The sequence below is a fragment of the Myodes glareolus genome, chromosome 9, assembly GCF_982192425.1.
Source record: "Myodes glareolus chromosome 9, mMyoGla1.1, whole genome shotgun sequence".
Lineage (NCBI taxonomy): Eukaryota > Metazoa > Chordata > Mammalia > Rodentia > Cricetidae > Myodes > Myodes glareolus.
The window spans coordinates 23,576,271-23,644,395 of NC_142034.1; the positions used below are offsets into that span (position 1 = coordinate 23,576,271).

At 45.0% G+C, this 68,125-nt stretch overlaps 2 protein-coding genes and 1 long non-coding RNA gene across 4 annotated transcripts in view; 2 read left to right on the forward strand and 1 right to left on the reverse strand.

Annotated features, from left to right (window-relative positions):
• Window positions 1-361, forward strand: part of Krt222 (keratin 222) — an 11,955-nt gene extending 11,594 nt beyond the window's left edge. For both annotated transcript variants that reach the window (XM_048450750.3, XM_048450751.3), the window contains exon 6: window positions 1-361. This exon is cut by the window's left edge and continues 1,936 nt beyond it. The gene's annotated coding sequence lies outside the window, so the exon portion shown is untranslated.
• A 3,336-nt stretch (window positions 362-3,697) lies between these two features.
• Window positions 3,698-23,187, forward strand: Smarce1 (SWI/SNF related BAF chromatin remodeling complex subunit E1). The gene is made up of 11 exons (XM_048450748.3): window positions 3,698-3,837; window positions 5,704-5,755; window positions 5,933-5,976; window positions 9,167-9,271; window positions 13,537-13,617; window positions 14,556-14,687; window positions 14,964-15,135; window positions 19,078-19,250; window positions 19,832-19,933; window positions 20,669-20,879; window positions 22,912-23,187. Exons 2-11 carry the CDS (start codon window positions 5,749-5,751, stop codon window positions 23,118-23,120), a joined length of 1,236 nt encoding a protein of 411 aa, XP_048306705.1. The 5' UTR covers window positions 3,698-3,837; window positions 5,704-5,748; the 3' UTR covers window positions 23,121-23,187.
• Window positions 23,188-52,856: 29,669 nt separating this feature from the next.
• Window positions 52,857-59,258, reverse strand: LOC125410962 (uncharacterized). Its single transcript, XR_015003825.2, has 3 exons — window positions 58,750-59,258; window positions 56,394-56,718; window positions 52,857-55,013 (listed from the first exon to the last, which is right to left on the reverse strand). It is a non-coding gene; the product is annotated as an uncharacterized LOC125410962 (long non-coding RNA).
• Between the last annotated feature and the right edge of the window lie 8,867 nt (window positions 59,259-68,125).

Consider the following 68,125-nt stretch of genomic DNA (forward strand, 5'->3'; position numbering starts at 1 on the left):
GCAGGGTGGCACTGGGTCTGGACCTCAGGGGAAAAAAAGGGAAAATTTCATTCATCATCAAATGCTACAACTTTATTAAAGCTTTGACGTGCAATCATATAAGCTGTTGTACTGGTTACCGTGCTATACAACGATTGTGGCAAAGCGATACATTTAGTGTAATCTACTGCCGTACTGTTAGTACTGGGCATTGTGAATTAACAGCTTGCTAGAGAAATTCCACTATGCAGCTATTGTGTGTATAACATGCAGTACTTGAATTTGTAAATGAGTTTTGTTTGCTTCAAAGCATTTTAAAATCGGAATATGAATTTACCAAAGTAAATGATACCGCTATAATAAAAAAAAATTGAAACATGAACTCTAAGGCGGCCTTGTATTTGAGCGCCCTTATTTCAAAGCTGTCTGTGCATGGCTGAGGCAAACAAAGCCGGCTCACTTGAGGAAGAAAGGAAATTGCAGTCACAGTAGGTGGTGGGTTTAACCAGCACTTCTGGGTGCCAACAGCACACACCTCTAATCCCAGCACTTGAAAGACAGAGGCAGGAAGAGCTTTTAGTTCCAGGCCCAGCCTGAACTACGCAGTGAGAGCCTACACATACAAACAAATCTCATAACCATAATTACAAAACCCTATAATTCTGGAAAAAGTATAATAGTAGACAGCATTATTTGCAAAGTTCTTGCAGGATTCTGGGCACTGCAGTCAGCGGATCATTTGCAAGCCTCGCAGCCACTGTACTAAATAATACTGTCCTCTCTGACAGAGGGATAGAAATGAACATTCCTCCATCTTCTGAAAATATTCCAAATGCACGAGTTCATAACAAAATACAAATATAAAGAGTAATTCCAGTTACTAACAGTTGGAGGATCTGATCCCCAGCTCTTCCAGTAATTGACCAGATGAGAGGAGGGTTTGCTCTCTGTCTCTTAGGACTCAAATTCACACCTGAAGACAAAGAGAAGACCATGCTTGCTTCTAAGTATGGCTTCCCTGTAGTGATATTTTGTCTATGTTTTAACAAATAAAGCTGAAGAGCTAATAAGCCACTAGAGACCAGGGAGTGGAGGCACACATCTTTAATTCCAGGAATCCGGGGAGAGAGAGGCAGTCAGGGCTCTGTTAGTTCAAGGCCACCCTGGGCTAAACAAGATTTAATCTATCTAAAAGAGAAAGAGTTTAAAGGTGACCCCCAGCATTTGAGATTACACACCTTTAATCCCAGCACTAGGGAGGTGGAGAGGGAGTGATGGAGTGACATGGCTGGGTGGTGAGGGGAATATAAGGTGGGAGGAGACAGGGGAGGGAGCTCAGGGCAGTCTGAGGTTTGGTGGAGACAGACGCAGTCTGAGGACAGGATCGCCCTTCTGTCTAAGCATTGGTACAGGTAAAAGAACTCTTCAGTGTCTGGCCTCTCTGCTTCTCTGAACTTCAGCACTAACCCCTATATCTGACTCTGGGCTTTTATTATTAAGACCAACTAGAATTCGAGCTACACTTCTCTGCCTCACAGCTGCTTGAACTAATATGCACACTGAAATATCCAGCAAGGCACTACTCAAATGTACAATTCTACTTACTGAAAACAGTCTCTAGAAGTAAAGAATTTGTGAGGAAAACCATAACTGACAAGGATCAAGCAATAGTTCAAAGCATAATAGCTATTTTAAACTCAATTATTTCAGAAAAAAATATTCCTTCTTGGTAAAGTATCCAACTTGTGCTGTTCTGACATGACAGTCTTTGAAGTACAAGTGATGTCTAAAAAAAAAGAAATGATTTTTATATTAAAGTTTAAAATAAATTATTTGAAAATGATTTTTTATCTATTGTATATATGTGATGTTATTACATTTCTCTGTCTACATGTGTACATGAGGATCACATGGAGCATGTGGAAGTCAGAGGATAACTTGTAGGGGTTGGTTCTCTCCTTCCATATCGGTGGATCCTGAGGCTCGAACTCAGGTCGTCAAGCTATGAAGCAGTCACCTTTACCAGTTAAGCCATCTTGACAGTCCTCTTTATACATTTTTGAAACCTTAAGATCTAGAGGAAGAACCAAAGGGGGATAACGAGATCATCATCCATTAATTTCACAGATAATAAGCATCTAAATAAATCATCCATTGTTCAAGATATCAAATATCCCCACCCCTAGACAATGAACTACAGGAATGCTGAGAGGAAGAGGAAGTCCTTCCCAGAGATGAACCCCTAACAGGTTATTCAATACCAAAATGTCAGCTCTGAGGTCACGTGATAGGAACACTAACAGAACTGAACATGTTGTGTTCATATAGTTATGTGATACACACACCACAGCACGGTGTGCCCCCACCTCCTTTGCTACCACTGTATCCTACAATCATTAAGGCAGGGAAGTAACAAGACTTCCCTGAGTTGCTGAGCAGACCAAAGAGGATACTGGACCCCTGATGTGACTTTGTGGATCCTACATTCACCCTCTGTATGCTTTTTATGCTAAAAACCAATTCCAGATGCATTCTCTCATGCCACCCATTCGCCTGACACAGTCACCTTTAGTCTTTGCTTTCAATGTGCTCTTTCATTTCATTAATTTCTACTCATAGGTATGAAAATATTGGGCAATTGAAGAACTGGACAGTATTATCACTTATCCCTGCTCTGCAGGGCCGACACGTAGCCCCAGAATTCAACCAGTTTCTCTAAACGCTAACACTGCCCTTAGATAATCACAGGTCAGCTAATCGTTTTTTGTTGTTGTTGTTGTTGTTGTTGTTTTCTCCATCATGACCCACATCGGCCAGGTACTTGGAATTAATAAAATGAGCCTTGGAATGGTCCAGAAAGATGCCCCCCCCATACACACTAACTGAACACCTAATTATGAAAGTAGCCCTTAGAAAACACTGGTAATTATGAAATTGTCCAGTCCAGATGTCTGAACATTTGCTTTCAAGACTTTCCAAGAGTACAGATGGCCCAGTCCCATATAGAGGGTATCAAGACACAGGACTCCAAAGAGCCTGGGAAAATTCCCGGAAGGCATCACAAAGAAACAGTTGAGCTGGCTATCTGCAGGCAGGTGAGGCTAATCGGAATTGGTTCTCCTGGAAAGACATGTAAATTGTCACAGGTATGCGACCTGGCGAGAGTGAGCTGACAGCTGCGAACCCTAGGCTCAGAAATCCGTCGCCATCACTCAATCTCTAGAAGCATCTAGAAAACTACAAAACTCCCGTGTTGCTTTTCGCTGAGGCTGTTGAGGTAGGGAGCCCCGCTGGGCGCCAGCGAGAACCTAAACGCGGCGACCCGAGTCCTCCCCGCCTCCATCCTCCATCCTGCAGCGGCGGCGTACTAAGGACCACAGCGAAGGGTATCGCCGGGGTGCCGGGTGTGCAGGAGCTGCGTCCCGCCCTCTCCCGGCGGAGGCTCCGGCGTGCCTTCGCCCGGCGCGGGTCTCACACGGTGACACCACCGCCTCGGTGGATCCCCGCCGCGCTGCCGGCGGCGCAGTTCCTGCCGCCCGGCCGCGAACCAGGGCCCGCAACGCGGCCCGGCCTTCTCCGCCCTCCTCGCCGTGACGAATCGGCGCCCGGCTGGGATAGGATCCGAATTGGAAGAGTTCTGAGGAAACTGGAGAGCCTGAAAAAAAATCCTCGGCTGCACTAAGCCTCGCCACGTCTTCACGGGAAGGGCTATTCGTCTGAGGAGAGCCGGCCGCGGCCCGCAGTGAAATCCCGGAACGTGTGGAAAGTGCGAGCGCGGAAGCTCCGGCGCGAGGGGCGGGGCGAGCGCGGGACAAAGGGAAGCGAAGCCGGAGCTGCGGGCGCCTTTTCGGCCCGCGGGTGAGTGTTTCCAAGTGAGCCCGACCCGGTCGGGGAGGGTGGCGGGCCGTGGTGTGTCGGCTTGGCGGGACCCCGAGTTCCCGCGGGGTGCTGGGGGTCGGGCTCAGCTCCGAGGCGGGAACTAGGGCTGGTGCGGCCTCTGTGAGGCCTAGCGGCGGCGGGGTCACAAGGAAGCCCCATCCGGGACAGCTCCTCCGAGGCGCCACTTTTCCATTTCCGCTGGACCTCGGACGCTGGCCGAGCACCGATGCACACCCCCCTGCGGGGGTGTTGTCAGAAAAGCTCAACCTCGGCCACAAACTCAGGGGGTGGGGACCTCGGGAAGCCCTCCGAGCAAGGCCTGCCGGAGGGGTCTCACCCATCTGGAAGGTGGTTCCCTTTTTGGTTCAGGCAGCGACCTAAAGACTCCCGGAGTGGCCTGGAGTAAGGAAGGAGTGAACTCTGAGACGTCGTGGGTTGGGTTTAAACCCACCCCTGGCAGTTCTGGGCCTACGGCTTTAGACACTATCTTAGTCGCCCTGAGACTGTTTCTTGGTTTGTAAAATGGGGACAGCCGTATGTGTCTGGTAGGGTCGTTGTGAATAGTGAGCGAGACTGTGTAATAAGCTTACCTTGTCAAGGTAATTAATTATTCAACAGATACTGAGTTCCATGCCAGGCACTAGGGTTAGATCCACTCTTAGGAGTTACTGGAGAGCAATCATTTGTTAGCCTTGAAGTGTTAGGGACCAGGGACCTTGTTACAGTTTCTGTCGGGGCTCCCCACAGCAAGGCCTACAGGGTTTTGATGGAAGAAAAGAGAGGCCTGGGCTGAGAAACTGAAGTTCCCACATCAGAACTCTCAACCCCGATGATGTGAGCCTTTTTCTTAAAATGGAGACTGGAAGAAGAAAAAAAGTGTTGCACATAGCAATGGGTGAAAGTACTCCAGTAATCGTAGTTTGTTTATTCACCTTTCTAAAAATGAATTTTCATCTCTATATATTACCATTTGTGGTGTGTGTTGAGTAAGGAGCAGGCTCACATCTGTCCATGTTGTGAACTGGTAATACCAGGACCAAATCCGTGAAGAATTGAGCTAGGTTTGAGCAATACAATAATAAATTAGACCATCCCTCCTCTCTTTGAAGACAAAACCGAGCCATATTGGCATATCGTGTAAGGGAAGATGCCATTGATCTTTGTAACCAGATAAGAATACAGAGAAGATGCAGTTGTTCTGCCCAGATAATTTATCAGAAAAGTACCTGAGTAATTTCTGAAATGGTCTATAAAAAGGACCAGTAAGAGTCATTCCAGTAGACTCTGAAGATGTGTTCCCTCACTTATGAAACTATTTACCAACAAAAGAGAATATAAAGATTGTTATCATACCAAATTATCTCTCACAGTGTTTCCAGGAATAAGACATTTGCTCTGTCTCAATAAAAGATGTCCGCTAAAAAAAGCAGAGCTGCTGGTCAGGGATTTGTCAGTGTCTGGTAGGCTTTGTTGGGGTCACCCTGATAATACATCACATTCTACTGTCATTATTTTTTTTTACCAGTCTGAGTAAACGTTTGCATGGCATCAGCAAAATGTTTTCCATACAAGACGTGGCTCAATATCATAAGCAAAAACTTAAAGATCCGTTTCTAATACAACTCTAAATTTCCCAGTAACTTTCATCATTTAATTCTGATCAACCAAATGATTACAAGAACTAGTTAAAAATATGCAAAAGGCTTGATTACTAGCAATTAATAGTGACGTAATTTTGCTCAGAAATACCAATCAAACTACCCTATTCTTTAGGAAAACATTCTCTTATGCTTGCTGAGTTTTGATTCTCTTTTTTTTTCTTTTTTTTCTTTTTTTTTATTTTAGTGTCTCAGATTCATTCTTAAGGAACTGAGAACTTAATCTTCCAAAATGTCAAGTAAGTTTCAATTTTTATATTTATCAATCTGTGTTAATACGAGACTAATGCCCTAGCAAATGGGAATTCCAAACTACTCTCATTTTTTTTTTCTTCAAAACAGGACCATTGGTAGTTTTGTTGCATAGTATTATATCTCAGTTGTTTACAAGAAGTTATTTATTTTCTTTCAAACAGAAAGACCATCTTATGCCCCACCTCCCACCCCAGCTCCTGCAACAGTAAGTTTTAATTTTCTTGTTAATGTAATAGCCAAGTCTGGCCTTGATACAAAAACCCAGATGTCTTCCAGTGACAGTCACTCAGTCATCACAGCCACAAGATAGAAAATTCAGCTAAAATTCAGCACTTCCTACTAAATAAAATAATTCTTTTCATCCTACTTTGAACCAAACCCAACATCTAAAATTACATACTGTGAGCTTCCAACCTCCTGTGCTCTGTTTTTTCCTAATGGGAAATGAGTGAAACACTTCTTCCTTGTTTTCCCTGCTAAAGAGCCTGTAAGTTGAGTAAATGCTCATTCTGGCATTATTTATCCTTTTGCTATTGTTGATTTTAAACCTAACCTTCAGCTGGTTATTGCAGTTTTTCTCTCACTCTAAGCTAAGGGCTAGGGACATAGCTGAGCGGCAGAGCGCTCGCCTAGCGTGTGCAAGGCCCAGGTGGAGCCCCAGCAACACAAATTTTTTAATGAAACTTTCTTGTCTGTATATATAAAATTTTCACATTAAATAAACTTTCTAGTTCTGAAGATAACAACACTTATCATAAGTCTTATTTTCAAGCTGCTCAAGTAAGAATTTCATTACCTGTGGGTCAGAACTTGCTGCTGAATTTTGTTCTTCTCCATAAATATGCTGATTGGCCTACTGATCTGTTTCAGAGTGTCTGATGGTGGAAACTGTTTTCACCCAGCAAGCTCTAGCCCTGCTTGATCAGCATGTAAAATAATCGTCCAGTCCACAATTCAGATTTCACGACAGCTGTGCAGGCCCTTGTTGACATGCTGAAATGGCTTTCTTACCATTTAAAAAACAAAAATCACTTAGCATAACCATATCCTGCAAAATCAGAATCAGGGTTGTTTTGTTTTGTTTTGTTTTGTTTTGAGACAGGGTCTCTATGTAGCCCAGTCTGGCTTCGAAATGGTGATCCTTCTGCCTCAGCCTCCTAAGTGCTGGGATTAGCAGCATGCCCAGCCCCAAATTAATTCTTTAATATCTGCTAGCTCTTCCTTCCATCCCTCTACCAACTAATTTCAGGCTAGTCTCCTTTTATTACTAATGAGTTCCTTTGTCATTTTGTTTTCTCCATTAGGTAACTAGTCTGATTTACTAACCTGTAGGTGAATGTTTTAGTTACCTTTATCAGCAGTTTGTTTCTCCTGAGATGCTCTTTTTAAAAAGCATATCATGCATTCTTCAGCTCACTTTATTTAATACAGTCTGTAAAGTTACTTTGGTAGACTGTAAACTCTTGTGCTTCATTATTTTCTTTCTTAAAGAATAATTCTTACCACCATCTCCATCACATACTCATGGTTGTGTAAAGATTGAGTTGAGCAATTAAGAGCCTCAAAGATATAACTAGGTCCCTCAACTTTAGAAATGGTATAATTACTATATGCTAGTTTCATTTTTTTTAATTCCCCTATTTGCTCATGTTATTGATTCGTATTGAACCTGTGGCTCTCATTCTTTATGCAGTGCTTAGAGATATCATTTTTATATAAATAGTGCCTCTAGTAGTTTATATGAATAAACTTGCTATTTATTTTTGAAATAAAGATATTTTAAAAACCAGGATCCCCTCCTGAGTTTTCATACAAAGAAGGGGATCTCTTTTTTTGTCCCTCGTCCCATAATTTCACACAAAATCCAGGAACTAGGAATTCTAACATCTAGTAGAATGAATATAGAATGAGTTAGCCGCTCTCTCTCTCTCTTTTTTTAACTCCATTGCTTTTCCCACCATCACCACCACCCACCCCTCCACGGCCACCACCCAGATGAACCACTCCATGTGTAACATGCACTTCTTTTGTGCCTTTACTATTTCATCTGTGTTTTGCTACTTAAATATGATTAATTTGCGTCTTTTCTAACTATGGGCTATAATTGATCACTTTGTTCTCCTCTAAAAAGTATCACATGTGCTGCCTGCTTGAATGACTTTGGATACTAAGGATATGTACAAGGGCATGTTTTAGGAAATGACATTGATTTTGTGACAACTAAAGTCTAGCGGGGATGTGTCAAGTGTACTCTTGTATAATCCAGGAGAGCTATGTTAATTTCATGTAAAAATGACATTGCTATCACTTATGATTGAGTTTGACTAAGTAAACTATACATTTTTGATCTCTCTTTACTACATTTTTTAATGCATTTTGTCTTGATTTTTATGAACATTGGATGTCATTGTATTAACCACAAGGCCACAATTACATAAGAACCCACTTGTGATTATATCAACACATAATTCACAAAAATCAAGAATTTTGTCGCTGCAGCGAGCAGTTGTATTTGGAAAGGCTGAGAGCCTACAGGAAATCAGATGAAAAAGAAGTTCAAGTCTGTCAACTAAAAAGACGTAGTTCCCATTAAAATTAAATGCATAAACTGTTCATGATCACCTATGGAAGATGGATCAAAGAAGAGATGGAAGAGAAAGCCTATGAGAGAATGACTGGGTTAAAGATCAGATAGTACCCCAGTATGAAATCTATGCATTTCTTACAAGTCCTTGTTTGAAATCATGCATGTGACATCCATTGAATCCAGCATATGTTCTTTCCTACTGACAATTCCTGGCCTCCTGATTTGAGTCTCTTCTCATTTGTCACATATAAAATTACTTAAAGCTGTCTTTGAAAGCAGATCCATTTCTTGTTTTTGTTTTTAGTAAATGAGTGCATCGGTGGCATCCACATAACTGTCCAATAAATCATGTTTCGTTTGCATGTAGTGTTTTCAGACTTAAAGTTTATCATACTTGAAGCTTTCCCATCTCAGACATCACAGATTGCCGAACTCTTATCTCATACTGTTGACCATGAAGTAGTTGTAGATGTTTGAAACTGCAGTGTGATGCCTTCCTCAGAAACAAAACACACATACTCTGTCTCACAAGCATCCCTAACCCCCACCAAGGGAAAGAAGGAAAGAGAAGAAACACACACTCTCACATGCACATGCATGCACATACATACTTGCAGGCTGGTTTCTCAATTTAAAAAAAAAAACTTAATTTCCTCAACAATAACAAAAAGAACAATTACAACACATCATTGCTTGTTTAAATTCAGGTTGCTTTTGCATGCCATATTGCAGATCATTTTTCATTTCTGTGTTTTCCTCGTTTGAGCTCATTTCTCATTCGTGTTTTTGTCTCATTTGTTTCCATCAGCAAATGCCCAGCACACCAGGGTTTGTGGGATACAATCCATACAGTCATCTCGCCTACAACAACTACAGGCTGGGAGGGAACCCGGGCACCAACAGCCGGGTCACGGTAGGAGAATCAACTATTACAGCCTCCGGCAAACAACTGGAATTGACCAGAAATGCCTCCAGAGTTAGGTCCTTTTGAATCAGAAGCACAGCCATTTAAAAAAAAAATTTAACCTGACTTTTCAACTGTTTTGTACAGTCTTACACTGGAAAAAAAAAAAAAAAAGTACAGTCTGGATATATACTTGAAAGAAAAGAAATCCATTCTGTTTTGGTGATCAATAGGGATTAAGCCTTAAACACTTAAGGCTCATACTGTCTATGTAAACAAATCTCGAATTCTTTTGGTTAACTTACTTTGTGTCATGAAGAGTGTCTTTTGTTGTCTAAGGTAATTGGCGTTACTCTCAAGGATGTAATTTCTTAAGGAATGCTTGGACTAGACCTGGCTTCGTCTGAATTAGAAAACTTTGGGCAGACCTGCCCATCTAAACTTCCACACTCAGCTATTTGTCTTTTGGATTTAGTAATTGACCTATCTGAGACTCGTTTCTTTCCAGTTTAACTCAGAAAAAGATTTTACTGTCACCTCAAGGAATTTCAGAATAAAACTTGAATTCTTGGTATCAGATAAGTACAACTGGAGGTCTATTTCCAGTCATGATTTCTAAAATTTGGGGTGTTTCATTTAAGTGATCCAACGAAGATAATCAAAACTGGATACTTCAAAGCTTTTATTTTTAAATTATTTTAAACTCCAAGGAAATTAAGGTAATAAATCCAAAAGTCAAGTACCTTCATTAGAATATGGTATTGGTGAGAATATATACAACACAGAATGGCTGTAATCTTTTTAGTATCTGGTTTTTCATTTGCTGTTTTCCTAAAAAAGAAATGTAACTCAAAAAACAAAACAAAACCCTCTCACCCTGTAGTAAAGCTACAGCTGAAAACTCGTCACTATCAAACCGTGTGTCTATCTTGGTAAGCACATTGCTTAGCTTGATAGGTTTTGTTTGTCTAAATTTTTCATTGTTTCTACATAATTTGTATTTCATAAGCATATCAAGTTCTATGTGCCATATGTATTTCACAGTATCTGAAAAGGATTCTGAAAAATATGTTTATGTGTGCATTCTGCAATGCACATAGTTTCTATGTGCAGCAGTGTATGTTTTTCTCTGGCCTAAATGTGTTGTTTCACAAATGTAATAAGTAGCAAAGTTATCAGATGAGAAAGAACATTATAATTCACATAAGTAAGCAGAATTAGTTTTAGATCATTTGTGTTAATGCAGAACTTTATTTATGGGTAGTAAGTAGAATGATGATTCTGAATCACTCCATACTTTAAGCTCTTGGTAGCTAAAAGTCAGTAGTCCCTGTGATCCTAGAATAACTTGTTTTTGGGTTTGTACAAACAGCCAGTTCTTAATTTGTAGATAGCTGTGAGGCTTCTCAGTTGATACAAAGTAAGGTCTTTCAGTAGAAACCTGATTAGAAAAGGGAGAATGCACTTCTTTCTGGACCTAGGCTGGTTGTGTGTTTTCAATCCTTTCCCTCCTAGGGAGCAGAAGACCTCAGAATGCAGAGTGAGCTCTAGCCTTCAGGATAGGGAGTGGGTTAGGAGTGAAGTTTGGTGTGTGTCTTCTCTGTAGTTGTTTCCTTGTTTTATTGGCCTTTTGTTCTATTACCACCAGACTGATGTGTGAGTAGACTGCTGGAAACCTAGGGCTTGCATTCTCTTGTATCTCTGACTTAGTGTTTTGGGACTCAGATGCTTATAAAAAGGGTTTGTAGAGAATGACCCCAGTGATGCACTACTTGCTGAGCAATGTTCCTGCTGAGTAAATTGTTTTCTATAAATAGCCATAGTGATTTGGTGAAATGATTCTGTGAAACGCCAGTCAAGGGCTGTCTTAATATGTGGGTTGTTTTCAGATAATAAAGCACTTAGGTACCAGATTAAGACCTTTGAAGGATTTAGGATAGCTTTGAGTGCAGCCCATGCCTGATTGGTTTATTCAGGTGATGGTTCACATTCTCTAATATACAGGATTGTAAACAGATTGAGATAGAGTGTTAAAAGCAGCCTACTTCTTGCTAGTAGAAATCCTGTCTCCAGAAGAAAATCCTTAAATAAGACCTTGCCAGAGAAACAGCTAAGAATTGAGAAACAACAAAAAATTCTCTTGTGCTATTCAAGGTAAATCGACCACAAAATCATGGACTTTCTCCACAGATTGACCAGGACCTAACTCTTAGAACAGTTTTTACAAGCCTAAGTATTTGCTTCCCACCTCCAATTCATTGCAAATGGGAAGAAAGAAATCGGAAAGGTGGATTTCCTGATAGCAACAAGGAAAGGTCTTCATCGACAGCAAAGTTGAGCTCTCCAAAACTGTGCTCCTGGGCCACTTAGCCAAAGAGCAGGGCCGATTGCAGTTTTTCTTATCTAGGATCACAGCACAGCAATCACGTAGTAGCTGTTTCTAGTTGACTCTTAACAAGAAAGGACGGAATAACACGCTCAGTGCAGAGTAGAAAAATGTTTGGGACATTTAGAAAGGAGTCTGAGATGTTCAGCAGATTGGTGATATGTGATGGTAAACTTCTCTAGAGTTCCTAAACCAACTGGAATTTCACTTATTATTCTTAGGGAGTAGGGGAAGTATTGTTTTGTGTTGTTTTGTTTTGTTTTGTTTTTTATTTGTAATTCTGTTTGGGTCCCTTTTTTGGAAAGGAGTGAATTAGCAAATCTATTAATGTTCTAAAATGTGATTCTTTGGAAGATTTGAGAAAATATTAATAAACTTTGGTTTTTTTAGCTGTTTTAATGTATACCCAAAGTTTGAAATATAAATGTGTTAGAATTTTTACTTGTTAACAGTCCCTTCAAATATGGACACAACTTTATTTTGTTTTATTTGTCACTCACTTTGTGTTCCAAAAGTTTGTCTGGGGATGGGTTAGAAATGTTTTCTAATCATGTCCTGTATTGGGAGGCAGACTTTCCATACAAAGGTTAGCCGTGTAGGACTCTGACTTCTTAGGGCTCCTACAGTGGTGCCCGCGTCCCTGATTGGCTACTCTAACCACTGTGACAGTTCTGCCCGCATGTCTCGCTTCATTCCACCGCCCACTGCTGGTTAAGACCACATCTGTCTGTGGGTCCAAGCAGCAAGGACTTGCTGGTACGTGTGTTGGTGCTGAGAGTGAAGCAAGCAGTCCTCTCCCCATTCCGACCGTGAGAGTCAGTGTCAGGGTTCCTTCCCCCGCAATGTCAGAGCCAAATCTGATAGACCATGTTCCTTCTTATTCTGGCCTCTTCATCAGTGTGGAGATATGAAAAGGAGATAGAAAAGTTCAGAACTAGATGCCCTTGGAGTGGCAGCTTTATATAGGGCATCGGCTGGAAGTCAGCTGATGTCTTCTTGTCTGTGCCTGTATCTCCTCGCATAGACAGGACCAATCACTTTAAATATTTTTTTTTTAATTTTCTTTTTTCTGTATCCTGTCCTTCCTTATCTTCATTTCTTTTCCACAAAAGCAATTTTGTAGTATGGGCCTCAAAAGTAACATGAGCAAGGTCTGCCAGTGTCAGCGCCTAACGCGCTTTCTTGTTTCCATGTGGCCATCTAATGAGGACAAGGACAGTGTGACTTGAGTCTGTGCATCTTGATCCACTGTATGAAAACCGCTGCCCAAGACTACAGAGACATGAAACAAAACTACAAGATAATGTAAAACCTTAAGAGAATTTCTAAAGGACATATTTTATTTTCTTTTTAAATGTATTTGCTAGGTTTCTAGTTACCTCCTATTTCTTATTGGTGATTTTTTTTTAACATGGGAGGTGGTCTTTATGTTGTTTGTGTGGGGTACATTCCTAACATGATAACGAGATCCCCTGTAGACAGTGTGTGAATGGTAAGTGTTCAGAATCTGCAGATATCCAACGTTGACTGTATGAGTAATAGTAACTGAACAAATAAAAGGTAACGTCCTAAGTGTGAGGCGTTTGGCTTATAATTCCATTTTCAGTGCATGAATTATGTATAATATTTTATTCTTGCAGCCAGGCTGTCCAACAGTGGAAATAAACTGCTAAGTAAAACATTAAATATTATGTGTTTAAAGTCATTTTCCTTTGATATAAACATTTCTGAATTTACAGTGATATCTATTTTCTTTGGCGAAAATAATAAGAGTCTTGTATCCATGGACGAGTAGAAGAAAGGCGCATTAGAATTTTTAAGGGGCTTTCTTTCAGGTGCTGGTGAGCTCCTAGCAATTGAAGAATGAATGTGTTTAACTCTTTTACAGGCATCATCTGGTATCACGATTCCAAAGCCTCCAAAGCCACCAGATAAGCCGCTGATGCCCTACATGAGGTACAGCAGAAAGGTGTGTACCGGGGACCAGAAGATGGCCTTCCATGCTACTGCAGACGGGCTCGGCGTTGTCCTTACACAAAATAGGGGGAAGGATTAAGTGGTTCGTTCTGATTTCTAAAACTCAGATCGAAGAGGAGCATGGTTAAATAAACTGCTAAAATCTTTTAAACAGATTAGTCTGTAGCAATGAGTAATACCTTTTGAATAATATTGAAAGACATGAGAAAAATGTTAAGTAGAAAGGAGAATGTGCCAGGTGGTGGTGGCGCACAACTCTAATCCCAGCACTTGGGAGTCAGAGGCAGGCAGATTTCTGTTAAGGTCAAAGCCAGCGTGGTCTACAGAGCGAGTCCCAGGACAGACTCCAAAGCTACAGAGAAACCCTGTCTTGAAGAAAAAAAAAGAAAGAATGCAAGACTGTATATATTAATAATCTTATTTTTATTAAGAATAATAATAAGTCTGAGATGTAGCTCAGTAGTAAAACATGTGCTATCAGAGCCCTTAGGATCAATTCCAAGGGCACAAACTGAATTAATTTGTAAGTATAGTAAAAGTATTATTTTGATCATAATTATTATTTATGTGTTTGATAGTATGATGCCATCGTATTATACAAATTAACTCTTCTAAATTTGCTTGAACTGTTAGAGACATATTTTAATTGTTTGCTTAATTTGCTGTAAGCATGTACTGTGATTAATGGTGTTCTTAAATTATCAGTTTGAAGTATTTGAGTAAAATGACATGGTGTATAAGATCTGCCAGGGTAAAGATGAAATGAGATAAGCCAGCTGTTTGCAGTTTTGAAGCAAGCTGATTGGTACATGCTAGTTTGATACTGTCTTCTCTGCCTTTGTTTGTATTTAAAGGGTTCCATAGTAGAGTATTTTTAAATGACTATATACTTAAGCATTAATATTGAATTTTTAACTGTTGACTTTTAAGGTCTGGGACCAAGTAAAGGCTTCCAACCCTGACCTAAAGTTGTGGGAAATTGGCAAGATTATTGGTGGCATGTGGCGAGATCTCACTGATGAAGAGAAACAAGAATATTTAAACGAATACGAAGCCGAAAAGGTAGGGGATAAATGAAATATTTTAAATATAAATAAAACATTTTATTATTTGTGAAAGAAACATAAGGCTTGACCAGAAAGCTGAGGCAGCACTGAAGTTCGTCTACCAAGCTCCCCCACCTAACGTCTGAACCTCGTGTTCTCTGTTCAGAAAGAGAGATGACTATCATGACACCATGCTTTGCCTCGTGCCCCAACATTCAGATGACTGAGGCAGGCACACATGATAGCCTGTAGGACGTACATGATAAAACACCAACACCCCTTTCAATTTCAGATAGAGTACAATGAATCTATGAAGGCCTATCATAATTCCCCTGCATACCTTGCATATATTAATGCAAAAAGTCGTGCCGAAGCTGCATTAGAGGAAGAAAGTCGACAGAGACAGTCTCGCATGGAGAAAGGAGAACCTTACATGAGCATTCAGCCTGCTGAGGATCCAGATGGTAAGGAGGGAAGTGGGGTTTGTGTGTGCATTCTCTCTGAATTAAAATAGAAGATAAATCTTAATTCAAGGCTTTTATTCTATTAAATGGAAAGTATAGTTTTAAGTTATTTCAATAATAGGATTTTAGAGTGTGGAAAATGAGTAAAGAAAAGCAGCTGTATGTGTTACTTTTCAGTCTTTGTACTCAGAATATAGGATTTGTTTGTTTTTTGAAGATAGAATCTCACTGTGTTGCACAGATTTATATTGAACTGATTTCTCCAGCCTCGGCCTCCAAACCCTGGATTATAGACTTCTGCGGACACACCCTAAGTGACTTTATGGGTTTTTTGTTTGAGTTGGTTGATTCTTTTGTTTTGGTTTGTTTTTTTGCTGCAGTTTTGGTTTTTTGTTGTTTGATTTGGTTTTGCTTTTTTGAGACAGGATATCTACATTGCCCTGGCTGTCCTGGAGTGGAATTCACTGTGTAGTCCAGGTTGGCCTTGAATTCACAGATATCTGCCTGCCTCTGCCTTGAACGTTGGGATCAAAGGTGTGTGCTACCACACCCAGATAACTTCTTTTCTAAAAATTTGAAGTTACATCCAGTCTTTTTTTTTTTTTTTAAATTATGTGTGTAGCAAGCCTGTAGGTTTGCACGTGTGAGTCCAGCACCAGAGGAGGCCAGAAGAAGGTGTCAAACCCTCTGGAACTGGAGTTATAGGCAGTTGTGAGCTCCCTGGTATGGGTGCTGGGAACTAAGCGCTCTTCTTCTCGAAGAGCTGCACATGCTCTGAATTACCATACCCAATCTTACTGATTACCTAAATTTACTTAATTAAAGGCTCTTGGAAGCAAAAATTAGTGAGTGTGTGGAAGCATGATAAAACTTTATTTAAAATTTAGTATGAATTTGAGAATACCACTCCTGAAATCACTCCTGTGTGTGTCATATATTACATGTAGACAGGTATTATGTGTTACACATGTACATTACTCACAGATGGCCAGGCTTCCTAGTTAGAATTCCACGTGCAGATGAGCAGATTACTCTCCTGGCATCCGCAGCCAGGCAGTCTGTAACTATAAGGTGTTCCCAAGATAGTCCCCTCCCTTTAGGAGTATGCTCATCCACTCACTTGGCGTGCTGTGTAAATGTTTATTTGTCTTTGTGTCTTACTCCATGCTGAACAAACAGGATTGGAAGCAACAACTACCAGCCACAAAAATTCCAGAATCATAATTTAAGATCCCATTTTAAACACACCAGAGGGGTTCTTAAGAACTTTAAAGAGATTTAAAGAGTGGAGAAGGTTACAATGACACCAAAAGACAGGAATAAATTCAGCCAAGTAGGATGAAGGAGCAGAAAGGAGTTTCAGGAGGATTCATTGAGGTGTTACTGGCAAAAATTCTCATAGAGTAGGACGTAATAAAACTTGAACTAGAAACAGAACTTGAGTGTTAAGCATTATTTGTACTGCTAAAAGTCCATATGCAGACTTGAATTACCCAGATGAGATGAGTGATAACAAGAAAAAGATGACTGAAACAATCAAAGAGCAAGTTTGCAATAACTGCGAGAGTGAATATATCTATACAGTAGAAATAAAGGATCGCATCTTAGAAGCCATGTGTAGAGAATAAAATATTTCCTAAGCAAAATATAACAGCAGGAACTAAGCTTGAGAGGTTCTTACATGAGCAGTAACATGGGATATAATTAAGAAGCTATATTAATATAATGTGATCCTCTAGGACAGTATTTCTCAACTTTCTAATGTGGTCACCTTTTAATACGGTTCATGTGGACCCCCCCAACCATAAAATTATTTCATTGCTACTTCGTAATTGTAATTTTGCTACTGTTATGAATCATGATGTCAATATTGAAATGGAAGAAACCTGATATGCGACCCCATGAAAGGGTCATTTGATTCCTCCAGTGGGTCAAGACCCACAGATTGAAAACCACTGCTCTAGAACTTGAGAGGTAGAAAGAAATACACCAAAAAACAAGAGGTGGGAGCCAACACATTAAGATACGAGGGCAACATCTGCAGACTCCTTAGAGAACTCTCAGAAGGTCCACAGGTCAGACCTTGATTCACACAAGATAGCAAAGGCTTTTTAAATGACTTCAGAGACCATCATATGCAGCATGCGGGCTTCCATGTGTAGCAGGGTTTCCTAAGTACGGCCCCTGTACACTTAAAGGATTGAATAGTTCAGAGACAGCCTTTATTTTTATCTATATTGGAAGGAAAACTAGCTTTGTTTAATGAGTTAGTGTAAAGAAAAGTAGATATTAGTACAGATGACTCCCAGATAAAGGTGATAAAGCAAGATAAAGGAGATACTTGTGTTCCAGAAATAAGCACACATGCTAGGTATGGTAGGGCACACTTGTTATCCCAGACTTGAGAAACTAAGGCAGGTAGGCTAATACTAGTTCAAAGCCAGCCTGGGGTACACAGTAGATTTTGTCTCAGAAAGATCACACACCCTGGGACTCAAGGGCCCAGTAGGTAAGTGCTTTTGCTGTGCAAGCACACGGACTTGAGTTCAAACAGCTGGCACATACCCATAACTCCAGCATTGGGGAGCTGGAACAGGCAGATTCTGGGACCATGGTAGGCTGTTAGTCTAGTCAAATTGGTGAGCTTCCAGTTCAGTGAGAGACCTTGTCTATAAGGCAGAAAGAGAAGAAGACACCTGTCATTCTCTGGCCTCCACATGCATGTGTGCACACTGCAGATCCACATACATGCATCACACATACCAAAAATAACACAGTTGTATACTGTATATACCTAAATTTGGGTAGCACCTTTATATATTCATAACAGCCATGTAAATGTTTAAAATTTATAAAAAATAAATTATAATCAAGTATTTCGGAGTGTGTGGTGGATATTCTTGTGTGTCAATGTTGAGAGTCTTCCTCAGTCTCCACCTGTTCATGATGTGGTTGGGTATATATCCTTGTACTTCCCTGTGCAGGCATATAGAGGTCGGAGGTGACATCCAGATTGCTTCCTCAGTTTCTTCTCTGCCTTATTCTTTGATAGAGTACCTCTCTGAACCTAGAGTGACTGCCGAGCCTCCTGAATCTGCCACACTTAGCTTTTACTTGATACTGGCTGGTTCCAAATTTAGATCTTCATGCTTGCCTCACAGATCCTCATGTGAGCAGTCTCCCAGCCTTGAAATCAAGTTGTTTTTTTCTGTGAGATTAGTTTGGGTCTTTACCATTTTTTTTAATGTAATAAACTATAAAAATACTGCCTGGAAAACTAAATATTGCTAATGAAGATGGTAATATGTTAATTTTACAAATGGATATTTTTATTAATTTTAACAACTATGATAAAGATACCTCCTATTTACAGTCCAGCATTTATCAAATGCTACTAGGAGAGTGGAACATTTGGCAGAATTTCAAGTGCTGCCATCACATGCAGGCTTCACATGGATCCCAGGGCTAGATGTGAACATATGTTGTTTGTATTTTAACCAAACCTCAGACGTGAATTATCCCTTAGTACAGTTGTTCTCAATCTTCCTAATGCTATGACCCTTTATTAATACAGTTCCTCATGTTGTGGTGACCTCCAAACATAATATTATTTTTGTTGCTACTTCATAACTAATTTTGCTACTTTTATGAATTACAATGTAAATATCTGATATATGACCTCTATGAAAGGGTCATTTGATACTCCACCCTAGGGTTGAGATCCACCCTGGGGTTGAGAACACCTGCCTACTAGCTTTATGGAAACATTTCGACTGGTTGTGTTTTCTGTCTCTGTGTGGTTCTTACTGTGGCCTGCCCTGACTCCCCTGATGCTGGGCAAGCCCACTTGCTAGGACACTTGAGGACGCTTACTTGGTGATTCTTGTTACCACTGTCCTGGTGACTAGCCAGCTGATTCCCAGAATATTTCCTTCCTTCTAGATTATGATGACGGCTTTTCAATGAAGCATACAGCTACCGCCCGTTTCCAGAGAAACCACCGCCTCATCAGTGAGATCCTCAGCGAGAGCGTGGTCCCTGATGTGCGGTCGGTTGTCACAACAGCTAGAATGCAGGTCCTCAAGCGACAGGTCCAGTCTTTAATGGTTCATCAGGTAAGGGCAGAAAACATTCATTCTAATAAGAGGAATCTCTGCCACACGTCCCAAACGATGTGGCTCTGAGACAGTGTATTATAAGTAGACCTGTGAAAAGGTAGGTGCAAACTGAAGAATTTTGGGGCACCCCGTCAACCTTTGCTGCATTACTATAAAATGATTTTCCCAAAGAATTTACTCATTAACATCTTGTTAATGGTAGTCTTTCCTTCCCTATGTTACATTTAAAAAAAAATAGCCAGATTTTATACCTAATTTTTTTTTAATGCAAAATTAGTGGGCTGGAGAGATGGCTCAGTGGTTATGAGCATATACAGCTCTTCCAGAGAACCTGAGTTCAGTTCCCAGAACCCATCTGAGGTGACTCACAACTGTCTATAACTCCAGCTCCTGGGCATCCAACACCCTCTTCTGACCTCCCTGGGCACCTACACCTGTGCACATACCCACATACACATTCACATAATGAAAAATGCAAAATTAAAGTAGAAGCTTTTTAAAATGACATACTTGGTGTGCTTTACATCTGCCTTAGAGAGAAGGTATAACTGTACATAATCTGGTCTGATACCTTGCAGCGAAAACTAGAAGCCGAACTTCTTCAGATAGAGGAGCGACACCAGGAAAAGAAGAGGAAATTCCTGGAAAGCACGGATTCCTTTAACAATGAACTTAAAAGGGTATCCATTCCATTCAATGACTGCCTTTGTCATGTGCCTGTTGCTTTGGTTTTTTCTTAATGTTTGAAACAGTACTAACATCACAATATAACTCATACTGTCTTTATAAAATTATTCCCATTTTTCGGAAAAAATTACAATAAATTTGCAGTGTCATGTAGTATGCATTGAAGGAGTAGACCCACAGGTGATAGATCCCGCTACTGCTTTTGTTTGAGATCTTTGTAGTTGTGAATTATTTTCACTTTATTGTAATTTATTCATGGGTATATTCATTAGATGTAGTTCAGTTGCACTTTGTATTAAAACAAGTAAATCTCAACTGGGCGTGGTGGCATGCACCTTTGATCCCAGGTAGAAGTAAGAGAGTCTCAGTGAGTTCAAGGCCAGCCTAGTCTACATAGTGACGTCTAGGACTACATAAAGAGACCCTGTCTCAGAAAACAAAAAAACTTAAAAAAATGAATGAATGAATAGAGTATTTGGTAGCTGACGTGTGAGTGAGGCATCCTAAGGCTAGCCCAGTCCTGGGCAGTGCCCCAGCAGCCCCTGCCCTGCCATGTCTGGTTTGCTGCTAGAGCAGCTTTTTTGTCCTGTACAGTTTGAGGACAAAACACTGATATGTTTTACTCGCCCATGTAAATACCATTATTAAAGCCAAGAAATAACTTTACCTGATCCCAAGGTCCGAAGAAGGCAGCATTGCTAAGAGTTGTCTGATTTGTGTTTGACTAGTTATGCGGTCTGAAGGTGGAAGTAGACATGGAGAAAATCGCAGCTGAAATTGCACAGGCAGAGGAGCAGGCCCGCAAAAGGCAGGAGGAGCGGGAGAAGGAAGCAGCGGAGCAAGCTGAGCGCAGTCAGGGCAGCATTGCCCCTGAGGAAGAGCAAGCCACAAACAAAGCCGAGGAGAAGAAGGATGAAGAGAGCATCCCTATGGAGACAGGTAACCAGCTCCTTGGCAGGAACATGTGAGGGCCTGATAGCTGCCTTCTGACCTTTCCCTCTGGATGCTCTGCAGCAGCCGCTCCCTTTAGTTAATCTGTGACTTTCCTGTCTCTCCATAGTAGAACCCAGGTGGGCATATGGAAAGGGATCCTGTCCATTTCCCCATTGCTGGCACTGTGACTTTACTGAGCTCATTTCTTCATTGAAAAGTACCTGCCTCTGAGTCCATTCTGGTACTAGATTTGACATAGGATTAATAGGCAATGATAATATTTTAACCTTTACCATTGTCCCCAAGATTCGTTTGGTCTTTGGTACCTAGGCTTTGAGCAAAGTAAAAGCTGTAAGCCAGATCTTGCTTCCATCTTTCTGTAAGTAAAGTTTCACTGGAAGATGGCCACACTCATCTGTGGCTGCTTTGAGGTGATAACGTGTGTGTGTGTGTGTGTGTGTGTGTGTGTGTGTGTGAGAGAGAGAGAGAGAGAGAGAGAGAGAGAGAGAGAGAGAGAGAGAAAGAGAGAGAGAGAAAGAGAGAGAGAGAAAGAGAGAGAGAGAATTTTCAGAACTTGTAACAAAGACGTCCTGGCCCACAAAGCCTAAAATGACAGTTATCTAGACCTATGGATAACTGACCTCACCATAGAGCAGATAGAGCAGTTTGCTTTTTGATTCTGATTTTCCTAAATAAAAGCATTTTTGGGGTTTGGTTGTTTGTTGTTTTGTTTTGTTTTTTAAAGTAAGGTTTAGATAAAATACTAATAAATTTGGTTATTCTTGGAATTTTGAGATCAGCTTAATTTCTGGCAGCATAAATTCATGGGTAAACAGGAGTAAGCCAGAGGTAGTCGGGGGATGCCAGTAGAGTTCACAGGAAATAGAAGGGGCACGGGCATACTTTATACTCAAACAGCAACTGCCTGCTCAGGGTTTAATGAACATCAGCACCTCCACCCGGCGGTTATACAGTGTATAACTCAGCAGATTATCTTTTCTGACAAGTCTGGGTTTAATCTTTATTTTCTGGGCCTCTTTCTATTCTTGTGAACCTCTTTTTTACCATGAATTTGAGCCTGGAACACATTGTTGTGGTTACAACGGGTGCTTGAGAATCAGATTCTGCTTGCAACAAGGTTGTGCTCAGTCCTGAGTCAGTTGACTTGAATGAGGTATTTCTTACTCGGGATGTTTACTTTTGTCTTCTAACTTAAGGAAAAGAAAAGGGAGAAGGAACTAAAGGGAAAAAAAATGAGTTGTCAAATACCTTCTGATCTTAACTTCCTAAAGGAAATGACCCAGCAGGACTGGCATTTTACAGCAGAGCGTGGCATCTTCATCCTGTGCCTTCATTTTGTGTGTTTCAGGCAGGATCTTGCTATACTATATTGCCCAGGCTGGCCTCAAGCCCTGGACACAAGCAGTCTTAACCTCAGCCCTCTGAGCAGCTGAAACACCAGGTGCCCATGTGTCTGGCTTCTAGGCTAGAGAGAGCTCGGTGGGTGGGACTGGAGCCCGTGTGTAAACAGCAGGAGTGAAGACTGAGGCAGGCAGATTCCTAGGGCTCATTTCCAGCCAGCCTAGCCTGCTTGGTGACTTCAGGACCAGTGAGAGATCCTGTCTCCAAAAGGTGGACAGTTCTTGAGGAACACAACACTCCTCTAACCTACACATGGTGTGTGCACATGCACACACAAGCACACACACAACAACCATAACTGTCTTATATTCTTTGGTCATAGCAAGTCTTCGAAATCCAATGTGTGTGTTTTGTACACTTCATACTTTAAAAAACTCAGTTCTCACAAGCGTTTGGTTTGTATTTAAATGTTATAAACCTATAGGTTAAAAATGTAGATTTTTGCATTCTAAGTTGTTTCAAATATGCTTAAAAATTCTTAGGTCATACTGGTCCATTTCAGGTGCTTCTCCATGTGTGGCTAGTGGCTGTCATATTGGACAGAATGTCTTCTGCCATCAGCATAGTTAGAGTCAATGTTTGTCTTGGAACTGACAGTGGCAAATGTGTCTTGCAGAGGAGACACACCTGGAAGAAACAACAGAAAGCCAGCAGAATGGTGAAGAAGGCACATCTACTCCTGAGGACAAGGAGAGTGGGCAGGAGGGGGCTGACAGCATGGAGGTCGAAGGGACCAGTGATAGTAATACTGGCTCAGAGAGCAACAGTGCAACAGTAGAGGAGCCACCCACAGACCCCATGCCAGAAGACGAGAAGAAGGAATAAATGTTGCCTTGTTTTATGTGTCCTAAAACTTTTTTAAATGGAAAAAAAAATGTTTTTTTGGTTTTAATGGTGTTATGTGGTCTGTGTATTAATTATTTCCTTTTCCATTGATACCACCAAAGTCTTTTCAACCATCAACATGACAGCCTAATGTCAGGCACGCACCTTTCTTAGTGTCTCGGAAATGGCTTTCCTTTGGATACTGTTGGTAGCTCAACTTCTGAAGCCTCAGAACTGAGATTAATTGAGAAGACACTCAGCTCTTTTCGAGAATTACCTTCGATGCTGCAGAATCTACTCTTACAAATGCCTTCCTTCATCTCACGTGGGTGCTCAGCAAAGCCATAGCTTTAGCCCTTCCCAGCCCTGTCCACAGCTTTCCGAGCCCCTGTCCTGTGTTCTTGTAGAGAGGACCCTCTTGAAAACGTCATGTGAGTACGTTTGTTAACTTGTTATCCTTTGTATTTCTAATGTCAGATCCAGGAGTTCTCTTCCAGGGTGGAATGTAGCCTGAGACTGACTCCACGTAGTTGGACTGGTGCAGCAGTGTCTCCATGGTAGAGTAGTTACGGTGTGAGTCGTCATTGGAGTGAGCACAGCACGTGTACTTTATAGTGTTTTCATTCTAGTTAATATGGGATGTGTTCTGGGAAATTCATCCTCACTGTACAGGGGAAAAGAAATTCTTTTTTAAAACCAGGTTGGTTTTCCAAAGACATGATAGACAACAGAGCTTAAGAATGGAATATTCTTATAATGGACTACAAACTTAAAACTTAGCCTATTCCAGAAGAAAAAAAGTAATAAAGTTTATCCACTTGAACATATTTTACAGTGATGAAAACCTCAAGGCTTGAGATTCCATAGATCAGAGCCTACCTTTTTGATAAATCCTTGGTAGTCTTAGAGACCAGAAACAAGATAGTTTGTGGTGTATGCTTCCTAAAACCTAGAATAGATTTTTACTGAATAGTGGTATATATTATGGTATATGTTTCTTAAAGGTCCAAACATAATAAAGATATGAAGATAAAGGTTTCAGTGTTTTTATTGCACTATAGAAGATAAAAGACAGGCATATAATTTGACCCCTATGATACATGAGCATCATAGACTGTCACACATAAGTCTCATGAGCTGTCAGTGTTAATCAGACTGGAGAAATCTCTGGTGTCTGAATAGTATATGAGAAGTGTGGCTAAGTAATGAATATAGCCTGTGCTAATGTGGGGACACTACCCCTGCACTCCTCAGTTACAGTAACTCGCTGCAGTTGACCACGCAGCGTCCCTAGTGTCCAAGTCTACGCCATTCAGCTTCCTGAGAGGAAGACAAATGTGTGAGGTCATCCTTTGGTCAATGTTTCCACGATTCTAAGTAGAACAGTTCCTTGTGAATCAAAGAATTTTGTTACCAACTGGTCTACTTTGGGTGTTGAGCTGGTAGAGCAAGAATTCAAAATGTCTCATTCCAGACAAGTTGGATAGCTACAGATAGAATCCTCTGGTAGGTGGAATGGAGCAGAAAACATGAGGTCTTGGGTTATTCCGGTGCCAAGAGCCTGGAGGCGTCTCCGCCTGCACTGAGGGCAGCACTGGGAAAGGAGCTCCCGACCAAGGCTGCCGAGAGGAGACTGCTGGCACTGGCCAGAAAGTGAACCTCCGTGGGGAAGGATTGAAGTGAGGTTTCTGTTAGGCTAGTGCATGTAGATACCAGTGTTTGAGAACACAGACTATGATAGGCCTTTGATGTCCTGCACCCCATAGGCCTTGGACAAGAAGCTTAAATCAAGTCTATAAAATACAGAAATACCTTAAGTCTCTCTATCCTCACATGACCTGTACTTGTTTTATGATTGCTATATTTAAGGGTCTTTTAGGTTCTAAGGAAAATGGGAAATTCACATTTTCTGCAGCTTGCCTAGACAAGCTACAGGCCTTCCTCTAGATAACTGAGCTGTCCGGAACAGCTAGGTGCGGCATAAAGGCATTCCTGTCAGCCAAAGGCTTGGTGTCAGACTGGTCCCACCACTGACACAGGAGCTAGAAATGCCTGTTAGAATTTCCACCATACTCTCGGGTGTTTAGGTACAAATGCTTCCTGTTGGATTATGGTGGCCTATATTATGGAGTATGGTGACACTTGGTACTGAATTAAGAGGCAGGACAAAAGAAAAATCATGAGGTCATGGAAGCAGAAAGGGGCTGCTCACCAAGGATTATGGTTGAAGCCTCTTGAAGACTAAGCGAGAGCTTGAACACAGCTGACATTTGCCGTGAAGGCCGCTAACAGAGATAACATTCCTTTCAGATGTGGGTGTTAGAGCAATGACGCCGCCTTAGAGTCTAGAACTGGGTGGCCTTGTAGGGCCCCACTCCTTTACCCAGGCATTTTCTAGGAATTTTAACATCAACTTTGTTACAGTAATGATTTCCTGCTCCTCCCTCGACAGTTTATAATCCTGTCAGTGACCCTTGGGAACCACCCTGTGATCTCATTTGGGTTTCTTCACAACCCTTTGAAGATAATAGCTTCAAAACCCAAAATTCTCTATATGACTATTGTAAAAACGATGAAGTGTGACGCCGAGAAGCCCACACACGTGCTCTCGGGATTTTCTTTCTTTCTGAACCCCTCTCTGACTGTGGCTTAGGAAATCTAAACTAAGATACCTCTAAGACAGAGCTGGTTCAGTGACTAAGATAAGAGCATTAGTTATTCTAGAAGATCCGGATTTGAGTCCCAGCACCTGCATGGCAGCTCACAACCATCTGGAACTCTAGCTCCAGAGGATCAAAAGCCACCTTCTGACCTCTGAGGGTGCCAGGCATGCAGGCGGTGCACATCCATACATGCAGGCAAAACCCTCAAACCTTTCTTAAAGAAAACTGTAATAAGCCCTACTCTGCTTCATACTGTCTAGTCCAGAAATTATTTACTATGCCCAAGCCAATGATGTCAAGTCTCTTGAAAGATAAGAGAACACCTAAGCTTTGAGGCAGCAATGTGGAACTGTCTACCTATTCATAGACTTGACAGGTCTGTAGCAGGGGTGCATGCATATCAGCTAGGGTACACTTCATGATGTTTGCTTGGCAAAAATAATCCAACAATGTCCCTTTTACTAAGTGATAGATAGCTATATATAATTATTTTGTTTTTTTGAGACCGGGTCTCTCTCTAGCCCTGGCTATACGTAGACCAGGCTGACTTTGAACTAACTCAGATCCATCTGCCTCTGATTCCCAAGTTCTGGGATTAAAGGCCTATGCTACCACTGAGCAGTTACATTCTTTAAAGCAGAGAATTAGGGAGAAGCAAAATGCTATCTCATTTTGGCACAATAATGTAAAGGCCAGATGGGAAATATATAGTAGATACAAGGACTATCCAAAAAGGAATCGGGTCATGGATGGCTACTGAGTGTAGCTAACCTGCATCCAGATCTTTGGCTTAGCTCCTCCCCATTTCCACACCAGCTCTGGAAAGGAGACAGTTGGCTCCGACAGGATGAAACACCCATAGCCTGCAGTTAAATTGGAGCGTTAGTGTTTCATGTGAACAAGCAATGGAGCAGAGATCATAATTTGTTAAATCCTCATTTTAGAAACAGTTCCCCTCCACCCCGAAGCGCTACCCCAGCAAGTCTCCACCTGGTTTCCTCTCCTGCTTTGGCTTTATCTTGTTGCTCTGAATTCACCCTGCAGCAACCTTGCAGGGACAACTACTGCCGACTTCCTAATGATCTGCACTTCAGATGGCTTTATGGGTTCCAAATGGAAGACAGACTGCTGGGGAACAAGCTTGAAGGCCCTTTAGAAGACACCATGCTGGATTATAACTCAGCTTGCTGGGAAAAAGTGTCTTCCATCGGTATGGTAAGGAAAACAGTTTAGTACAAAATGATATGAGTGTGGTATTAACCAGCAAAACTGTTTATAAATGTCTTAATTGTCATCTTGAATCACATGCAATTGCCCAAATAGGTTGATTGGTTTGCTTTTGTCTGCATGTGTGGTTGTTTACATGATCATGTGTGTGTGCAGGTGCACACACACATGTACATGTGGAGACCAGAGGTTGATGACAAATGTCTTCCTCTGTCATTCTCTACCTCTATTTTTAGACAGGTCTCTCACTGAATCCCAACTGACTTAACTAGTTGAATCTGGCCAGCAAGTTCCTGGGATCTCCATCCTGCCCCTAGCCAGCCTCCTCCTCCCCCTACCAAGCATTGAGATTATAGGTACACACCACTGTGCCCAGTCTGCACTTTGCCAACTAAGTCACCGCCCATGTTTTCTACAGAATGACAGGCCCACCTGCTTGCTAACAAGTCTGCATTTAACCCCACAAGTACAACTGCTTGCTTGCAGTTTTGAGAAAGAAATGACATTTGCAGTTTCCCAGACTGATGTGCATTCTCTTGTAGCTTTAGTGTTCAAGGAAACTCAGTAAAATTCCAATCCCAAGGTACTTAGTATTGAACATCCTGATCTTTTATCTTCATTATGTGTTAGTGTCCGTGTATGCATGGGAATGCAGTTACCACCAGAGGCCAGAAGAGGACATCAGATCCCCTGGTGCTGGGATTACAGGCTGTCGTGAGCCACCTGATGTAGGTACTAGGAACTGAACTTGATTCTTCTGCAAGTGCAGCAAGGCCTCTTACCCACTGAGCCATCTCTCCCTTCCTAACTTGCTGGTGTTCACACCCCAGTAGCCATATAGTCAAACCACCTGTTTGGGTTCACATGGTTTCACTATCAACAATGTTTTTCTTCATTTACTTAAAAAGTAAAAAATGTTAAGTAGGGAGGGGAAATTCCCAAATGCAGTTTTCTCTTTACATAAAAGTCAGATAGTATCTACAGATATTGGCCCCTTTTGATGCACCATTTGAAAACAAGAGAGTGACATTCAGGAGAGGCAACCTTAAAGGAGTCACCTCCACCTCCTGCCAAGCATTTGGTCCATAGGTCCCCCAAGGGCACCATATTCTGTTTAAATAAATACCTCTGGTCTAGGATAACCCACTGTCTCTTATGACAGCTCATTACATCCATGACCAAATTAAAAAAAAGAAAACAAAAAACAAAAATGTTCTTTAAGCTAAAACCTGCTTGCCTATACTTTCAAATCTTCTTACAAATACACCTTGGATTAAAACAAACAACGTGATGTCCTTCCAAGTAAGAGATTAACTATTTCAAGACAAGTGTTCCTTAAGAGCCTGAGCCTATGATCCTCTTCCCCTACCATGTAACTCTGCCTTTCCTACCTCTGAGGTCCAGACCTTTGAATGTGACTTTCTGGCTGGACGAATGGAGGCACATGCGTTTAATCACAGCACTCGGGAGGCAGAAGCAGGCGGATATCTGTGAGTTCAAGGCCAGCCTGGTCTACAAGAGTTAGTTCCAGGACAGGCTCCAAAAACTACAGAGAAACCCTGTCTTGGGGGAAAAAAAAGTTTATTTTGTGTGCCTGCACATGTATGTGGGTATGTGTTTGATGTATGTGCATCAGGCAGGTGCCCTGTTCTATCACTCTCTACCCTAGGAGAAATGGGGTCTCTCAGTTAACCCGGTCTTGATTGGCAGCCAGGAAGTTCCTGTGGTGCCCCTGTCTGTGCTCCTCTACCCCATTGCTAGGTTTACAAGCTCATGCATGAGACCACATCCAGCTTTTTGCCAGGGTTCTGGGGATTTGAACTCAGGTCCTCACACTTGTGCAGCACTCTTCCCCACTGAGCCACCCCCCCCCAGCCCTTTTGACTCAATGGCTAAATCCTGAAGTGACTATTAAAATGAATCACTTTACCAAGGCAATCTATGTTTTTAATCTTTGGCCTGAGTTGATAAATACACTCACATAAGACACATTTCCCAGAGAAAGAGAAAAATGGCCTCAGGCTGTAGCACAAGGTGCTAAGTGACAGGAGATGTGAGTCAGTAATTCAAAAGATTCAAGGCAAACAAATCCACCCAGAGACCAGCTTCTCTTGTTAAACTGAGAGAAGCACTGGTAAGAACAACTCCCATTTGAATCTCCTGCCCTCCAGTGCTGTCTGTACTGCCAAAGTCAAAGTGTGCACACACAGAACAGAAGCCAACAGCTCAGAAAGCCTGGGATAATTCAAGAGGGGCAAAGCAGAGAACCATCTTCGTGGTTCTTGTGGGGGGTTTGTTTGTGTTTACCTTTATTGTGGTTTCCCGTGAATCCTCACTCTTGGGGTTCCACATGCCTATAATCCCATCACTTGGGAGGGTGAGGCAGGAGGATCTGGAGTCTGAGGTCAACCTGTGACAGTAAGACTGTCACAAAAACATAAAAACTAAAAATGGCCTACTTTTCCTGTCTGTGTATGCTCTGGGTAGGCCTCTTTCCTTGACCTCTCTCCACCTTATCTCTTGAGATATTAGCTTTAATGGAGCTCAAAGGCCTCCATGAAACACCAGTGGCCGTTTCTGTGGCAAGTTCCCACACTGAAAGTCAGTCAACACTTCTCTAGGAAAGATTCCTGGGTCCCACCCACAACTACTGCATCCAAGGTGGTGAGGACGGAGCCAAGGAACCTAGCACATAGACTGTTACTAAAGCCCTTCACTTTAACAAAGGAGAAGTCAATACCCAAAGAAAAGATCTGAGTGGTTTGTCTCAAATCCACCTACTTCAGAGCCAAGGCCAGAACTGTTCTATCTGGCTTCTCCTGGGGCGAGAACATCTCCAAAGCCAGAACCACATGTTCACACCTGGCTATGATGATCTTTGTCAACAGTCTGACACCCTGCAGCACGTGGGACTTCTCAATGTTTCCTCCCCCAAAACACTGTCCGACTGCTTTTCAGTAGCTGGTGGTACACATTTCCTTCCCCAGTGTCCCAGACACCAAAACCAGTTGAAAGCAGCCCCCAGGAACTACAGTGTTCTGAGATTTCTAGAGCAGAACTAGCAAAATATAACCCATTCTTGGCTACATAAGGGGCCAGGCAGTGAGGAGGTCAGGGCAAGAACACAGACTTCAGTATGGTTTCTAGTTCCAGTTGAGGTCTGAGTGTTCCCATGTACACGCGAGAGAAGGATGACCGTGGGATCCGCTTCTTAGTGTGGCCGTGAGAAGAAAATGAGTTGATGTAGGGAACTTTGCCCATGGCCTGAAATAAAGCAGACATTTGGGGATCCTTAGCGGGGATTGCTGTTGTGGGTTATGATGATTGCGTTTTATCTTCGTCTTTATTGTCAACTTGATCCAATCTAAAGTCACCTGGGAAGAAGGAGCCACCATGAAAGAATTGCCTTGATCGGATTTGGCAGCAGGCATATCTGTGGGACACTGTTTTGACTGATGATAGATAAGGCAGGACCCTGTCTATGGTGGGCAGCACCATCCCTAGGCAGGTGGGTCCTGAGATGTATAAAAACATTGACTGAGCATGAACTTGGGAGCAAAGCCAGACTGGAGGGCTCTAAGCCGTGTTGCCCCCACCTCCTTTGTCTCCCATTCACGATGAACTGTAACCTGTAAGATGAAGGAAACCGTCTCCTCTTTCCTAAGTTGCTTTGTTCACACGTCTATCACAGTGACAGAGAGCAAACGAGGACGGTGATGGCAGTCATGATGGTGACAGCTCCTGAGAGCCTTCAGAAACAGCCACGCCATCCACCTATGGATGCAGCTAAATGCCACCACTGAAAGCTGGGACTCAATCTGCTACCACATAAGTCTGAGCAACACTGGGCTAACAGGACAGACAGTCAGCTCCCCACCTCTCCAGTTGCTGTTGGACCCCTGCAGGGGCTAGTCTCAACCCAAATGCATCCCAGGCTTCAGCCCAAGGAACCCTACCCATACCTTCGCATGGTGTGGGCTGTGAGTATCATTCCCGTCCTTGCAGATGGAGAAATCAAGGTCGTAAGAAACCAAGATCATAAGACTTATGTTGAATGCCGAATTCCCAACTGGGTCTGGCTGACAGATATCCTGCCTATGAGACACAAACTCAGAATGATAGCAAACTCTTTAAAGTTCTTCAAAATCCCGCCCCTGGTCAAGCATGATAACACAGGCCTGTTGTCAAGCACTTGGGTATAGGGGCAGGAGGATAAGAAGTTCTAGGACAACCTTGGTTAGGCAATGAGTCTGAGGTCATCCTGGGCTACATAGTAAGTTCCAGGCCAGGACATTCTGTCTCAAACAAACAAAACCCATCAACCAGGCTATTAAGATGCCTCAGGAGGCAAAGGTGCTTACCGTGTAAACCTGGTATCCTGAGTTCAATCCCTGGAATTCATGAAAAGATGGAAGGCGAGAAATGACTCCACAAAGTTGTCCTCTATCCAAGAAAGGTGTCTTTAATCCCAGTACCCAGGCAGCAAAGGAAGGTGGATCTTTGTGAGGTCGAGGCTAGGCTGGGCTACACAGTGAGACCCTGTCTCAAACACAAAACAAACAACACTCTACACACACGGTGATAAACAATAAAACCATGTACATAGTTTAGAAATCCTTATCATAATCTATCTAATTCTTAAAAAAAAAGTTTAAGAGTGTATTGTGAAAATTCTTCCCCAGGAGGAGACGTAACATCTATCACCTCTCCTAAGGTTCCAACAACAAATCAAGACACAAGACACGAGTCTCCCAAAATTCACTTGGGGAACCAATGAGTTTATTGGACTTCCATGTGGAGCAGTGGGCTACGTACAGCAGTGTGTATTCCTGGCCACATCTGGCCACACCTGGAAAACCTTTAACCAGCAGGGATGAGACTTCCCAGCAGGGGCAATTAAAGCAGGTTGCATACAACAGGTAGTAGGAACCAGCTGAGTACTCAGGTAAGGGTCTCACGACCCTCCTCATCCCTCCACAGGGGAGCATGTGGTGGTTTAAATAAAAATGGCTCCATAAACCCACAGAGAGTGGCACTATTAGGAGGTGTGGCCTTGTTGGAGGAAGTGTGTCGCTGGGGGTGGGCTTTGAGGTTTCAAGACCTCAAGCCAGGACCAGTGGTTCACTTGTTTTTCCTGCTGTCTGCAGATCCAGAACTCTCAGTTACCTCTCCAGCACCAGGTCTGTCTGCCCGCTGCCATGCTTCCCACAATGATGATAATGGACTAAACCTCTGAACTATAGGCGAGCCCCAGTTAAATGTTTTCTTTCATAAGTGTTGCCATGGTCATGGCGTCTGTTGGCAGCTATAGAAACCCTAAGATAGAGCGATAACAGTCAACAAGCCCAGCTGGGATGATGCTTTTGCAAGGGAGGCCCAGCTGAATCCCTAAGATGGAGGCTCTTTGGCTGGGAGGGCTCTCATGACAGAGAGTGAAAGACTTTTACAAATGACTTCTCTTTGTCGAATAGAAAGAGACTCTTGTCCCCAGCCACGTCCCAGAGCTTAGCAAAGAAAGAAACAAGAACACAGATGACATTTCCAGTAGTAAACAGCAGCTGTGGATGATTTTGAAGCCATTTTGTGGGCGTTTCTAGCCTGGTCCTCCTTACAGAGCAACTCTCGCAGCTCACCCTGCTGCTGTTGTTCCACAGAATGTAGGCTTTAACTGTGAAGGCTGAATGAAAGAGCCATGAAAGACCAACCATGAGGCCATCTATCACAGCACCCCACAATCCACTTGAGGACCTAAGCCATACAAAATATGCAGGAAATCTGGGGGTGGATGATACGTTTATCTAATTATTCTTTATTAATAACTCACGAATTGGATATGAGGTGAGAACCTGAATGATCAGAGAAACAGCGGAAAAGCCACCAGTGACCTCCTATCTTTGTAGTCCTCCATCCAAAAAGGCCAAGACCCTCTCTAAGCCCTGCCCTACTACTACCTGACTATCTGTCCCCAGTCCGCCAAAACCTCTATGGTTAATTTTGGTCAGCTAGTAGCTAGCTCCACCATCTGATTCAAAGAAAGCTTTATCGTCAGAATGCAATCAAAACATCACACAACAGATGGACACATGGGAAGCCCCAAGAAATCTGCACTTGGCAGAAGTCATACTCACTTGCTGTGAACTTAACCCAAGTTAGTACCTAAAGAAGGATCTGTGCCTCCTTGCCCGCTGGAATTATTTATAAAGTTTTTTTTTTCACTCTTTCTATCCACTGTGAAAATAATTTTGTCTTTCCCTACTCAGTTTCCCACTCAGCTTCCCAAATGAGGTAGTTAAGCCTGGGAAGAAGCGGTGGAGAGATACATTTGAAAAAAAATGTTGATGGGGTTTGGGAAACACCAGCCCCAAAACATGGTGTGGGTTCACTGAGATAAGAGGGCAGCGGGCTGGAGAGATGGCTGAGTGGCTAAGAGCACTGGCAGCTCTTCCAGAGATAATGAGTTCAATTCCCAACAGCCACACGGTGGTTCACAAACCATTTATAATGAGATCTGGTGCCCTCCTCCAGTGTGTGGGCATACATGGAGGCAGAATGTTGTATTCATAATAAATAAATCTAAAAAAAAAAAACCAGCAGCAAAGGTGCTTATTGTTAAGCCTAATGGTTTGAACCAAATTCCCAATACCCATACCCAGGATGAAGAGAACTGGCTTCCAAAAAGTTGTAAGGAGAAAGATCACTGACCCAAATTATCATGGCCAAATTAATTAAAGCAAGCAATTAATTAAAGCAAGATTTTTGTATTCATGTACTCAGCTTCCTCCCTCTAAGGTAGGTTCAAGAGCCTTGGATGTGAGGAAGACAAGGTTTTTATAGTTCAGGGGTTTCCATAGGCAGGGTTACAGCAGCAGAATGTAGGTATAACAAGTTAATCATAACAACCTCCTGAAACAAAGACATGGTTACAATGAGGTAGTCATAACAGCCTTTTGAAACAGAGGTAAAGTCGTAAGATAGTTTGGGGTTTTTTTGCTTTGGGTTCTTTTGTTTTATTTTGGTTTGGTTTGGTTTGGTTTGGTTTGGTTTGGCTTGGTTTTGGTTTTGGTTTTTAGAGATAGAGTTTCTCTGTGTAACGGTCCTAGCTGTCTTGGAACTCACTTTATAGACTAGGCTAGTCTTGAACTCACTGCGCTCCACCTGCCTCTGCCTCCCAAGTGCTGGGATTAAAGGTGTGCACCACCACTGCCCAGCCAAGATGGTTTTGAACCAAAGACATGATGGCCTTTCCTTTAACAGGCAGTATAGAACCATTTGTAGTTAAGGTTACAGGTGGGGGCATAGCCCAATCCTTGAGAAACAAAGCTTTAATCACAAACAAGAATGAGCCTTTTTTGCCTTTACTATAAGATGGCTTTTCATTCCTCCCTTGTCTTAGATGTCCCAATCAAATCTCTGATAGGGTTCTAGCATTCTTTATCTTTGTTAAGGACAAAGGGTGACAAATTCTCCTCTAAAACTACTTCCTGCTGAAATTAGGACACCATTATCAGGGCCCAGGAAGGCTAGAATAGTAGCCAAAGTCTGGGAGGGAATTAGGACAATGATTTATCAGAAGCATCCAGTTAGCTGACCCAGCTGAGACACGGGGAGCAATCACATCGACTGGACTGGTTTACATCAGCTCTCGGCCAAGTCCAGGGCTTTCTGGTTTTCTAGGACTACCTCGGGCAAGTGGGATTGGGATCACCTTTGGAACAATTTGTAGTCCTCAGTAGACTTATGGATAGTGTCTACCAGCTGAGCAGAACCCTGCCAAGACAGATACAGACTAAAGACAGAACTTAAAGAACATAAAGAAAGCCTTTATATTTGGAGCTTCCTCCTCAAGAACAGACAAAAGGAAGGGAAGCTTAGGCTGTTGACTGACAGGAGTACTTATCCGGAGGGTTCACCTTTCACGGGCCAAATGGACTTCTGTGGATCAGCAACGTAAGCTTCCCTGCATTGAAATCCACACTGTAGAAAAAGCAACCAACATGAGTCTATGAAGCAGCTAGATTCATGCCTATGAGTTATAGCAGAAGCTATGGCATGGCTTTGGGTTAAAAGGGACATTTTTTTTTTCTGTCCAGGGGGCTAGGTATGTAAATTGGAGAGAGGTATTTCCAGCACAATGAAAAGCATCTTTAAGTCTACATTTAGAAACAACCAGAGGAAACCCAGAACCTTGAACTTGTGACCGTAAGAGTAGTCAGAACTTTACCAGCTTATTAGAATCCACGAAGCGATGTTAAAACTTTGAATTTTTGAAACCTTATTATAACAGTAGCACAGGGGCTGGGTGATGGTGACGCACGCCTTTAATCCCAGCACTTTGGAGGCAGAGACAGTGGATCTTTGTGAGTTCGAAGCCAGTCTGGTTCACAGCGCTAGTTCTAGGACTGGCTCCTTAGCTACTGAGAAACCCTGTCTTGAGAAAACAAAAACAAAAACAAACAAACAAAAAAAACCAAATAGCATAGAGTAAATTGTATTTGTAGATGTTTATCATTGAGATTATTTTTTACTTTCATAATTTATATAAACCTTAAACCTTCCTATCCAATTATTTTTCAGTAGACATAAATAACTGATTGACTCCGGAGAGTAGTCTTTGCAAAGCAAGTTCCTTTAAATAGTAAAAGTTACATCTGAAACTTATTTGTCCTGTAATATGAAGCCCGTTGGTGAGGCAAACCTGTTTGTGAGTTTGTCTTTTTTTCCCAGGTGACCTAATATAGCTCTAGAAAAGTAAGGCCTGGCTTTTATATATGAAATGCATTGGCCAGGCAGCTACTGCTAAGTTGATAAAAGCCACAGTTAGCTGTCAACACCGTCCGAGACCTGAGAAGGATAGCTGATGGAAACCAAATGACTTATGTATCCATTCAAAGGGCAGAGGTGTGCCCTCCACTTCAACCATTACCCAGGCTCCCATGGTCCCAATGGCTTCCCTAGGGATGGTGGTCGGTCTTCGGCTGTCATACAAGACAGAATTTAATCTTTAGCTCCATACAGAGCAGCATCGGCCTTTGGCTGCCAGACCCAAGTTGGAGAGATTTTCCTGTGCATGAGGAGCCTGAGATAACTGACCCCGCTTTGACTTATGCAGAGTAGGGCACTCAACCCAACAGTGTCCACAGTTTGGGCGCAGCCCTGGCGTGGGGCTGCTTTGCCCACTGATGAATGTTATCACAACCCAAGTGGAGTCATTGGTGCTCCGTATGAGTTTGAAAAACAAAACCAAACAGAAACAACCTTTTAAAACATGGTGTCCCCAAAGTACTGTTGCATTAGGCTGCTTGTTCGTCCCGGCCACCCAGAACCGAAATAATCACACAGAAACTATATTATTTAAAACACTGCTTGACCCATTAGCTCTAGCTTCTTATTGGCTAACTCTTACATCTTAATTTAACCCATTTATATTAATCTGTGTATTGCCACATGGCTGTGACTTATCGGCTAAAGTTCTGCTCGGCTTTGGCAGGGCTACATGGCTTCTCCCTGACTCTGCCTCCTTTCTCCCAGCATGCCATTTAGTTTTCCTGGCCTACTTCTATTCCCTGTACAGGCCAACACAGTTTCTTTATTAACCAATGGTATTCACAGCATACAGAGGGGAATCCCACATCAAAGTACTGTTTTTTAAGTGGAAGGAATCTGAGAAAAGGCCTTCCTGAATTCCTCTTGAACCAAGCCATGAGACTGTTTTGAGAGATGTCCTCCCTGTGGCTCAGGGAACATCTTTGTCCCAAGAGGGACGTGGGGAAAGGTTAAACAGGCCTGACCACACCAGTTTTCCTACTCTTGCCCTCAGTTCCCTCTGTCTGTGGGACAGGGAAGACCTGCGCTCTCCATCCACCTGTTCCACGCAGGCTCAGATTTAACTGTTTCTTGGGGTCTCTGATAGGTCTCAGACAGTCCAGAGGTCTAGGAATAAACTCAAACTGGACGATAGAAGAATTCCTGGTGATTATACAAAAGCCAGCTTTCCTTGTGAACTCGCGAAACAGGTTTTCTGTCCCCAGAAAGAGTCATTTCCGTGCCTCTGGCAGAAGGAACACGACTCTGCTTGACAGAGTTCCAGCATTCTGGCATTGCCTAACACACACTGATATATACCTGTGACCGCCTCTCAAAGCCAGTGCAGGCCTTCAGCTCCCTCAGTTCCTACTCACAAGTACTTGGTAGACATCACAAAGCCTCTACAATTGCATGCTCTCTCCCCTCTCCTCCCAGGCTTCCCCCCCCCCCCCCGCCCCACACCTCTTGTTTCTCCTGTTATTCTTTATTCTACCTTCTAGCCCTGTCCCTGACCAATCTGTTTCTCTTTCCCTCTGCTCTGGACCCTTCCCGATGCCTCTGAATATTTTTCTCTCTCTCTCTCTCTCTCTCGCCTGTTCACCATAAAAATCTTTCTCTTGAGGGAGGGGTCATGTCATCTGTTTCTGCGCCCCTCACATCCTTCATCCCTGACAAGGTTCTATTGTCCTATAAAACTTTTTAAAGTTTGCATGTTTTTTTTTTCCTTGTTAATTTTTATTGTCTTTTGTAACAAAACTCCAGACAGGAACCCAAAAAGGTTAAAGGGGGTGGGGTCGGGGAGATTCCCTTGCTTACAAAATCAACTTTTTTTTCTTCCTTTCTGATCTATGTTGTTCTAGGTCAATGCAGCTGGAAGGCGCTGTCATTTGGGATAATTAGAGCAAGAACACACTTGGAAGCCTGGTAGCCTGTAACAAATCCATTTATTTACAAGCAATTTGCTTCATTAAGATCAAGAAAGGAAAGTAAATCTGCCCTTGCTGGCTCATATCTGGGCTCCCACCACTTGGAAGCTGAGGCTGGAAGGTTGCTGTGAGTCCGAAGCCAGCTTGTCTCAAAAAAGAAGAAGAAGAAGAAGAAGAGGAGGAGGAGGAGGAGGAGGAGAGGAAGGAGGAGGAGGAAGGGAAAGACAAAAAGAGAGAGAGACGAGAGAGGGTTGCAAGCATCAGGTTTGCTGCGACTTTTCCAGCAAGCATCGTCTCTGCCAGCAGTTCCTGGTGGGAAGGTTAGGAGAGAAGCGAAAATAGAACCCTATGGCGGCTGGTGCCTGTGATGCGTTCCTACAGCCCACCTGGAAGTATCAATCTGAGCAGGTTGGCACTGCCTCCTCCGTTTGGCCTCCAGCGCCCCCTACAGGAGCTCGACAAGAACTTGCATCAGGGAGCTAGGAACAAATCAGACTCCATTTAGCCTGATACTGAGGAAGAGCGTTTACTACACCCTTGGGAAAGCCCCTGGGTTAACTGAAACAAGGTGGTCACCTCGCTACGAAAAGATGAACCTAAAGCTGTATGCGGGGAGTCTGACAGGGACCCATATCATATCCCCCCCCCCCCCCGCGCTTCATCAATCTATGGCTGAAATGAGGCGAGCGAGAAAGGCAAGTTCTGAGTCAGAGTCTCGCGGGTACAGAATGCTGTGTCAGGCTCTGCAGGGGAGCCTGGACCAAGCGAGCCATTAATTGTTCGTCTTCCATTCGCTCAACAAATGGCTACTATGTATCTTTTTATCGGCCAAGGGCCTTACTTGGACCAATGATATGAGATTTATTATGACATGGTCCCCGTACTTTGTCTAGTTAAAGAGCTATTTATACATATGACTTCCATCCCATGGGCAAACGCGCCCACAGATGTACCCTAGAAATGTCCTTAAAAGACAGGAGCAGCTGGGCAGTGGTGGTGCAAGCTTTTAATCCCAGTACTCGGGAGGCAGAGGCAGGTAGATCTCTGAGTTCAAGGCCAGCCTGTACTGCCAGAGCTACTTAGAAACCCCGTCCAAAAAAAAAAAAAAAAAAAAAGACAATAGCCCTTGGCCACAACACAACACATTTAATAAGGGTCAGTCCAGAGTCAGAGTGAAGGCAAAGGGGAGTGATTTGAACCCAGCTCTAAAGATGAAGACCATCTCTGCCTGGCCCCAGGCACAATAACCCATAAAACAGAATAAATCTCTTGCTTTAAAGCATGATCAAATTCCAGACACAGGAAGATAGATAAGTAAAATATGATACTAAACATACTTTGTGGGTTGTTGTTTTTTTTTTTTTTGGTGTGTTGTTGTTGTTGTTTTTCGAAACAGGGTTTCTCTGTAGCTTTGAGGCCTGTCCTGGAACTCACTCTTGTAGACCAGGCAGGCCTTGAACTCACAGAGATCCCCCTGTCTCTTCTCACCACCACATTCCTGCACACAGGAGAGATAAAGAGAGAGCGAGAAAGAGAGAAAAACCATTGCATGTGTGCAATTATTGAACACCAGTTTTAAACAGGTGTGTGTGTGTGTGTGTGTGTGTGAGAGAGAGAGAGAGAGAGAGAGAGAGAGATTCTTTTTTAAAAAAATATTTATTTTTAAAAATTATTTATTTATTTATTTATTATGTATACAATATTCTGTCTGTGTGTATGCCTGCAGGCCAGAAGAGGGCACCAGACCTCATTACAGATGGTTGTGAACAAGCATGTGGTTGCTGGGAATTGAACTCAGGACCTTTGGAAGACAAGGCAATGCTCTTAACCACTGAGTCATCTCCCCCCCCCCAAGAGTGTATTTCTTTTGGGGTTTTTTGTTTTGTTTGTTTGTTTGTTTGTTTGTTTGTTTTTGAGACAGGGTTTCCAGACAGCCCTGGTTGTCCTGGAACTAGCTCTGTAGAGAAGGCTGACCTCAAACTTACAGAGATCCTCCTGCCTCTGCCTCCCGAGTGCAGGGATTTGCCACCACGCCCGTCTTAAAATATATTGCCATAAATTAGACCTCTTCCAAAAGAAAAGATGGCAGGTCCTTTGAAGAATCCAGGGTGGGGGTGGGGGGCACATGGCGGGGAATTCACACAAACTAATCCCACTTGGTTCATGGAGCTCCATTATTTTGCTTCTTTCCCGATCCAGTTGGTGCTAGTGAAGGCATCAGAACATGGAGGCCTGGAGCAGATTTGGATGTGGATCTGCAGAATGCCAGCTTCCAGACCAGGCTTCATGTGTCCAGGCTGGCTGAGCCTATAAGAAGAGGCTATGTCCGCCCAAGGGGAGATCATCACAGGACCATAAACCCAGGCTGCCCTCTCCATAAAGAGGTGGCAACCTCACAGTATGTTGAAGGGAGAGAGGTTGCTTGCTGGTTCCCAGATGCTTAGCCCCGAAATAATCACACCGAAACTGTATTAATTAAACCACTGCATGGCCCATTAGCTCTAGCTTCTTATTGGCTAACTCTTACATCTTAATTTAACCCATTTCTATTAATCTGTGTATTGCCACGTAGTTGTGGCTTACCGGGTGAAATTCTGGCGTCTGTCTCCGGCAGGGCTACACAGCTTCTCTCTGACTCTGTTGTCTCCTTTCTCCCAGCATGCCATTTAGTTTTCCCCACCTACCTAAGTTCTGCCCTATCAACAGGTCAAGGCAGTTTCTTTATTCATTAATGGTAATCACGGCATACAGAGGGAAATCCCACATCAACAGTACTCGGATGGGACCAGATAACTGAGGAGGAGGGGCCACAAGGACAGGGACCCAAGGTAGACCCAATGCCAACCAGAGCCAGTCCTACACCACAGCCCCACCAACCTCTTCATGGCACTTCACAGAAGTCTTGAGGGCATTTGTTTAAGGCCAAAACAACCAGATGCTTCCATAATCCTGACCCTATGAGGTTTTGGCTGTCAAGACCCTTGGGAGGTGTTTGCCATGACAGTCCCCTCCCACCACTTTTTTCCCCCTCTCCTTCTTCTCCAGCACAGAAAAACAGACAGGCTGTCATCTCGGATCTAGGGATGGGGCATTTGCCTCTGCTTGAATCCATTTCGGATCTGCTGACAGCTTCACAGAGCCTAGGAAAAGGGGCAAACCCTGAGCAGCGGGAGCCATGGGCCCCACCCTCGGGAAGAAGAATCCTGGAGACTGAAGAAATAAGTGAAGACCCGTGGATGGCTGTTCCATGTGTGGGCCTGTGAGCCAGGGTGGGGGTTAGGAGGAAGAACACTCTTAAGCGAGGAAGTTGGGAGAGACTTTTGTAGTGTTGGGCCCTGAAAGGAGAGAAGGAGTTGGGCCAAGCCTAAACTGGAAAGGAAAGGGAAAGGGACGAGTGGAGTGTGTGGTGGGGAGAGGGGGAGTTCCAATTCTAAGCCCAAACTGAATCCCTACCTCCGACCTCCGAGCAGTCAGCCTGCCTGGCAGGCCAAGGGGCCCGTCTTGGAGTTTGGGTGGGAGAGGGACCCTGAGTACCATGCCCCCATAGCTTCCCTTAGCCTGCATGGGTGCCAAATGGCACTGCACCCCATCTCCATCCAGTAGAGCATCTGACACCCTGACCTCCAGCTTCTCCTCTGGTCCCTAGTCTTCAAACTCCAACCAAGGCCAAGCCCAGCGGGAGCAAGTCTCACTGTCTCCTTCCCAGCCAGCCCCATTTACAATCCACGGCACAGATCTTTATTCTCAATGCAGCTCAGCCATAGCACAGTCCTTCCCAAATAGTGACACTGGATGGATGGGTGAAAACCCACTGTTGACTTGTCCCTTCCCTCCCTGGGAATCCTGAACAGTCTGATCCTGCCTCACTATTTTGTAAGACAAAGTGTTGTTGTTTCTCACTCTTTTGACTCTTTCTCAGCCCCATCCCACCATCCAGCGCCCGAATAAACACATGGAGGCTTATTCTTTCTTATGAATGCGGCCTTAGCTTGGTTTATTTCTAGTCAGCTTTTCTCAACTTATCCCATCCACGTTTTGCCTCTGGGCTTTCACCTTTCTCTATTTCTGAATATCTTTTCTTTCCTTCTTATTCTGTATCTTAGCTGGGTGGCTGGACCCTTCTTTTCTTGCTCCCCAATCTTTTCTTCCCAGATTTCTCCTCCTATTTATTCTCTCTGCCTGCCAGCCCCACCTATTCTTTCTCCTGCCTTGCAGTTATTGGCCATTCAACTCTTTATCAGACCAATCAGGTGTTTTAGACAGGCACAATGCCCCGGCTTCACAGAGCTAAACAAATACAACATAAAAGAAAGCAACACATTTTTTGCATCATTAAAACAAATGTTCCACAGCCTAAACAAATGTAACACATCTTAAAATAACATTCCACAAGAGCAAAGGGCACTGGACTGGGAGAGACTGCCCTTGGAGTTGGTCCAGAGCTCCCACAGGCAACTCTGAGGCTAGCCTGGTCCTGCCTAGCACTCCTTCCATGTTGGGGCCTCTTGCCATTTAGTCTTGTGTTGAGTTTGCGTCCCTGTCTGCACCAGAACTGAAGTCTCTGGAGAACAAAGACTGTCTCCATCTTGGTGGCCTCCATCCTCTGCTCCTCCAGCCTGACACACATTCCAAACTATCAGTGATGTCTGGTAAGGTGACAGCAGTAACCATGTGCAGTGGCACGTGCCCAAATCCCAGCATTTGAATGGTGAAGGCAGGATCTGAAGATGAAAGTCATCTTTTTTTTTAATATTTATTTATTTATCATGTATACAATATTCTGTGTATCTGTGTGTATGTCTGCATGCCAGAAGAGGGCACCAGACCTCATTACAGATGGTTGTAAGCCACCATGTGGTTGCCGGGAATTGAACTCAGGACCTTTGGAAGAACAGTCAATGCTCTTAACCACTGAGCCATCTCTCCAGCCCAAAGGTCATCTTTAGCTTTCTCTGTTACAAGAGAGTCTCTCTCAAAACAAAAAAACAAACAAACAAACCAGACAATAGAATGGCTGGAAACATGCCCACTGGACCTGAGGGACAATGCCCCTGTCTTCCTGGAAGACGCTACCACTGGGATGGGGGTTGGGGGTATCCCACCAGCCAGGGGAGTCCTGTAACCAGGAGGTGAGAGCAGATGGTGGTGTCTCAGGCTCAGGGAGCCCAGCTTCTCCATCCACCCAGAAGGGAACTGACTGAGGTCCCTGCCCTAAGTAGCCTTCCTGCCCCAGATACGGACAGACACTCAGAAATTCCAATGTCTCCACAGAATGACTACATTTCCTCCTTCCCAAACAGTCTGTCCTGGACTCTTTGCTACAGCCCCAGGAATGTACAAAAAAACACAAGCAAACAAACAAAATAAAAACACCAAGTAAAATCGGGCCAGATCAGAAGTCTGCCTCCCACCTGGGGGAGCTCTAAGGACCAAGAACCAAGAAAGGCTGTGAATGGGAGCAGGCTACAGAAAAGCCCATAGCCCTGCTCAAACCCAAAGGGGGGTTTTGGTTGTTGTCTGCTAGGCAAGAAGTACTGTAGAATTCTCCCCTCTCACTCTCACTTCCCCTTCTTTTTCTTAGGCCCAAGAAGGGGAAAATCCTAAGGATCAGGAGCTAATGTAAAATACTCTAAACAAGACCTGTACAGTCGCATTTCTCCCCTCCCCGATATTTTCCGATAGCCTTCCCGTAACTGGGCTCCAATGATTCTAGTTGGAGGTCATTAAAAATCACTGGGTCTCTGGGTGATGGTGGTGCATGCCTTTAATCCCAGCACCCAGAAGGCAGAGGCAAGTGGGTCTCTGAGTTCAAGGCCAGCCTAGACTACGAAGTAAGTTCAAGGACAGCCAAAGAAATCCTATCTCAGAAAAACAAAAACAAAAATAGAAACAAAAAAACAAACAAAATAAAATCACTGGATCAGAAGAAATTGTGTTGTTGGGAGAAAACTAAAGGTCTGCCTCTCTGATGCTCCACCATACAACCCTAAAGCAGCTTTCCCTTGGGAAGAGGGAGTGGCAGCCTGTTCCAGCAGCCCTGATAAAGACATTGATCCCAACATGCAACCCCCCTAGGCTTACCCTGCCCTGGTTCTCAGTGTGGCTGTACTAGCATTTCAGTCGCACAGAGAGCCCAGGAATGCCCTCATCCTGCTCACCCTGTTTCCCTTACAACAGGGTCCCAGTGGTACCACCAAGTTCAGGGAAGAACTCCCCATCTACTGTGAATCATAATAGTCATGGTATGTATTTACTTTGGTACCCATTCTCCAGGGTGAGCAGAGCTGGGAGCAAGTGTTCAAGGCAAAACAAACTGAAAGACAGGATATGTTCCAAGGGGTTGGGGACTGTGAAGGCCACGAGTGTGGAGATGTAACTGAAAGGTGGCCCTTGCTCACCTTTGAGAGACACTGGGCCTTGTTACCTGCAGATATTCTGCCTGGATACAAACCACCACAACCTGATGGACGGTTACCCTGATGCTGAGCTACAACCAAACACTTTGTCAAACCTCTACTTCCAACTACAGAGAGTTGTTTCCTGTTTGTGTCTTCTACCCAAAGATGTGGTCCCAACCTGAGTCAATACACATCCCAGTAACCTGGCTTATGACAGGGATGGGGAAAATTTTCAGTGATATTCTATCCCAATGAATATACATCATTTTTAGAAAACAGAATCTTCAAAAAAGTCTGATGGAAGGATGGGTGGGTGGATATATGATATATGGATGGGTAGGTAGATGGGTGGATGGATATATTTATATATGGATGAATGGGTGGGTGGATATATGTATATATGAATGAGTAGGTGGGTGAGTGGGAGAGTGAGTATATTTATATATGAATGAGTGGGTGGGTGGGTGGGTGAGTGAATGGGTGGGTGGATATATTTATATAAGAATGAGTGGGTGGGTGGGTGGGTGGGTGAGTGAATGGGTGGTTGGGTGGATATATGTATATATGGATAGGTGGATTGGCAGATAGATAGATGGTGGGATGGATGGTTAGGTGGATATAGATGTTACCAAGATAACTAAGTGGTTACAACCTGAGCCACCTGCCTCTGGGATTTAAAGTTTTAGTGACACGGTCTCTTTCAAGCTCCTGTGTCCTTCAACAATAATGAGGAATGGAGGGAGCAGTTCAGTGGCAGAATGAATGGGACAAGACCCTATGTTCCTGCAAAAAGAGAAGCAGTGAGAGATGGGTGTGCCCTGAAGCAGAACCAGAAGGATGAAAGGGCCATTTCAGCTGTCCTGGAAAATTTGGAGGACATTGTAACTTGTGTCTCGGTCACTGTTCCACTGCTGAGAAGAGACACCACAACCATGGCAACCCTTATCAAGGAAAGCGTTTCACTGAGACTTGCTTACAGTTTCAGAGGTCTGGTCCATTACTGGTGTAGGGGGTTCTTCTGTCTATGTGTTGCTTTCATTGGTTGACTAAAGAAACTGCCTTGGCCTTTTGATAGGGCAGCACTTAGATAGGTCGAGAAAAGAGAACTGAATGCTGGGAGAATGGAGGCAGGCAGTGAGAGCCGCCACGGAACCTCCAGACATGCTGAATCTTTCCCGGTAAGCCACGATGTCGTGGTGACATACAGATTATTAGAAATGGGTTAAAACAAGATGTGAGAATTAGCCAATAAGAGGCTAGAGCTTATGGGCCAGGCAGTGATTTAAATGAATACAGTTTCCGTGTGGTTATTTCAGGAGTTAAGCTAGCCGGGTGGCGGGACGCAGCCTATTCTTCCTACTACACATTACCATCATGGTGGGGAGCGTGATGGCACACGGGCACGGTGCTGGAGAAGTAACTGAGCAGTCTACATCCAGATCCACAGGCAGCAGGAAGGGGAGAGAGAAAGACACTGGGCTTGGAATAGGCTTTTTGAAACCACAGAGCCTACCCTCAGGGACACAATTCCTTCAATAAGGTCACACCTCCTTCCTGAGCCTTTCAAATAGTGCCACTCGCTGGCAAACAAGGATTCAAATCTATGAGCCTGTGGGGGCCATTCCCATTCATACCACCCCCACCCAATTCTCACTCTCCATCACTTGACAATATCTTTTGCTGTTGAGTGGAACTGATCTCTCTCCATTTTTCTAAGTATTCAGTGGGAGCAGCTTTCATAATTAAAAGCTGCAGGAATGTCCTGGCAACTAGCTACCTTCACCCTGGGTACCTCGCCAACACTGAGTCTTGGTGTGTCACCATCCTGTTCCCTCCCCATATGTGTCACTGGGAGCTCTGGCTATCTGGGTTTCCCTGTCAACCACCTTTTGCGAGGACTGATTAGAGAGCCAGGAGCTCTCTAATCTGAGTGGCTCCCAGAGTGCAGGTTCTGATTTGGGGCAGCATTCCCTGCTTTTGCTTTCGTGGGTGGCATGCATTCACATAGACTGAGGAGGTGTGCGTGCGTTAGCCTGACCAAAGTGGCTTCCTACAGAGGTGAGCACGCAGTACAATCCCAAGGAAAACAATTGCTTTGAAACGCAGGAGAAAGCTGCCGATTTCAAACCATGGTGCAGTAAATTGTGTACTGCAAGTGATCATAATTGGATCATCGTGCCTTGGCTTGGCTAAAGGCTTGAATTGCATCTCTCCTGAGTTAACTTTTCCAATATCCTCACCAAAGCTGGGGTGGGGGCGGCTGGTAGCTTCTGAAAATGGCAGTCATTTACATAACCCTTTGCATACCCACGGCAGGAGGGGGGGGCCCAGTAAAAGCCCTTGCCAGAAGGAAGCATCACAGTTCGGCAATCACGGGAAAGCCAAAGGATAGCATTGCCAAACAAAAATCACGACACGGCCCTTGTTGCACAGTTAATAAGTCACCTCCTCTTCCTCCTCTTCTGCTTCTGCCAGTAAACTGTACTTGGCAGGTTTGCTATTTTCCTTACAATGGCAGCTGATGAAATTGCCTCCCCAGCACAACCCATCATCAACTGAAGCATCACAGAAGGGACTACAGAGGGTGACCTCTCCCTCTCCCCGCAGCTGGGGGACAAGAGCCACTCCACAGGGGGAAAAAAAGAAGTAAAGAAGCATATGTATCTTGGTCTTCTGGGCCATATGTAGATTCGTAAATATTCATCGATGTTCCCAACGAGTCCTGGTTAAAATAAATCTGTCCTCCCTTTGATGCATTTGTTCAAAAAAAGTATAGTGATGGGCCAGAAAGATAGCTCATTGTATAAAGGCGATCACGGGCAAGCCTGAGGACCTGAATTCCAGCTCTCAGGACAATCCGGGAGAAAGAGAGAACTGATACCCAAAGCTTGTTGTCCTCTGACCTCCACATGGCACACTATGGCAACTACGCACACACACATACACATACAAAAGATTCCTGACATAAACCAGCCAAGAAATTCAGGACACCATGAAAAGACCAAACCTAAGAATAGATGCACAAACACACAGACACAACACACACACACAATAGGTAGATGGTAGATGATTGATAGATAGATAGATAGATAGATAGATAGATAGATAGATAGATAGATAGATAGATGATAGATAGATGATAGATAGATAGATAGATGATAGATAGATAGATAGATAGATAGATAGATAGATAGATAGATAGATAGATGTGCTTAAATGTTTTTATTCTGCTTTTGTTTTTTGAGACAGGGTCTCTCCATATAGCCTTGGCTGCTCTAGACCTTATTAGGTAGACCAGGTTGGCCTCCAACTCACAGAGATCTACCTGCCTCTGTCTCCTGAGTGCTACTATTAAAGACATGTACTACTAAGCCTGGCTTAAAAAAAAATAAAGGGTTGTGAGACTCCTATAACTTTTGAAATAGTGGCCGGGATCCCTAAAAAGAACCCCTTGACGTATCTATAATTCTGACTCACATTCTCCCTTAAGAAGGGGCTGTTTTAGAAATGACATTGTAACTTCTCTATACTTCCTCTTTTTTTTAAATATTTATTTATTTGTTTATTATGTATACAGTATTCTGTCTGCAGGCCAGAAGAGGACACCAGGCTTCATTACAGATGGTTGTGAGCCACCATGTGGTTGCTGGGAATTGAACTCAGGACCTTTGGAAGAGCAGGCAATGCTCTTAACTGCTGAGCCATCTCTCCAGCCCTCTATACTTCCTCTTACATGTTTTAGTTATTATTGTGCATGCATGCACATGTGCACATGTGTGAGTGTGGGTGTGCCCATGCCGTGGGATGAATGTGGAAATCAGGGCCATTTTCTTTCCACCTTTCCATGAGTCGCAGGGGACCGCGCTCAGGTCTCCAGGCTTGCAGGACAAGCACTTTCCCCCACCGAGCCATCTTGCCCACCCCACAGTTCTTTTCCTATCGTATCACGAGTTGTTAGCATCTTCTACTTTGCACAATGGCACAGGAGAAGCCTGAGGTTCCACAAGCGTTATGAACACAACTCAAAAGTCTCCACTACTGAACAAAGTTGAGCTCATTTTCCCTACCAAACCATCTGCTGCATCGCCCTCTGCTGATGGAGAACAAATATTCTCATTTGTCCCCACCCTGCCTCTGCCTCCTCACTCTCCACAAAGCGCTCCTGGCTCAGCTCAGCTGGAACATCTCAGCGGGGCCCTTCCAACAAGAAAATTGATCACTAATAAAGTCCCTGTCCCTCTCCAGTTGCTATGACACCATACCTGATAACTGGCACGTAAGGAAGTGAGCATTTATTTCAGCTTATGTGTCCAGGGTGCCCTACCTGTTCTTGTGGCGGGGAAGGCATGGCAGGCAACAGGAGCCTGGTTGCCTTGCATCTGAATTCAGGAAACAAAGAGAGATGGTTGCTCATTCTCAGCTTGCATTCACTTTCTATTCAGACAGCCTCCCAGGCCATGGAATGGTCCACACATTTCTAGTGGATCTTCCCACCTCTGTTAACCTAATCCAGATGGGCCCAGAGGCTTATCTTGTCCATGACTCTACATCCTATGACACTGACACTAGCTGCTGTGAATGTCTGCTGTGAATGTGCCCTGTATTAACCACCATGGCGTGCCCCATCTCTTTCACTGTGTTTGCCAAAGGCTCCCATCCACCCAGGGTGAGTGGATGAACAGGCAGCACAAGATGGAAGAGCAGCAAGGACGGACCACAGAAAGCATCTAGTATGAGGGTGGGCCGAGGGTGGGGGATGCCTCGGTTGGAAAAGCACTAGCCAGGCAAGCACAAGTGTCTGAGCTTGATCCCCAGAACACATATAAAAAAGTCAGACACCATGGTGTGCACTTGCCCGGATCACTGGAGCTCACTAGCCAGGCAGCCTAGCATTATGGGTGAGTTCCAGATCCAGTGAGAGAGACTGTCTCAAAAACAAGGTGAACCGAAGCACCTGAAGTCTGGCACCCAGTGTGACCCCTGGCCTTCACACACACACACACACACACACACACACACACACACACACACACACACCGCCAGTGCTGGCAGCAGCAGCAGCAACAGCATTACTGTTGAAGCATCAAGGTCAGCTTCACTCTCCAGGGTCACGTTAGGAATGTTAGAGGCTTTATAAGGTCTAGTTGAGATTCTAATTAGTCAGACATAAAGTATGAAGGTGACTGATTCTTGGGGCACCTCAGGACTTCTCAGAAAGAGGAGCTGCCACAGTCTACTTCCCTTCACCCTCCCCTAACTCATGTACTTATAAGTGTGGTCTCCCTGGTTCTGAGAACTCAGTTCATTGGTCCCCATTTACTGGCATGTGTGGTAGTTTGAATGGCAATGGTTCCAATAGGTTCCTATACTTGGAATGTTTGGTCCACAGTTGATGGAACTGTTTGGGAAGGACTAGGAGGTGTGGTCTTGGTAGAGGTGTGTCACTGGGGGTGGGCTTTGAAGCTTCAAAATCCCATGCCATTCCCAGTTAGCTTCTGTGCGCTCTCTCTCTCTCTCTCTCTCTCTCTCTCTCTCTCTCTCTTTCTCTCTCTCTCTCTTTCTTTCTCTCTCTCTTTCTCTCTCTGCTTTAAGGTTGTTATTTCAACATATAAGTTCTCAGCTTCTGCTCTAGCAACATGCCTGCCTACCTGCTGCCATGCTTCCCTCCATGGTGATCATGGTCTCCTCTACCCTCTGGAACTGTGAATCCCATATTAAATGCTCTTTTTTTTCCCCTTGAGACAGGGTTCCTCTGTAGCTTTGGAGACTGTCCTGGAACTCGCTCTGAAGATCAGGCTGGTCTCGGACTCACAGAGATCCACCTGTCTCTGCCATCCGAGTGCTGGGATTAAAGATGTACACCACAACAGAAAAGTAACTAAGATAACATGTAACCACAATGGTACCCCTGAAATTGTATCCTTCCCTCTCATACTCTGCTAACCACATTTCCCATCTCGGTCGATCAAAATACCAGCATCTTTAAAAAAATAGTAAAAATAAAGCAAAAAAAGGCCCCCATCTACTGGTTAAATACAGCCTCATAATGAACTACTGTGGTACAGCCATTAAAAATGATGCTGTAGAAGAATGCAGAGGGAGGGGAGCTCCACACACATTTGTTAAATGAAAATGTCAGGCCACAGGCCAACGGCCAACAGGTACTCAAAGTACAAACTCATCTTAAAGATAGACTGAGACTGGACAGAAATGGTCACCGCTGTGTGGTTTCTGCTCACCTTTTAACATCCTACAATAACTCTTTGCCATTAAACAAACGTCAGATGAAAACATCCTGCCCTGATGGGCCAGACTGTGAGGCCCTTCTCCCCACATGTATGTGTTGAAGTCCTAACTAACTGTGGCTGCCTTTGGAGGCCAGACCGTTGAGGAAGTCACAAAGGCAAAATGGGTTCACGTGCAGGGTCCTGACACAATGAGAGCCTAGTGTCCTCACAGACGAGAAGTCAAGAGTGCATCCTGCCCAAGTTCAGTATCAAGCATTCCTGTGCGGTGGTCCTCAGCCACCTATGACTCCAGTTCCAAGGAATCCAATGGCCTCTTCTTGACTTTTCAGGCACCCTCAAACACGTGACACAAAATATACCACATACAAATTTTTACTAAACAAATGAGAATTTTTAAAAAGAAAAGGAAATGTGGCCTCAGATAACATGTGCAGAGACATGAACACACAGCCAAGAACAGAGGCCGTCAAAGCAGACGTCACAACTGACACCTTGATCTTGGATTTAATGCCAGCAGAACTATGAAACCTTTATTGTTGGAGACCTAAAATTAAGCCTGTGGTATTTTGCTATAGTGCCTGAGCAAGACACTGCCTGCCTTTCAAAGACCAGCTCGACGCCAACCCTTCCAGGAACTTCCCCAAACATCCCCTCTTCCCAGTTGCACGTTCCTATCATTTTCAGTGTCCCCCACCTGTTTAGAATAGCTTCCATTTTACCCCTCTCCCTGTTAGGCTTCTTAAGACCAAGTTCAAGTCTCGTTCCTATTTTTCTGTCCCACCCCTGCTTGCCCAGGTAGCCAGGAGGGCTCGGGAACAGGCTATTGAGCCAAGGACAGTGGGACTTTCCGAGGGCACTAGTCGGGGTTAAACCACTGAACTGTTTCCTGACCCAGGTGCTCGTGTTGGTGGTGTCTGTGTGCATGTGTGCACATACGTTAACAGGGGCATGTGTTTCTGGGTAAGCTTGCCTGTGGGCATGTGCACATGCACATGTATGTGTACACCTGCGTCTGTTCACATGTGGGTATAGGAGTGGCGTGAAGGCACGTGTGTCTTGGGGGAGGTGCTGTTCCAGGAAGGCGCCACCTCTTACCCACTGAGCGATCCTGGAGGCAGCCACACTTCACACTCAAACCTTAACAAGTTTACAAAGCGTTTTCATACACATCCTCTATTTTGGTTGTCATAACAGACCACCAAGGTGTACATATCTTCCCCCTTCGGTTCACAGGTGAGGAAAGCATCTTCACAGAGGGCAGGGACCAAACATTTCATGATGGTGATAGCTAGAACGAATGAGGGCCCAGCACCACACCAAACTGCATGCATGCCTTGGTCCCGTCTCCACAATGACCATTGGAGGGAGTTATGATTGGCAGGTCCATTTCATAGATAAGGAAACTGAAGCCAGAGGAGTTGCTCAGGTTCACATAGCTGGAAAAGAGCTGACAGGGGAACCCAGGCTTACATAGTCACAGCTCACACTCAGAACTGATCCCCCACACTGCCCCTCCCACATCAAGAAGGGCCACTAACTGTGCAGAGCAAGCAGGCATTGCTCTAGGACCCAGCAGGCTGAGCGCTCCTAGAAAAGGAAGGTCAAGTCTAAGTCTTTGGGATGCTGCTGAGTGCAGAGGATGAGGTAGGGGCACTGGGCCTCACTCAGGGCTGTTCACAGTGAAGAATCTCGGACTGAACTCCGTCACCAATGTTCTCGCCTTCTCTCCTCAAAAGTCCCCAGTGTGCATCATCGTACCAGCCAGTGGGCTGGGAAGCTGACAGAGAAAAGGGAAGTTCTCACCTCAGTAGGGCAGGCTGGCACAGAATACTATGATGATGAGCTAAGGTTTTATCGGGGGCTCTGAGGGGAAAGCCCTCAGTCCGACCACTAATTTCTATGAGGGTTTAAGCAAATTACACGTTATCTTGTGGTCTCAACTTCCATGGCTAGAAACAGAGTCACAGAAGAATGGGCTGCAGATCGTCATCCAGAGCCACCATCAGTCACTTATACCTAACTCCCGGTGTAATAATACAAACCTGTAATTCCTGCACTGAGGGGCCTGAGGCCGTAGGATCTCCAGTTCAAGACCCAACTGGACTACATGATAAGTTCAGGGCCAGCCTGGGACACAGCAAAGAAACAGGGCTGGGGATGTAGCTGAGTGGTAGAGCATCTTCCCAGCATGCACCAGGCTCTGGGGTCAAGCCCTAAGACCAAAACACCCAACCCTGGCAGAGGAAAGCAGCTTTTGTATTAAAGAAGGAAGTTACAATAGCTCCAATGGGCAGCTTACACCCCACCATCCCTGACCTTCACCCTTGGGGTGGACAGCATTTTCAGACAAGTCAATATATATGGATTAGCAGAGAAAGCCTTTGGGTTGGGTCAGTAGCAAAAGTAATGGCAGCCCCGTCCCACCCCATCCCCTCCCCTGAATCCAAAGGTGGCCTCAGGGGAGCCTCTTCTAACTTCTTTCTTCTCCTACTGGCCAGTCCTCTCAGGAGCCAGGGAAACACACTGGCCTGTTTCTTTAAGACCCCTGAGATACGAGGTAGGCTTCAGAAATGGGCCCGGTTGTGCTTCCTTACCCAAGGACACGAGTTCAAATCCTGAGCACCTCTCCACAACTGCAGGACACAGTATCTCTTGAGAGTCTGCAGAATTTCAGCATCTTGTCGGAATTTTGTCTTACCTTTGTTTGCTTTTGTCTTTGTTACAATAAGAGAAAAATCCACCTTCAGCACAGACTAGACCCTCCACCATTTTCATTCCAGGCCTAGAGACACAACTGCAGAATCTCTGCTACAATAGATGACCTCTCTCCAGGAGGGAAAAAGGAAGAGGGCTCCTCCTTGCTAGGTACCACACTCTATCTTCCCAGGGCCTCCCATGGCACTGTGGGGCCTTGACGGGGAGCTCGGAGTTGACATTCTACAGTTCTATAGCTCACGCAATGTAGCAAGGTGCCTGGGCTCTGCAGGAAAACCTCACCTTCCTGAGTGGCTCGGCAACGCTGGGGAGATGGGGTAAAAAGAGAAGGGTTGCCATGTGCCACACCCATAGGTCTCTGAGGCCTTCGCAGGATCCACAGCCAGTGCCAGGCAGACCTCCTACCTGAGGGCCAAGTGAGCAAGCTACCCTTGCTGTCATTTTTATTCACGGGAACAAGAAAAGCACCCACATCACCGTCTCTCACTCCATTGACAAACGTCGAGAGCCCTCTCTAGCCCGTCTCTGTCTTCTGTACTGAGGACACTCAGATGAGAAGACAAATTCCCTGTCTCCAGAAACTTATGGCCTAGTAGGGGCCCAGGGACAATATTGTCCTTTCTCTCTCACCCCCACACTTATTTTGTAGCCCCGGCACCATCAATAGGCAAGATAGGCTGGGTGGAGTTAGCATGAAAAAAATACTGGGTTGGCATTTGGCAGCCATCTTAAACAAGGGTCCCATGGTATCAGAGGGCTTTAGGACTTACTTCCATCTCGGTAGCCACGGGCTCCAGGTAAGCATCTAGGTAGCACTACTCAAAGTTATACTCCTAGTAAGGCTGGATATGCTATACCCACGCCCAGAGAAAAGGAAGTAACGTCAGGAGAGGAAGATGCAGGCAGCAGAGAAAAGTTTCTGATAGGCTGCCAACTCAGGGAAAGCATGATCTGGGTCCCGCGTTCTGTGCAAAGGCCCTGAGGCTTGTGTAAGAAGCCAGAGGAAGAAACTGTCCCTCTTCTGGCGAGGTGGTGGAGGGACAGAAAGACGGCCTAAATGATGCCTACAGGATGCAGCCCAGCCCAGCCCAACAAAACTTGGTTTCTTTCTTTTTTTTTTTTTTTCAGGGTTTCTCTGTGATAGCTCTGGCTGTCCTGGAACTCACTCTGTAGACCAGGCTGGCTTTGAACTCAGAGATCCACCTGCCTCTGCCTTCTAAGTGCTGAGATTAAAGGTTTGCCACCACTGAATTCTAAAAGATGGGTCTGACTTGATACGTTCTAAAAGGCAGGGTCTGGTTGGGTCTGGCCCAGTATGGCCAGGCATGAGGCTCAAATACTACCCAGTCCTACACGGTCAGCACAAGAAACCAGCTGTTTGTGTTTGTACTGTTTGGCTGTGCTTGCTCTTTGTGTTTTGTCTTGTTTTATTGGACAGTCTCACGTAGCTCAAGTTGGCCTTGAACTTACTTTGCAGTTAAGGATAATCTTGAACTCTTGATTCTCCCGCCTCCACCTCCCAAGTGCTGGGGTTGCACGTGTGCACCACCTCCACCTCCCAAGTGTTTGGGTTACACGTGTGCACCACCATGCCCAACTGAGAGCAGGCCCAGCAATACACGTCGTCTTTGGAAAAGTCTCTAATTCTAAACTTTGGTTTTCCCCACATGCAAGCTTGGGGACATTATCAACATTTGCCAAGGGACAGGATGGGAGGAGAGGGGTGACCAGCACTTGTTAACTTTTCTTCTATGCTCTGTGAATCTTTTTGGCTCTCTCGGTTTAGAAGGGCTTCTTCGTTACCTGAGGGCACAGCACAGCCTGGCTTTATCTTTCATTTTTTGTTCTTGGGGTTAGCTACCCGATTCAGGCCCACAGCATCTAATGAGAATTCAAGTGACGGACAAGACACCTGTGAGAAAGGAAAAAGGGAAGGCAAAAACTTACAAACACAGTATTACTGGAGGGAACCCACAGTTACTCAGGTTGAGTTTGGGGAGCCTAGGGCCCAGCTTCCTGGTTCAGTTCCAGTGAGGAACATAAATACAGACAGCTATGAATCCAGGTGTGGTCCATGGGCATCACCTGTGGGTTTGGTAGAACTACGGGGCCGTCAGAAGGCTATACCAGACCAGCTGGGGTCTCGAAGATCCCAGCACACACCAGACTTTGAGACGTTCTGGGAGGATCACAGTCCTTGTCTGGACATTAGAATCATTTGAAGAGCTTTAAAAACTACTGTTGGCCAGGGGAAGTCCCAGGCCACTGAGAATCACACCGATCTATGGGGTTGATTGATTGGTGATCGTTGAACCGCCCAGGTGATTTCAACATGCCGCCAGGCTTGAGCGTGCACCTTCTAAACGGAGGTGGCACTGTGCAGGGCGAGAAGCAAAAAGGTCTAAGAAAGCATGGTCGTGCGTGGCTGTAAGCTCAGCCCTTCAGGAGCTGAGACTGGAAGCCCATCTGGACTCCACCCTTGAAACACTGTTTCCAAACAAGGAACAAAGAAAAAGGAAAACTGGAAAGCAAAACCCAAACTAATTGAGCAGACCTGTAACCCCAACACCTGGGAGGCGCAGAGTCAAGGCCATTCTCCACTAAGCAGTGGGCTGGAGGTTAGCCTGAGCTATACATCTCAAACCAAACAAAACGAAGCACAGAGCTTAGCCTCTCCCAGTACTCTCCTTCATTTCACCAGGGATGTAGTCCATTTAGTAGAATGTTATGTAAGTAAACTACGTTCTCACAGCAACTTGAGCCAAAACCTCCAACTCCAGGTTCCTGCTCATTGAGAACTATTGCCCGACAGAGGAGAATGGGGCTGAAGAGAGAGGCATTAGGTCGCAGGGGAAGAATTTTGTGGACACAAGAGACTTATGCCCCTTGACTCCCCTGACATGCTAATCTGTGGATGCCTCACCATCTGGGGCAATCGGTTCCTCAGAAGCGGGAGGCGAGACAGGGCTCCGCTGCTCACTATAACTGCTCTCTGGACAGGAGGAGCCCCACACCTGTGCCCATCCATCCTGGCCCTGCCCTTCCCACAGTCTCCCCACTCATTTTCCCAGAGACACTGAGAACCTAGGGACTGTCCCCCACCATTCTCAGAACTCAGGTGAGGTTTCTGAGCCCCCACCATCTCAAGTCCTGGCTCCTCTCAGAAGTACAGGGACAGGCCCCGTTCTCAAGTCAGCAACCACGGGGAGCTCGAAACCAGCAGGGCCCAGGCTCCCTTGTGACTTGTTTTTACTCTCTTGTCAGAGCTTTGGGAGGAGGGGATGTTTCAAACCTGTGATTGTCTCAGCTTCGAGACTTCTTCTGGTGTGTTTTTGAAGTGGCTTTTTGTTATTCTGCCTCGACTCGCTCTTCTTTCTCAGCAGCTGTGGAAAAACGCGGTCCGCCCCTGGCGGAGCAGCACTTGGATTCCATGTAAACAGCTTGCCTGGTGGCTAGACAGGCGGAACAGATCAGAGGGGTTGAACCTGTTGCATCCTTGAAATGAAACATTCAGTATAAACATCCTCGTGTTCGAGGCAGCTGGTAGGCACAAGGAGGCAGAAAGGGCTTTCTAGGCACACAGTCGTTCTAACACTGGATGGTCGTGCAGGTCTGTTCTGCGGGCAAGAATAGGCATGAATGAACCTCGGGGCTGTGAGGAGGAGAGATCCACCTGTAAGGAGCCTTTCTGGTTTCTCTCCCTTCCTGAAAAATTGAGGGACTGGTCTCTAATTCCTCCATCCGGTACTGTAGCCACTAACCATGTATAAGTCCTGAATGATCAAAAGGTAGCCAATATGACTAAGGAACTGAATTTTTATGTTTTTTTTTTTAAAAAAAATTATCTTTATTTTTATTTGTGTGTGTCTGTAGGGAGGCAGGGTCTGTGTACTATTGCCTTCAGATGTCAGAAGAGGACGTCAGACCTCACCGGAGCTGGAGTTATGGCAGTTGTGAGTTTAGAACCAAACCCATGTTCTTCTCCAAAGCAGCGATTGCTCTTAACCACGGAGCCATCTCTCCAGCTTGTACACTGTCTATCCTGTGGCTGGTTTTGTCATTCTCATTTGATTAACAAATATTCTTCCACCAGCTAGGTGGTGATGACACACGCCTTTAACCCCAGCACTCAGGAGGCAGAGGCAGGAGGATCTCTTGAATTTGAGGCCAGCCTGGTCTACAGAGCCAGTTCCAGGACAGCCAGGGCTACACAGAGAGACCCTGTCTCAAAGAAACAAAACAATATTCTTTCACCATCAATTACAATGGCTGCAGGGTGTTCTATGATGTATAGGAAACATAATTTATTCATCAAAGTCTGCAATAATATTACCTCAACTTTGGTCTCATTTTTAAAAATAATTGCTATGAATATAATAATATCAATATCTTTATCAAAAATCATCCACTCACCCCTTGGGAGAAAGGAAAAGAATTAGACCAAAACAATACAAAATGTTAAGATTTCTGAATATTTACTAAGTCACTCCAGAAAATTTGAACCTGTTCATAGTTTTGTTGGTTTGTCTTTGTTTTTCAAGACAGGGTTTCTCTGTGTAGCCTTGGCTGTCCTGGAACTCACTCTGTAGACCAGACTGGCCTTGAACTCACAGAGATCTACCTGCCTCTGCCTCCAGAGTGCTGGGAGTAAAGGCATGGGTCACCACCGCCTGATGAGAAAACTGAATTTTTCAAAGGTAACAAGATTTGAAGAAGAATGTTCTTAAGGAAGCAATAGCTAACATAGCATATCCAAGTGGCCAGGTACATCCTTAGGTACTGGCAACTCAGGTGAATGAAACACATCTCGGCCATGAAGAACTCAGGCCAGGAGAGAATGAAATCCTTGACTTCAGGTCAAGGGTCAACTTGGACGCTAGCTAAAAATACCACAAGTGTTTTTACACAGAGTAGCATGGCGGAGAAGCCCATGGTTCTCCCTGGACACGCTAGAAAGCCTGCTACGGCGACACCCGAACTGGCTTCAGAAGGTAAGTATAGACACTGAGAAGGGGCCAGAGGGGCAGTGGGATGGGAAGGGCATCACTTCTCACCTCCAGTGGCTTCCACACTCAACTCCATTTGGTGGGAGCGTTTCTTTGGGTCTGTCTAACATGCCCTTCCTGTCACACGAATCCCTTCTATGATCTTTCGTAATGGGACATAAATACCTTGGTCACGGCCTACATAAAGCCATCTTTAGAAACTGCCATACCAAGATGCTAAGCATAGCATAGTATTGATGAGTCGAGTGTCTTTTGTATTAACCATGCCTCCTTAAAAGAAATATTGACTTGTCATGTCATTATGCCCACTTGATAGATAATTAAAACAGTTGTAGAAATCAGAGATAGGGTAAAAGCTAGGGAGACCTAGATTCCCCAGGCCTCCGATTCTGAGCCCGCTTTGCTGGGTAGTCCCAGCCCTGCATAAAGAAAACAGCCAATGGAAGGCCCTGCAACAGAGACCCTTGGAAAAAGTCCTTCATCTTGCTGAGCCTGCAAAGCATAGAGCGAAAAATGAGAGTCGGAGAAGGAGCAAAGACCTTGATAGTGGCAGCAATAACAGCCTGTCATCAGCCCATGGCCTGTGGGAGTCAGCCCTCGGCTTCTGCTTCTGCGGGTCTTCAAGTTCCCAAACACACACACCTTGATGGGGAGCCTCTGCAGTCCTGCTCTTCGGGAGCCAGTCAAGTCCTCGAAGCTGACCTTTCTTCAGAAACTCGTCGAAAGGTGAATTAAGGAACTCGGCCATCTGTGTCCCCGGAGCAGGAGGTGAGAAGGGCATGACAGTCACCCGACCCTTTCCATGACTTGACCTCTACTCTCTCTCCTCGGTTCTTCCATATGACATCAATGACAGCATGACATTCTCCGACCTGCCCATGCCTGCCTTCACCACCCCCTCTTCCTCGCTCTGTGACGCATGATGTCCCTGGAGAGTCCCCCCTAACATCATCACAGAACAAAAACAAAAACAACTAAAATACCAAATCTTCCTCTTGCCATACCTGCTCCCTCAACCATGGCTGGCCTACAGGATTGGGGATCTTTACTTCTAATACTAGAAATGAAATTGCTTTGTCTTTCTTCTTTATTTTTTTTTCTTTTTTGTTTCACTTCTGCTATTCACACAGAGGTGCCTGCAAGGGACCTCAGCTCTGAACCTATCTTAATTTTAATTCAAGTTTATTTTTGGACTTCTCAGCTGTTGCTACAGAGTGCCCAAATGAACTTGTGTGAACCAGTCAAGGAGAATAAGAAGCAGGGAGAAGATGAATATTGTACACAGCCTGCTGCAGGTCAGGGATCCCCTCATGGGAACTTCATTTCATCCCTACGGGTTTCTAAGATGGCGTCTTAGTATGGGCTACACTCTCACAGAAACTGAAGTTCTGTGCAGTTTGTGGCTTGGTCAAAGTCAATTCCTAAGTGTGGAGACTCAGATTAAACCAGCCCTGACCCAAAAGCCACAGTCGGGCTGATGAGATGGCTCCATGGGTAAAGGCAATTGGCACCAAACCTGATGATCTGAGTTCAATTCCTAGGAACCACATAGTAGGAGAGACCTGACTCCTGAAAACATCCTCTCATCTCCACATCTGAGCTGTGGCGTGTAAGCATGGATGCACCAACACGTGCGCGCACACACACACACACACACTAAAACGGGGGGCAGTTAGCTGAGCACCCACCCCTACTCACCCTCTACTCCTCTCTGTCTCCTATACCTAACTCACTGAAGCACCCCTGAATTCATCTATACCTTCTCCCAAAGTGTGTTTCCAGTATCTCTGCCCCAGCTAACCATCTCTTGTACTTTGCCTTTTTCTTCTTTGAAATAAAAACAGGGCCAATCACAGAAGGCTCTGGAATTCTAAGGTTTGGTTTAATCCCCCACACACAAGTGACCGGTTCCTTTCCCCTAGAAATCATGTTAGGAAAGGGGATGAAGTAAGACGGAGAAGCCCACTGGCCTTGCAGCTAGCTACGCAGGGCTCATTTGTGACCCTGGCTGCTCCAATGAAGGAACTCAGCATCACTAAGTCGCTGCTGCCTCAACTACCAGTTGGCAACAAGCTACCCACCTGGCAGGGTGGTGAAAGACCCAAACGACATGAGGTATTAGTCCTCATGCGCTGTGACAATATACCTGGTTCAAACACCTCCTTTGACCCACGGTTTTGGAGGATTCAGTTCAAGGTCATTCAGCTCCACGCACCTAAGCAGAATATCATGGTGACGGGAGCAGGTGGCAGAGGAGAGGCTATGTGCTTCATGGCTGACAGGGAAGCAGAACAATGCCAGCCCCCTTCAGCTGTGGGGAGAAACCCCAGCTTGTAAGTGATGCTCACAGTCAGGGTGGGTCTTCCTCTCTCTGCTCATCCTCTCTAGAACCATCCTCACTGACACACCCAGAGGTGTTTCCCACCAGCCTCTTAGGTGATTGTAGAGCTGACAGTGAAATTTAACCATCAAAGACGATACAAAAGAAAAGGCCCAGGTCAGGTTCAAGAAACCTAAAAGTGTCTTCCCCTCCCCGCTGCCTGGGAGTGTGGTCTCAGCCTGCAAAGGCGGGCTGAACCGAAGGGGACTTTGCTACATCTCTCAGAGAATACTAGCTCATGTTCATCCAGACCTGCCTGAAACATTGTAGGGCCCAAGGCAGAGCACAAACAGACCTTCATATGCTTGCCTCCCATAGTCACCTTATCTGTCAATCTAATTGACTCTTGCAATAAAAGGGGTTCTACCGCATTTGAAAATACAAAATACTAAAGTTGTAGAAATCTTTGTTTATGATTATCTGGGGAGCCACGTATACATTCAAACTTTAAAAACTAGATTTACTTTCATCTTATGTGCATGAGTGTTTAACTTGCATGTATGTATGCGCACCACATGTGTGCCTAGAGCCTGGGAGATCAGGAGACGTCATCAGATCCTCTAGAACTAGAGTTATGGGGAGCTGTGAGTTGCCATGTGGGTGCTGGGAACTGAAGCCAGGTCCTCTGCAAAAGCAACAAGGAGACTTAATCACTGAGCCATCTCTCTGACTCCTAAATTTAGAATATTAACACTCCTTGGAGGTAGGTAGATAGACAACCGATGATAATAGACAGATAGACAGACAGACAGTCCCTCTTTCTACCAGCAGCCTGCACACCTCAGCTTTGTGAATGGCTTTCTTGAACAGCAACCTCAGGCCACAGCTTAGTCTAGAGTGTCCACCACAGCTGTGCTGTCTCCCATGGAGGCCTGAAAAGGGCTCAGGGCAATTTGAGTGAAGAATTGGGGTTGGGGTGTGGTGGGACCTAGCAGGAAGACACAGACCATGGGCCCGGGCTCTATCTGTCAGAAAGGAGGGCAGTCTGGAGGAAACAAGAGCTGGCCTCAAAGGTGTGGGTCCCTCTACCAAACCTGAGCCCAGTGGAGCGTCCACGGCCCATTCTCTCCGCCTGTGCCTTTAAAAGAGAATTCACACCATGAGCTGGAGCCCAGCAGATGTCCATGTTAAGTCTTAAACCTAATATTTGAAAGGAAATTATATCCATCTTTTCTCAGTACTGGAGGTTGAACTCAAGGCCTAGTGCACTATAGACAAGTGCTCCACCTCTGAACCATAATTCCAAATTCCTTCATAGCTTTTACTCTGAGAAGGGGGTCTCACTAAATTGACCAAGTCAGCTTGAAACTCACTCGGTAGTTCTGGCAATCCTTGTACCTGAGATCCCCCTGCCTCAGCTTTCCAAAGTGGAGGCCTGTGCCTCCAGACTTGCAGAGATTACACCTCTGATCAATTCAATCCATTTCTCGAACTGGTTTTTCCCCACCTCTAAGATGAGGCCAAGTAGGAAGAGGCTTCAATCCCATACACTAGTGTTTACACAGAGAATCCCTTCGGCTGTTCCTCTTCTCTGCTCTGAAAGACTTTGTTCCAGAATCTTTAGGCAGAAAAACAGATGGGTGGTTCTCAGAGGCTGAGCATGGAGGAAGATGGAGACTACAGAGGGAATTCAAGGGATCTGGGGAGGGCAAGGAAAGCAAGCTATTACTTAACTTCATCTTGCTTCTGGTAGTGTCTAGATAATTATCAGTATGGGGGCAGGGGATAGAGCGAGACAGAGGCCCTAGAACTATATACCTGAAGTTTGCTCTATGTAAATTATACTTTAAAATTATGTCATGACTGCTTGTTTGCTTGTTTTGTTCCAAACCACATTTTAAGAAAGTTGTGGGAATTTCAAAAGGGAGCATATTAAGGCTTATAAATTAAGTTCCTCTGACGTGACATTTAGGGAGGGGCCGTGTGGCAGCCATCTCCTGGGTCAGTGGCCTTTCAGCATCTCACTAGTCAGCCTCCCTTTCTGGAGGGAATTCCCTTGTTATTCTTCCGCCCCACCAAGAAGTCAAGAACTCCTAACCTCACAGCCCAGATACAGGCCCGAGACCCACACTCTGCCAATCAGAAGCACATATGCAGATTGTGCTTAAGAAATGGGAACCACAGGTATGGACACCAGCGTTGCACGGAGCTTTCCTTTCTTTACTGGTACTGGCATTAGACAGCAGAAGTGTTTGGCTTTGGAGCCGTCATCAGTAGTTGTGAAACTGAGTTCCTTGTTTAACAATGGTGTCAGGGGAAGACCTGGATGGGGAGTTCCATTCTCAGCCTGTGAGTCTCTTCTGGGAAAGTCCTTAACTTCTCCGACTCTGTATTTCCTCATCTCTAGAGTGGACATCACAACACTGACTTCACAGAACTGTTGTGAGATGAAATGACGTGTTCTGGGGTCTGGCCGACCATAGGTACTGAGAGTAAGTACTGCCTTAGGTACTGAGAGTAAGTACTGCCATAGGTACTGAGAGTAAGTACTGCCTTAGGTACTGAGAGTAAGTACTGCCATAGGTACTGAGAGTAAGTACTGCCATAGGTACTGAGAGTAAGTACTGCCATAGGTACTGAGAGTAAGTACTGCCATAGGTACTGAGAGTAAGTACTGCCATAGGTACTGAGTAAGTGCTGGCTCCCATCCCTGCTCAGTCTCTCAGATCCCAGAAATGGTGATCTGCCTCTCTGCCTGGAAGCTCCCTGAAGGTCAGGCTGTGCTCCCTTGTCCAAGCCTGAACCATTTCTCAGAGTGCGAGCTGTGAACTTTGCTCATTAGCCGAAACTGATGCTGACCTTTGGAAGTAGGGGCCATGGAAATCTGCTTCCCTGAGTTCCCTCCTCGGCCTGCTTCCTTCCTAGTCTTGCATGAAATGTAAGTGGCACCTATCTGAGGTCAAATCCATAGAAATCTGTTTCAGTTTGACCCCATGTGCCTTTTGGTTGAGCACAAAGAATACGCTACCTGTTGTGTTAAGGAATAGATGGGGTACCCATTAGAGAGGAGGAAAGATGCTTAGACACCCTGGTAACACAATGCATTCTGCGGGTGTGAGGCCACTGGAAATTCTTCATGGAATTGGGAGCTCTTTTGAGCTGGATCTTTTAAAAATATGTCTATGAGTATTTTGTCTTCATGCATGTGCACCATGAGCACACCTGGTACCTGTGGGAAACAGAAGAGGGCATCATCAGATGCCCTGGCACTGGAATTACAGACAGCTGTTGGCTGCCCCATGGGTGCTGGGAACCAAACCAAGGTCCTCTGCAAGAACGGCAAGCGCTCTTAAACTGCTGAGCTGTCTCTCCAGCCGCTTAAGCTGGATCTTGAATGAATGACAAGTTAAAACCTGACAGGGATGGGGAGGGCTGGAGAGATGGCTCAGTGGTTAAGGGGCACTTGCTGCTTTTCTAGAGGACCCAGGAGATCCAGGTTCAACTCCCAGCACCAACATGGCAGCCCACAGCTGCCTGTAACTCCAAGATCTGACACCCTCACCCAAACATACATGCAGGCAAAACATCAATGCACATACAAATAAATTAATTAAATTTTAAAAAATGTGAATGTGACAGAGGGAGGAGGAACCTGAGAGAAAAGTGTGTGGAAAAATTCCAGAAAGATGAAAGTATCCGGTGCTTTGCCCTGAAAGAGTCAAGGCGCAGGCAGATGCAGGTGGGAAGTCGGGAAAGACGGATCAAATATGTTCAAGCTGGGAGGGGCTGAGCGGGGCTGAGCGGGGCTGAGCGGGGCCTGGGACGATGCCATACATGGTCACAGGAGGAGGCAGATGCTGACTCCTTCAGCTACCACAGGGCAAGGAACGGAGGATGGGCAGGACCCCGGCATCTTTTCTTCTTAATCGAAGCTCTGCTGAGATTTCCTCAGTGCATCACCGGCCTCCTGAGGCCACAGGTGTCCAAGAGATGATCGGCGGGGGTCCCCAAAGGTAAGACCAAGTCAGGACAGACAGCCGACATTCCCCACTCCAATCCCCAGGTGAGGAAGTTAGAGGAAAGGACCCACAGAGAGCTGGCTGAGCCAGTTGACCCCAAGTCTCTTCTCTACAGCAGACAGCTCCAAGCCTACACAAGCATCAGGGCACTCAGGGTGTCTAGATCAGTTGTTAATGTGCAAACGGGCATGCAGGACTCGGAGTACACACTTTGGCTTTCTGACTCATCCCTTTGCCACCAGACGAATCCTATCATTTCCTCCGTTTGTTCTCACCAGAGTTTCAGTTCAAACTTCCCAGCTAAGGGGCTTGCCACCTCTCTTAAATAAAGGTCACCTCAGAAGTCAACACTGACTCTTACCAGAGGCTGAGAAGGCCTTGAGATGGACCCTCAGGTGAGCCCCAAGGCTGTTGCTTGGCGTTGTCGTGACAACAGGGCAGCATAGCCAAACTGGCCCTCTCCTAAATGGTGTGAGGTTTGGATGAGTAACTCCGAAAGAATAGACCCCCACCCCTGTTTTCCTGTTCGTCATCTTCAGACCCCTCCACACCTGTCGCCTTCCCTCTCCTCAGGGACCTTAGCAACTTCAAAAACACAGACACACGGCTCCTCCTCTCAATGTCCAACAATGAGCCCTCGCAGCAAAACAGGAAGCCTCTTCCTGCCAAGGCAAACCCATTGTGTTCTCTCTGCTCACGTGTCCACAAGCACAGGAAACCGCTACCCAGCCATGGCAACAGGTGTCAGGGCGACGCGAGGCTTCCCGCCAGCCTGTGCCCGGCCCTTCTTCCCTTTCCTCCCTCCTAAAGAGCGCTCTCGTTGTGGGGGTTAATAGTGATTGACGGCTTGACAGGGTCTAGAATCGCCTGGAAGACAAGGTTCTGGGCATGCCTGGGAGTGAGTGTCCTCAATACCTTACTCAGAAGTGAACGGTTGGTGCCTGGGCTTGGGGCTTAGACTGCATCAAAAGGAGAGAGCTTGCGATCCATCGCGAGGGTCCAACTCCCTCTGTGTCCTGGTTGCAGATGCAGTGTCGCCAGCTGCCTCGTGCTCCCGTGGCCCTGACACCCCAATCATGGCAGACTGTAGTACCCTGGAGCTGCGAGCCACATAAACCCATTCTCCCTTAAAGTGTTCTTGTCAGGGTATTTTTGATCCCAACAGCAGGGGGAAATAAAAACTAACATTTCCTCTCCATAGTCTGGCAGCTCACATCTCTTGGTCCTTTTATCCTTGGAAACCAAAGATCTGCTTGAGGCTTTGACCCCCCCCCAAAAAAAAATCTTCCAAATAAAGTTCCTAACACTAGCCAGGCAACACAAGACTGCACCTGTGCTGAAATTTAGCTTTGGGTCACAAAATTCTAGGTAAAGTCTGAGATGGCCATCTCTCAAATTCTGAGTGTCCCTAAGTGTATGCCAGATCTGCACGACCAGAGGCTACTCGGGGAAAGGAAGTTTTTATAGGTTTACACTTCCGAGTCACTGCCTAGTATCAAAGGAAGTCAGGGCAGGAACGCATGGCAGAGCAGGAACCTGGAGGCAGAAGCTGGTGCAGACTTTGGAAGAGTGCTGCTTCCTGGCTTGCAAAGCCTGCTATGTTATATCGCCCATGAATCAAGGTAATGTAAAAATAAAAGAAAGGGGAGATGAAACCAGGCAGTGGTGGCGCACGCCTTTAATCCCAGCACTCAGGAGGCAGAGGCAGGCAGATCTCTGCGAGTTTGAGGCCAGTCTGTTGTATGAAGCGAGTTCCAGGACAGCCAGAACTGTTACTGAGAAAACCCTGTCTCGAAAAACCGAAAGAAAGAAAGAGAGAGAGAGGGAGGGAGGGAGGGAGGGAGGGAGGGAAGAGGAAGGAAGGAAGGAAGGAAGGAAGGAAGGAAGGAAGGAAGGAAGGAAGGAAGGAAGGAAGGAAGGAAGGAAGGGGAGATGTACTTCAACAGAAACACATAGTTCTTGGTAGGACTGTGATAGGCAGTGCGCCCTCTGGGAGCGGGAGGGGACTGTGCACCAAGGTGCAGGGGGCCTGAGGGCTTTATAGGACAGAAAGGAAACTTTTGAGGTTGGAAAATTCCATCTGCAGCCGCTTCCCTGAAGTCTCAGAGCTGTAAACACCAAGGGAGGTTCTTATCCATATGTTGACTTTCTTTTGAGCAGAGCCCCAGCTCCTAACTGCCTGCAGATCTTATCAGTGTATCAGCTTTCCTATCTGGAGTTTCTCAGCTGCCTGATAACTTTTTAGATCTGCAACCCTTCACCCAAGACCACCAGGCCTGGGGCGACACCACCCACAGTGAACTGGCCCCTCCCACATCACTCAGCAAACAAACAAACAACTGCTTCCCAGGCTTTCCCAGATTGATGGGGGCTTTTTCTCAACTGAGGCTTCTGTCTTCCTAAAGGACTCTAGCTTGTGTCAAATTGAAAAAAAACTAGCCAGCACACTGATCATTCCCGGGGAACATCTAACAGAGCTTGAAGGTGGGGGGCGGAGGACAGGGGTAAGAGGAATAATTTTAGTTAGACTTTACTCATTGAATTGTAAGCCTGAGAGGACTAGAATGCATTGGGTGATGTCAGTGGACAAGAAAGCTGGTGCTTGAGTGTGCATGCCCTGTGCAAGAAAGACAACAGGAAGTTTCTGCAGACCTGGTTCCATCCAGACGTTTCTGCTCAGGCTCTTCTCCTGGGCCTCTTCAGGTCAAGGACCTTCTCGCGGTGTCTCAAGACTTGCTGCATTCTTTCATGCTAGGCTAAGTCTTCTTTCGTCCTGTGAATAATCAAGTCATCGGTGAAGTGGCTGGGTGACAAGGTTTTGAAGGTGACTTCTAGGTCCTGGTTCCCACTCACGCTCTGAAACCTATGCCCCTGGGCAGAACTTCTCCAAAAGAAGCGGTGACATATATGCTCCAAGAAAAAGGGTGAATATAGTGAGCCTTGTGTAGTGGGATCTTTTCCAGCCAGAGAGGTCAGAGTCATAATTCTGGCCCTTTAAGGCCAGGCCCTGCATCAGCAGTAGCTAGCTTGACATCAGGAGAAAACCCCTTAGCTTTGAAACTAAGTCTCAGTTTCTGGGGTCGCAGAATAGAAACCTACCAAACACAACAGCCTGTGGGTTACACGAGATAAGTCATAGAGTCTCAGTCTATAAACTTGGCAGGTCTGGGACTCTACCTGCAGTCCTGACTGGCCTTGAACTTGTGGCGATGGAGCCTGTGCTTGGAAATATAGAAGACAAGTAGAAACCTGGAGATATTATTTGTCCCTGGCTAGAAGCCCCAGACTATGACTGATAGACCCTAAAATCTGAGTAACTACCCCCAAACCTCTGCAGTAGATTTTTCATCAATGGTTGCTGGATAAATGGCCAGACTGACACAGACTGACGCCTAAAAGTCTAGCATGTCATTACTTCCCACAGCAACACAGAGAGCCTCATTTCAAACATACCAACCAAAGCTATCTCACATGCCAAACACAGCCTAGCCAAAGAACAGGCATCAAAGCCAGAAATCGGGCCCAGTGGCCACGTCGCTCTGAAATGAGGCCAAGTTAAGCAGTGTGGCTCTCTCTGCCCTCCAAACGACCAAGTTCAGCAACCCTTTTGAAGTTGACTGAGTGAGACTTCTGACCACTCAGCACTGCCTTCCTCCCTCACCTGGGCCGCTCCACACCC

What these genes read in the sequence shown, in the direction of transcription:
- Smarce1 (XM_048450748.3), top strand. An exon ending in GCACCAACAGCCGGGTCACG is followed by an intron (nt 9,272 to 13,536) that starts GTAGGAGAATCA and finishes ACTCTTTTACAG; the next exon opens with GCATCATCTGGTATCACGAT. An exon ending in AGTCTTTAATGGTTCATCAG is followed by an intron (nt 19,251 to 19,831) that starts GTAAGGGCAGAA and finishes GATACCTTGCAG; the next exon opens with CGAAAACTAGAAGCCGAACT.